At 37.5% G+C, this 72089-nt stretch overlaps 2 protein-coding genes across 2 annotated transcripts; one reads left to right on the top strand and one right to left on the bottom strand.

The window, feature by feature from the left end:
• Window positions 1-27212: 27212 nt before the first annotated feature.
• Window positions 27213-57515, top strand: colgalt2a (collagen beta(1-O)galactosyltransferase 2a). The gene is made up of 12 exons (XM_056472145.1): window positions 27213-27442; window positions 37549-37662; window positions 38071-38188; window positions 38965-39099; window positions 42362-42566; window positions 45755-45874; window positions 49362-49435; window positions 49548-49654; window positions 49777-49909; window positions 52043-52170; window positions 53464-53670; window positions 56250-57515. The coding sequence occupies exons 1-12, from the start codon at window positions 27213-27215 to the stop codon at window positions 56476-56478; spliced, it is 1800 nt and encodes a 599-aa protein (XP_056328120.1). The 3' UTR covers window positions 56479-57515.
• Window positions 57516-58879: 1364 nt separating this feature from the next.
• Window positions 58880-67771, bottom strand: zgc:153115 (uncharacterized protein LOC768186 homolog). Its single transcript, XM_056472158.1, has 3 exons — window positions 67706-67771; window positions 66994-67626; window positions 58880-62448 (listed from the first exon to the last, which is right to left on the bottom strand). The coding sequence occupies exons 2-3, from the start codon at window positions 67496-67498 to the stop codon at window positions 62189-62191; spliced, it is 765 nt and encodes a 254-aa protein (XP_056328133.1). The 5' UTR covers window positions 67499-67626; window positions 67706-67771; the 3' UTR covers window positions 58880-62188.
• Between the last annotated feature and the right edge of the window lie 4318 nt (window positions 67772-72089).

The following is a 72089-nucleotide window of genomic DNA, read 5'->3' as shown; positions in this document are numbered from 1 at the left end:
GGTGACAGTGCTAACCACTGAGCCATTGTACCGTCTTAATGCTAATTTATGAATGTTTATTTTTTATTGTTTTTTATTTCATTATAGCTCTTGCCTGTATTGGCTGTCACAGAAAGAGAGAGATTGTAAGAATCTGTAAAAGATACAAATAAAAACAAACAACAACAATAATAAAACATTTCTAAAACCAGTGGTGTAAAGTAACAAATTACAAATACTCTAATTACAGTAATTGAGTAGTTTTTCTCAGGAATTGTAATTTACTAAGTAGTTTTAAAAATGTGTATTTACATTCCCTTGAGTACATTTGTAGTGCAGTATCGGTACTTTTACTTCACTACTTTCCTTCAAACTGCAGTCACTACTTTATTATTTCTTGTCTATGGGGATTGGCTAAAGTAGAAAAATCAGTCCTGCGATTCCTGTCCAATCAAATCGCACATAGAAAGTAAATCGCATCATACTGAACAACCTCAACCTGTTTATAGACTGGATGTCACTGATAAGAAAATGAAGGATGTCGACTGTATGATGACTGAAATCATCAAACTGCCTTAAACAATAACTAAATGGAACGAATGAAGAATGGAAGGAATGGGCGCAATGAAGAAAGGGCCGAACAAGGAATGGAAGGAAAGACCGAACTAATGAAGGAAGGACGAAATGAATGGAGGAAGGATTCAAGGAAAGAACAAGGTAAGAACGAATGAAGGAACAAACGGAAGAATGAAGTAAGGAAAGTAAGAACAAATGAAGAAACAAACAGAAGAACAAAGGAAGGGAAGGAATGGAAGTAAGTAAGTATGGAAGGAAGGAAGGGAAGAACGAAGGAAGGTACAAACGGAAGAACTAATGAAGGAACAAACGGAAAAGAAGGAAGGAATGAACAAATGGAAGAATGAAGGAACAAACAAACTAATAAAGGAAGGAACAACTGGAAGAACGAAGGAACGAACAAACTAATATACTAAACTAATAAACTAAATTGGCCATAGTGTATGTGTGTGAATGCAAGAGTGGATCAGTGTTTCCCAATGCTGGGTTGAAGCTGGAAGGGCATCCGCTGTGTATAACATGTGCTGGATAAGTTGGCGGTTCATTCAGCTGTGGCAACCCCTGATTAATAAAGGGATTAAGCTGAAAAGAAAATTAATGAATAATTGTAAAATATTATATTTATGAAATGTACATTTAATTAAAATCTAGGCTTATGTCAACCAACCTTTTAATTACCCTTTCTGGTCCTCAAAAGGTGTACAAACACTTGGTGATATGTTCAATAGCAGTGGACTGCGCACTTTTCAGCATGCCCAGACAGATTATTCCTTGCCAGGTACCTCCTTTTTATGTATTTAAAATTAAGGTCAGCAAACAAAAAGCATACAGAGTGCCATGGGACTCATGCTTAGATGATCACACATTGTTAAAGTAGATTAAATATACTGGGAGTCTTCAGGGTACAATCTCCTTGATATATAAGCAGCTACTTGAATGTTCATACAAACCCCTGAAGATACAGAATTAGCTGTGTGGAACAGAGAACTCTCCTGGCTGTCTTACAGTCCTGATTGCGACACAATTTGGTCAAATATCTGCCTTAACTCCAAAAACCTCTCACACTTTTTTTTTCATTTTAAAACTGCACACGAAATCTATTGTACCCCATACAAACAATATATTATGAAACTTTTACCAAATCTTAACTGCAGTCTGTGTAACAATAACTCTAAAAGTACGTTTTTGCATTTGTTTTGGGACTGTTTGGTCATACAGTGCATCCGGAAAGTATTCATAGCGCTTCACTTTTTCCACATTTTTTTTTTGTTACAGCCTTATACCAAAATGGATTAAATTCATTCATTTCCCCAAAATTCTACACACATTAGCCCATAATGACAATGTGAGTTTTTTCTTTTTAATTGTTGCAAATTTATTAAACAGAAAAAAAAGAGAAAAAATCACATGTACATTCACAGCCTTTCCCGTGACGCTGTAAATTGAGCTCAGGTACATTCTTCCTGCGTCCTAATTCGCATGCTTATACTACACTCTAAAAGTATGTACTTTTTTGTGATGGAAAAGTACACACTTTTGAGTGTGTAACAGAAGAGTATGCAAGCTTTTGCGACACACTACTTCCTCGTTAACAGATCGTTGTGTTGCTTAGTTACGAGCCCTGTCAATCATCCACACATCATCCACATTTCTTTCATATTTAATTCCCTACCTTATTGGAGAAGCAGCAGCAGCAGGTTAATCTCCCATTCACGAGTTATTCATGCAGAGAAATCTCCTCAGGTGTTTGGGTAATTCTGCATTCAGACGTTAATGTCCAAACACATCTTTATATAAGTTCAGTATTGTTGTTGCAGATGAAATATAACACAGAAAACGCAATTAAAACATATTCCAGTGGGCTAGATATTAATTAACAGTGATATAAACATATTTATTGAAGCCTCTCTGTTTGACGATTGGTCTCGCGCATGTTTGTAGTTTGTTTACACTTTTCACCCGCGATTGTAGTTCTAAATCGAATTCACATCCTACGCGCAATGTATTGTGGGCAATATCAGCGGTTAGAGTATGGACACTTCTACACTTCGAGTCTTTACCGGAAATAATAAACCATACGGTAACTTTTGGCATTTTGACATACTAATTCTACTTTCAAATACTATTTAGGACAGATAGTACGCGAATTGGGACGCAGCATCTGTTTCCACTGATCATTCTTGAGATGTTTCAGCAGCTTAATTGGAGTTCACCTGTGGTAAATTCAGCTGATTGGACATGATTTGAAAAGGCATACACCTGTCTATAGACCATTTTGAGAGATGTAAACAAAAACAACGGTCCTAACGTATTTCCTGTTTTACATTTTTATTTCTATAGCTTCTGAGAATCCAAAAAGAGCCACATATTGATAAATAATGTTATGATAGCTGATTTAACATCAAGTTATGATTGAATTGCCGCTTGTTACAGTTATGAAATAGTTTAATAACATGCAGGAAATGTTCATTTGCCAATGAAAAGACCACATTGAAATGGTCTATATAAGGTCCCAGGGTTGACAGAGCATGTCAAAGCACAAACCAAGCATGAAGACAAAGGAATTGTCTGTAGACCATATGTCTTTAGTCTGTAAAGGCTGGGGAAGGTTACAGAAAAATTTCTGCTGCTCTAAAAGTTTCAATGAGTACAGTGGCCTCCATCATCCGTAAGTGGAAGATGTTTGGAACCACCAGGTCTCTTCCTAGAGCTGGCCGGCCATCTAAGCTGAGAGATCGGGGGAGAAGGGCCTTAGTCAGGGAGGTGATCAATAACCCGATGGTCACTCTGTCTGAGCACCAACGTTCTTCTGTGGAGAGAAGAGAAACTTACAGAAGGACAACCATCTGTGCAGCAATCCAATCAGGCCTGTATGGTAGAGTTGCCAGACGGAAGCCACTGCCCACCTGGAATTTGCCAGACATTTTCCTTGCAGACATCTGAAGGACTCTCAGACCATAAGAAACAAAATTCTCTGGTCTGATGAGACTAAAACGTAACTCTTTGGAGTGAATGCCAGCCGTTATGTTTGGAGAAAACCAGGCACTGCTCATCACCAGGCTAATACCATGCATGGTGGCAGCATCATGCTGTGGGGATGTTTTTCAGCAGCAGGAACTGGAAGGCTAGTCAGGATAGAGGGAAAGACGAATGCAGAGTACAGAGACATCCTGAATGAAAACTTGCTTCAGAGTGCTCTTGACTGGGGCGACGGTTCATCTTCCAGCAGGACAATAACCCAAAGCACACCACCAAAATATCAATGGAGTGGCTTCACAACAACTCTGTGAATGTCCTTGAGTGGCCCAGCCAGAGCCCAGACCTAAATCCTATTGAACATCTCTGGAGAGATCTGAAAATGGCTGTACACCTTTGCTTCCCATTCAACCTGATAGAGCTTGAGAGGTACTGCAAAGAGGAATGGGCAAACATTCCCAAAGACAGGTGTGCCAAGCTTGTGGCATCATATTCAAAAAGACTTAAGGCTGTAATTGCTGCCAAAGGTGCATCAACAAAGTATTGAGCAAAGGCAGTGAATACTTATGTACATGTGATTTTTCAGGTTTTTATTTTTTAATAAATTTGCAACAATTTCGCAAAATCTTTCTTCACATTGTCATTATGGGGTATTGTGTGTAGAATTCTGTGAAAATAAATAAATTTAATCCATTTTGGAATAAGGCTGAAACATAAAAAATGTGGAAAAAGAATACTTAAGAGGTTAAGAGGGGAGCATTGGTGTGTCTGTGTTTAAAAAAATAGATTCTCATTAATATTTTGATTATAAAGCAGTCATCTAGTATAGTATTTTTGTTTTGGTATTAGCCAACACTAGGAATTTTTTCTCTCTCACAAGATAATCTTTTTGTCCAGCTGCAATCAGGGGCATCTCTCTAAACACTTCTATCACACGTGACCTTTACATACCGCCTGCACTTTGTGAATGCCGCTTCTGTGAATTGTACCATCTTATGCAATGAAATGCTGCGGTTGACATCAGAGGAATTAGAGTACGCATTTATTTTCCATTTTTGCCTAATCCGTCTGATTTCTGCGGGGATTAACAGACCAATCATGAATATTGAGCGAGCGCTCATAGGTTAGAGATGGAATCCAGCAGCAGCGGATGTGCACTGATAGGTGCTGCTGACGGCTGAAAGAAGAGGGGCATCATGGGAGACGATTCTCATTTCAACGGCTAACACTGATTTTGGTTTTGGCCATTCAAGAATTACTGGGCAAGAAGAGGAAAGAATGATTTTGTGAATGTGATTTATTTAACTGAACCTGTGAACTGTAACAGACTCAAATGGACAGTAAGTGAAAGGATTAAGGTAAGATGTTATACAATGTATTATATTATATAATGTCATTTAATAATGTAGCACAGTTTGTATAACGAGAAATAATCAATATTTCATAAATGTTTTTTTTTTTTACTATATTTTAATAAATAGCCCTGACACAATTTACTTACAAATACAGTGCTCAGCATATGAGTATACCCCTCACAAATCTATCTTTTAAATTAATACTTTAATAAGAAGCTATACAATATTATATTTGTGCATATGCATTAAATTTGTCAGTGCTGAAGCCAAATCTGGAGCTTATCTAACAAAATAACTTACAATAACGGTCTAAAAACTAGTACAGCAAAATGTATATGTTATAGAAAAATATTAAATACAAATTTATAAAAAAGGAAGATTAAAAAATTTAAACATTTAGTTGAAATTTTGTAGGTTGTAATTGTTTTTGCAATATTTTGCTTCAATTTAATTGTATTATCTTTCTATTTCTAAATATGTTTGGTGACTAAAATGTTATTTTAATAAATATATCTGTTTAATAAATCTGTTTTGTTTAAATGCACCAAAATACATTGCTTATATTCACAGAGAAATGAATAAAAATATTCATTTTCAAAATGGGGTGTACTCAATTATGCTGAGCTCTGTATATGCAGACATCAACACCCTTAAAAATAAAGGTTACTTCTTTATAGTAATGCCATAAGGAAACAATTTTTTAGTTCCATAAAGAGGCTCTTAGTAAACAGGCATTTAAAGAATCACTTGGTTTTTAGTGTGAAGAACACTGTGAAAATCTAAAATACCTTTTGTCCACTATAAAGAAGAGTTTTTGGATTTGAAAATTTCATGAAACTTATCATAAAGAATCTTTATTTTCAACTGTTTATATGCTGTTCATATGGTAAATTTACACCAGTCGACCCCATATTGTACTGATATGTACATGTTACGTCCTAATATGCAATGGTGTAAAGTAACAAATTACAAATACTCAAACTACTGTAATTGAGTAGTTTTTATCAGAAATTGTAATTTAGTTTTAAAAATGTGTACTTTTAATTTCCCTTGAGCACATTTTAGTGCTGTATCAGTACATTTACTCCACTACTTTCCTTTAAACTGCAGTCACTGCTTTATTTTTTCTTGTCTATGGGGATTTGAAAAACCAGTCCTGCAATTCCTGTCCAATCAAATCGTACATAGAAGGTAAATCGCCTCATTACGAACAACCTCAAGACATGGGCGATTAATAATTGCAGCAAACTGTTTGGAAGCATTAAAAGTGTCTAAGAAGATGTCCAAAATCTCACACATTGACCCAGAGACTGTTTAGATGAGAAGATGACTGATGTTTACTGTATGGTGAACGAAATGGCATTAAATGGCCAACAGGTATAAGACGTCATCATGATGTCAGCTTGACAATGTACCCCAACATTGTGGGGACATTGCATTTTGCTTGGAAATGAAATTGACGTCAGAACCCAACGTCAGGTCAACGTCAATGTCCAACGTCCAATTTAAAATCAACCCCTAATGATGTTACAACTTGACGTTGTGTGGATGTTCCCACTATGACGTCTATCAGACGTTGGATTTTGGTTGCCATACCTGATAAATAAATGTCAGTATTTGATGTCAAAATGAGGTTGGTTTAAGATTATAAACCAATATCCAAAAAAAAAAAGAAAATATCAGTGTCATTTGACGTTGCTATTGGACATCAAAATAACGTTGTCCTTAGCCGCTGGCTAGACATTGAATTTCACCTGACATCACGACCTAAATCTAACCTAATATTATATTATGTCTTATGACGTTGTGTGCCTGCTGGGCAATAACTAAATGCACTACAGAATGTTACGTTTACACACATCCACATATTACATGTGAATGCATCAGCTTTTTACAGCGTAATACTCACTACTCACTACTCTTACTTTTAAAAGGTCTACTTTTTACTCATACTTTGAGTAATATTTACTCTACTTGCACTATATTTTTAGGCAAGCAATGGTACTTTTACTTAAGTATGATTTTTCAGTATTCTTTCCACCACTTCTTATATGTACATTTAAAAGGGAAATATTTACAATTTAGGTATTATAACTTTTGAACTTCAGTAGACCACCCTAATGACTGCATGTCTTGTATCTTTTCCTGAAATTATAACAATTTTTTTGCACAAAAACAAACTACATGTGTCTATATGAAGAGTTATATGCAAAAACCTCTAAAAGCTTTTTGAAAGTTCCTTCAAAAATTAACATTTTTATCAGACTCCTGTGTGTAAGTTCAGTAATTTCAAGTTTATGGCAAAGAATACAATCTTTTAAAGATCTTTAAAATGAAACTCAACATTATCATATGAGTCTGAGAAATTTCCGATGGAAATTTCGGTCACACTTAATTTTGATGATCCGTTTGTTGAATTTAAGTTACATTGCATCTACATGCCAACTAATTCTCAATAGATTATAAGTAGACTGTAAGGTTAGGGTTAGGGTTAGTGTAAGTTGACATGTACTTGCAAAGTTTCTTATAGTCAGTTAAATGTCTGTTGAAGGAGCAGTATCAACAGATATTAAGCAGACAGTCTACAAATACTCAAATGGACCATCAAAATAAAGTGTTACCATATATTTACTCTAAATCCATTTTCATGTTCTGTCATCTTCAAGGTAAAGTTATAGATTTATAAGCTCATATTCATTCTATGTTGTGTGACACATTTAATCTAATCTGCAAAAGCTTTTAAGGCATAGTTCACCCCAAAATTAAAAATTGACTCATTATTTACTCACCTTTGTGTGGTTTCAAACCTTTATGAGTTTATTTTTGAACACAAAATAGGATATTTTGAAGAAAGCTGAAACCCTGTAACCATTAACATCCACAGTAGAAGAAATAAATTCTATGGAGATCAGTGGTTACAAGTTTCAAGCTTTCTTTAAAATATCTCACTATGTATTTATCAGAAGAAAGAAAGCAACATAGGCTCATTCTGAAAACATTATATATATATATATATTATTATTATATAGTATACATACATTACAGCCTATATACATTTCTGGAGATTGCGAGTTATGTAGCCAGAAGTTCGTATGGCTGCATTTCGTCTTTAAAACGAACGCTATTGGGCAGTATGAGGACGTTCCTTTTCGTGCTAGCAGCTGACTGCTTACTTATGTATGGACAACTTTCCCGCTTACCAGTTTGCTGAGTGGCTTGGCGGATTTTTTGGAGGACGTGAGACACAGAGAGGAGTTGATGATGTGATGATCGGTGGTTTGAGTCTGGTGAAGAACAATTACAGAAAGCAGTTAAGACAAAAACAAAAGCCAAAAAATAAAATAAACAAGTAAATAACAGGGTGAGAATGTGGTAAAATCTGAAAACGCGGTAAAAATCAGGGGGCTTTTCTTTTTCTGGATTGCTTTTCAAAACACAGTCGGTTGGGTTTAGAGAAGTGGGTGGGTGGGTCAATCGGTGCTTTTGAAAACACTATTGGTTGGGTGGGGGGATCGGTCAGTTGGTCAGTCAGTCAGTCGACAGTGTCCTCAGGTGTATTTATGCGAGAACAGCAGGCGGGAATGCCACTCGTGAGAGAAATTTGAGATCTGAAAAAGAGTACACAGCGACCTCTGGTGGATTCGTGAAAACAAAAACTGCAAAAAAAGTACCTCCTGGGACGTATTTGGCGCTCTCCAGAAATGTATATAGGGCTATGTTTTCAGAATGAGCCTGGGTTGAAAGAAAGTCAAACAGGCTAGAAACAAGTAAAGGGTGAGTAAACGATGACAGAGTTTTCAGTTTTGGGTTAACTAACCCTGTAATCTGTACCTGGTTTTAAATTTTTGCTTCTTTTGTTTTTCAAGTGACCTTTGTTGCAAAATGGAGGAGGAAACAAAAGATGTCTCTGGGACAGAACCACCGAGGAGTAAGCAAGATGCTGAGCTACCAAGTGACCATCAGAATGATCTGTTGTCATCCAAAGAATGTTCCCCCACCCGATCCTCTACCTCCAGTTCAGCCGTTTCAGCCCTGCAATCAAAAGTCAAAGCAGTGTCACAGAGAAAGTTAAAGGGGGCAGAAAGGGACGATCTATTATGTGAGGATTCTGTAGAAGTGACAGTGAAGAAAACCCAAAACTATGAAGCGCTGTCGTCTTGCCAAAAAGAATGCACTTACAAGTCAATAAGTGGGGATGAAGAAGTGGCGGATCTCAACACTCGGATACAAGGAGAGAAGGATTCTTGCAGTAAAAGTGGTGTAGAAAGCCCATCTCATGGTGCTCCAGAAATGCATCGTGGGCTTTGTGAAGGATCTAGCCTGGAGAACATTGCAGTGGGCGGTGTCGGTGAACCTCAAGGGAACATTACATCAAAATCAACAACATCTTCTCCCAGGCACTGGGCTCCTCCTAAGGGATTTTGGCGAGTTGCACGACCAGAGACGTTATTTCTTAATTCAGAGAGTTCTTCCATGTTACCAGCTCCAAAAGATGTCCCACACACAATTGAAGAGAGTCCCAAACGGAAGCCAAAACTAAAGACTGTGGGTGCAGTGGTTCATAAGGAGCTGCAAAGGTCTGATAGCCTGGAAAGTGCTTTTCATAGGTCTCTCCAGAAAGAGTTGGGAACAGCAGATCCTGTTAGTGGGTTGTGGAAGGCAGACAGCTGGGAGACTGTATGCTCTAGAGGAGGAACTTTGGGTTCTGCAGAGAAAGCAGAGATAAACAAGTCATACCTGAACCAATACCAAGTCGAAGCCATTGAGTTCACAACTTCGATGCGTCCAGAAGGACAATATCAACCACCAAAGGAGCCGCAAAGAGGTAAGGCTTTTGCAGATGTGATAGTACATGTTGCAACATAGGCTTATTCTGAAAACGTAGCCCTATATACATTTCTGGAGATTGCAAATTATGTAGCCAGAAGTACGTATGGGTGTATTTCGTTTTTAAAACGAACGCTACGGGGCGGCATGACGCCGTTCCCTTTTGCGCTAGCAGCTGCCCGTTTACCTCAGTATGGACGGCTTTCCTGCTGTTACCAATTTGTCCAGTAGCCCCCCATGAACGTTGGTGGATTTGAGATGCAGAAAAGAGTTGACTATGATGACGGGGTTTGGTGAAGAACCGTTCCAGAAAGAGGTCGGTCAGTCAGTCAATTATTCAGTCAGTCGATAATATTCTCTGGTGTATTCACGTGAGAACAGCAGGCATGAATTGCACTCACAAGAGAAATTTGAGATCTCAAAAAGTATACACAGCAGCCTCTGGGGGATTCGCAAAAACAAAAACTGTAAAAAACGTAGCTCCTGGGATGTATTTGGCGCTCTCCAGAAATGTTTATAGAAGTACGTTTTCAGAATGAGCCTGGGTTGACATTTTGTTATCATTTAGCCATATATTTTCTATTTTTTTATCCACTTTCTTGTGTGGAATACAAAAAAGGTTATTCTGAAAGATGTCAATGAAATTAAAAGTGAATGTGGTCCAATATTATTTGGATGACACAGCCTGACCTCAGAAGGAAACCTAAGTATTTTACGTTTTGACAATATGTGCATGACAATTGCAGCTTTGCTCAATTGCTTTTGTAATTTCAAGTTAGGTTAATCACTTAGCTCCACGCCTCATACTTCTTGGAAAACATTGTGCAATTCTGAGTGTGCTCTACACAGGTGAGTGTAGACCTGTTACACTTTCTTCTCTCTGTATGCTCAGAGAAAAAAAAATCTTGAATTTTTATATACTTCTGCTGTCTGATGATTTAAATTGCTAGTTTTATCCACAATTGTAGATCACTTTGGATAACAGCATCTGTCAAATGACTAAGGCCCAATCCCAATTCTACCCCTTAGCTCTTCCCCTTAGTCCTACCCACTTTGCGCATTCCTGTGAAGGAGTAGGGGTGCCCCAATTCTCTGTAGCTTAAAGGTGTAGGGCTAAGAGGAATGGAGATTTTTCAGGACCACACTCGAAAACAAGGGGTAAGAAAATTTCCCAGAATACACCTGCTACAACGGCTGCAGCTGTACCCGGAAGTAAGGAGATCCACAAATTAGTATATTTTGTCATTATTACGAATTTTTACAACAAAAAAAGTTTTAATATATTTATAACCGCGTTCGTGTTTTACCGTTATACTTTAAAAAATAAATAAATGCTAAAAAGCTAGAATAAAAACCGCTAAATTTCGCTATCTATAATCCATAATAATAACTCTTGTATAGACTTTCGAATACCCTGTCAGAAAAGTCTAGTGGCTGGGAATGAGCTTTTTACAGTGTCTGCTATAATGTTAATGTTGTTTTTGTGTGTTTACATATAAATATGGCCACTGTGTAAATGCACAGTACGGTTACGATTTTATTGCCACATTAGATCGTTATGATAACATAATATCATTGCCTTCAGTGATTTCCTAAAGATAAATACGAAAAAATAACGCAACTGGAATCCAGCAGTCGCGATCGTCCGATCTCATATAAAGCATGAGATTGCGATTACATATGATGATGTGTGCAGGTGCTATAGTGCTGCCCCATTTCTTAGGGGTAAATTTTGAAGCCCTTCCCCTTCACACTCGAATGTAAGGGCCAAGGGAAAGGGGTAGGGGTACAAAAATAGAATTGGGATTGGGCCTAAATGTAAATGTCTTCTGCATACTATAATTTGGTTTCTGTTAATTGCCTTGTACGGTTTGTGGTGTGTTTATGGTTTAACCAGCATTAGTTAACCATGGGTCACCAAGCCGAAACTCACAGCGGGGAGGTTAGTATGATCTCTCAGAACAGATGTGCCTGCCTGTCATCGTAATTACAGATGTGGGGGGAAGGGTTTGGGAGAGAGTGGAGCAGGGCAGATAATAGTGTTTTAATACCGTTCGACGTAGGGATACGCTGAAATCTGCCAGCTTGGTTTGAGTGTTGTGTAACAGCAAGCTGAGCTCTTCTGGCTGGGAAGACTACAGGATAATGGTTCAGTGGGTTTGTTGTTATCATACTTACATTGATAGGGAGGAATGGTGACAGTAGTTTGGTCTTAACAAGTATGTCTTTATTTCTTATGCTTGCAGCTTGAAAACAAATTGAAAACATGTGCAAGCTGGGTTTTTGAAACCTATGTGTTTTTCATGTGTGTTTTTAATCCATTTTAGATTTACCTCCCTACTGGGACTCAGCAATCATCGCAAAGGAGCCTGTGTTTAACTACAGGTAAAATACATAGTTTTAATCAAACTCATCCTTGTTCATTTTCACATAGCTATGGTAGACCTCTGCCAGAACACAAATCCATGTGAAAAACAAGCATCTCGTCAGTTTAAGATTAAAGCATGCGCACGATAAAGATTACATAAGACAGATTTACGCCACTGACATTCTGTATGTTTCTTTCTGATTTGTGGGAAGTGCAAGATTCAGGATCATAATGCTATTGTTAAATATTATATATAAAAACGGAAATTGCTACTGCTGTTTCTAAACTTTTTGTACGTTTGGATGAAAATATATCAAAAATGTTTGACAAAACAATACATAACAGTACATAACATCAGTACACTCACTCAGGTGTGTGTCAAATTGCTTTTCTGTTTTTGGACAGACCTCTGATTTCCACCAATGATGTAACTCTTAGTCCACGTCATGAACAAGCAAAGCGTCTGCTAGAAAGAGCTCGATTCAAAGCTCGTTCCCAGAACTCTAAGAGTGAAAGTCCCAGCTGTCTTGGTCAGAGAGAAGGCCTGTAAGTCACCTCAGCACTTTTAATTACTTTCTTGCTGTATCACATTCTTTTTTTTACAGTTATCTAGAAGTATTCACTGAAATATTAATTAATTCAAAGTTGTTTTCATGTGTTATATAATCAAATGAATTGCATATATCAAATATTTGGCAAGGATTGTCTAATAATCAATACACAAAGACACACAAATATGATCAAAAGCATTAATGGATTTAACTTGAAATAAACAATGAAGGTTCAGGTTGGAATGATAATTATGCAACTTGCAGTGATGTAACAGATAATGAAATGAAACATTGATTGCAGATTTCTAGGGGTTCATTTAAAGGCTCTTGTATCTGCATTATAGGGAGCTCTTGCCAATCGCTGTGTCATCTACACTGCACAGTGCTGTTCTTGTCACAGCTCAAAATGAGCTGGCCTCACCTCTTCATTCACCAGACATCCGGGGAAGGAATCATGAACGTGGCGTGCGTTCACGTCGGCATGGTCAGTCGCCTACAAGAGTGCGTTTTGAAGACGAGTCTGAAAAGGAGGCTGAGCGACGATACCTGGAGCGGGTGCGTGAACGCGGACCAGTGGTTGTTGAGAAATCCCACTCCGCTCAACAGCTGCAGGCAGAATCAGAGTACAACGTATCAGAGGAAGACATGGGGGCAGCAATAAACTGGGTAAACATTGGCATCCCTGTGGCAATATTAACCAAAGAGGGAGACTGTTTGGCTGCTATGGTGCCAAAGGACGAAATGCTCAGGACATGTGAAGCTTGTGGAAGCATCTTGGCAACTGCCCAGACTAAAGATTGCCCTTCTAAATCAACACATGGTATTACAGATTCTCAAGAGAAGGCAGTTCCTCGATGGGTCACACCTAACCAAACATGTCGCCGAACCATGCACCCAACCTTCTTGGAAAGGTTAACTCTCACCGCAGGTGTCAGTCTTACAGATAACGTAGGACGGGGAGGTGTGGGAGGTGCAGGTGAGAGCATGTCAGCTTTTGGAAAGCTTAGAAGACGGAGCAGGAAAGGGGAAAGCAGAGCTGAAACTGCTAATGGTCCTTATGCACGAAACCAAGATCTTTGGGCCCAAAGAAGGAACTCCAAAACCAGGTCAAGTCTGGAGGATCCAACTACACGCTCAAAATTACTGAAGTTGCAAGCAGAAGGTGCTACAGAAACCTCACCTGATGCTGAAGATAAAGAGCTCTCCAACAAAGTCAGTGACTCTCCTCCACACCTTCCCATTAAATCAGCTCTGAAATCAGGTTCCAAGAACCGTCCTTCAGGGCAACGCGTGGTTAAGCTAATGCCATCAGTTCAGTACAGATTGATTCACCTTGACCACACAATGGATGGAGGTTCTCACCATGAAAACATACCACCCGAAGAGCATCTCAGTGTCACTCTTAGTGCCTCCCCCCAGGTTCATCCAGTCACCTCAGGCCTGACTTTATGCAACAGGCCATCTTCTCTCAGGTATTCCTCGTCTATGCTGACCACAGACCTCCAGGCCCTAGCAATATGGGACTCTGCAAGTGACCCAGTCACTGGTAAGTTTACCTAAAACAAAGTTTTACAATTATTACATGTGGCATCCCACTAGCTGACTAAAGAATGAGGTGACACACTGCTTCTCGATCAAAGAGGATTAATATGGTTCCTGAAAGGCCAAACAAGAGCAAAAAACAAACAAAATCTGTAAATGTCTACCTGAGGTCTTGCGTAGTTAATACTACTACAAACATATGACTATAAGACAATGGGTTGACCAAGACTTCATTTTAGCTTTTAAAATGGTATACGAAAGAGTCCTTAGTGTGCTCTTCAGCTAAGCCCACACTATGGCAAGCTCTGATCAGAAAAATGCTTCATTTCCAATGACTGATACAGTACAGTTTGCATTTATTTATGTTTCCACTGTCAAAAGTCCCAAAATAGTAAACTGTACCATGCCACTTTTTGGGACCCTTTCTTAATTAACTAGTACCACAATATGGTACCAAATATTCAGCATGCAAAACACATGATATGTGAATGGCCTGTACTGCTTTCTTCTTTGAGTGAGAATGACATTAATCGCAACTTTCTGGCATAGACCATGTCTACCAAGTAAAGCTTACTGTTGGCAGTGGAAACTTAAGCCTGATCAGGATGACCCATACCAAATTGAAATGTATTGTACTAAAACACTCTGTGAAAATTTGTCAAATTGGAATTGGATAACAAGTCCAGACTCAGAGGAAAACTGCAAGGGTTCAGGGTGCCATTTTGGATCCAAGGTGGCCTCTCAAGAACAGAACTGGTCACCACTTTCTAGATCAACAATAGATTTAACTTCATTTAGACCTGGCTTACAGATTCCTATTGCAACATGGTTTGTTCATTCATTTGTTGTGATTCAGGTCATTTGGCAAGTGATGGCATTTGCAGGGATTCAAAAAGTACAGTGCCTGTTTCCTCAGACAGCCGTCTGGCTTTGAGAACCATGGGTATATCCAGGACAGAAGACCTGCGGGCTGAACTTCTGAGAGCAGAACACAGAAAAGCTGAAATACATTGGGATGACAGCTTAGCTGTGTCTAGGTAAGCCACATCAAATACCTTACCTGGGACATATGTATTGTTACCTATATAGACTATAGATATATACAAACTATTTATATATTCAATGGTCAAATATAAAAAAGTTCTCAAAAAGGGCAAACTCTCATTCTTAAAGTTACTTGTAGGATTTATACATGAATGGGTATGTAACATAATAGTATCCATTGTCACTGCAGTTTTGTTGGTTACAATTTCTGATCCGCATCCCTCCCTTCACAAGGTATAAGGTGATCCAAGTATATATAGTTGCTTCAGCATTGCCTTGTATTGCTCACTCTGTAGACACATTTGCATAGGTACAAAGCCAACCGAATAGGCTAAACCCAGCGATTGGGTAACAAAAGCAAAACAGCAATTACAGAGAGCACTTACCTTTAATAATGTTAATGATTGCATTTCATAACAAGATAAACATCATATAATCATTTGTAGCACTCATTATAGACTCCTTCAATTTTTATGTGTAGGAGAGCAGGGGAACGGGAAGGGAGGCCAAAGTTATCCCTCCGTCGCTTTTTCTCAGCTATGGGACTGAACAGTATGGGTAAGCTGGTAAAGGGTAACCGGTCCAACAGCATGGAGCACCTGTGCTCCCCTACAGCCCGCTCAAGCCCTACGCACAGAGGCCTTGTCCCTCTGAAAAGGACTCCATCTCTACAGTCTCTCCACACAGTGAGTTCTCTTTTCTTTAAGAGTTAATACAACTACAGCAGCACTCAGCCATGCGATGTCATGCAAGATCATTTGGATTGTATCGCTGGCTTTGTTTAATGAAATTTCAAACATCATGTCTTTAGCCTGCTGACCTTGATACATCTGCAGACTTCTGTAACAACACACTTAGATCTGTCTGGTGGATCGAAAAGGACTTACTAGAAGTGCTTACTATTTATAAAAGCAAATTCACAAATTCTCAATTTAGGCCTTCATGTTTTTTCCTCGTTAGCATAGTGGATAGTATCTCTGCCTGTCACAAGGAAGATCAGGGTCCGATTCCCAGACAGAGAGGCTCTTTCTTTTGGGGGGCAGTTGTGGCCTAGGCTGATTTATTCTTCTGCGTCAAGAGCACGTGTGAGACAGTAAGAGCCCTCGCGTGGCTGACGGCGACGCTGATAGACACCTCTCAGAAAATGTAGCTACACATCCCAACGACGGATAGCGTAAGCTCTGTGATTGATTGGCTTGGTAGTAGTGACAAGCCTGGGCGGTGCTGAGAGCCGCGAGCCTGATGGAGTGAGTGTTTACAAGTGTCAAATCTCGTGAAGAAGTTCCAGATGGAGCCGTTTGCTTTGTGTTTACCTTATGGAGCTCCAATAAATAAAGTTGTTGTATGTCCGTCAGTTCCCGGCTCTGAATGAACGAGTTTTAACCACTTGTAGCGTTCAGAAAAACAAAATACCCTCAAAGAAACTCGACACAGAGGTACATAAAAACCTACTACCGGCTAGCATTTCGGAAGTGTTGCAGAGCAACACAAACAGCATGCAGAAGTATAAATGCACAACTACATGCAAGGCATGTGCCGTGAGTCACGCCACTCACTCGACACAGAAGTATAAATCAGCCCTAATGGTTCGGGAGTTGGACTTACAATCGAAAGGTTGCAGTGAGAGCACAGCATACACCTGGACCAGTGAACAGGGAATTGAACCTGCAACCTTCCGATTACAAGTCCAAATCCCTAACCATTAGGCCACATCTGCCCTATAAATAGGTGGTGAAAAGCTGGTGAATAGGGTTAAAGCACAGGTGTCAAAGCCAGTTCCTGAAGGATTGCAGCTCTGCATAATATAGTTCCAACCCTGCTTCAACACACTTACCTGTAGGTTTCAAAGAAGCCTGAAGGACTCATTTAGTCTGATCAGGTGTGTTTAATTAGGGTTGAAACTAAACTGTGCAGAGCTGTGGCCCTCCAGGAACTGGCTTTGACACATGTGGGTTAAAGGAACACTACATTTTCTTTGGAAAAAAAATCATATTACAACTCCCTTTGAGATAAACAGTTAAGGTTTATTATTTTTGACTCTATTAACCAATCTTTGGGTCTGGCAGGAGAACATTTAGCTTAGGTTAACATAGATCACAGGTGTCAATCTCAGTTTCTGGGGGGGCACAGCTCTGCAGTTTAGTTCCAACCCTAATTAAAAATCACCTGATCAAACTAATTATATCCTTCTGGCTTGTTTGAAACCTATTGGTAAGTGTGTTGGAGCAGGATTGGAACTAAAGTGTGCAGGGCTGCGGCCCTCCAGGAACTGAGTTTGATACCATTGATATAGATCATTAAATCACATTGGACCTTTAGCATTTCGGTCAAAAATGATGAAGCGACAAAAATGTTTCAATAATTTCCTATTTATGGCTTGACTCTTCTGTAGTTAGGTTTGTGGAAATTTGCTAATTTCTAAGGCAGTATGACGAGGAACTTTACTCTCATTCTAGTGTAATTATCAAGGAACTTTGCTACCACACCATGGCTGCGGCAGGCACAATAATATTATGCAGCACGCACTCCCTGGGCAAGCAGGTGGTCACATTGAAAGTTGCCAAGCCTGGGGACTATTTTCAGGTACTATGTATCATTGCACCTGCTGCATACCATTAGAATGAGCATATAGTTCATAGCCATATTGGTCTTGAAAAAAACAAGTTTTCATTCTCAGCCAGTCTTAATGCACAATCTAACTACACAAGAGATATTAAAACACTGGTAATTTTTTAGCAAGATTCACTGTTCTTTGCTAAGCTAAGCTAAGCTAATCTAAAAGGGCTCCTGCCAGACAGAGAGATCAATTGAATGGATAAAAATGGTAAAACCGAACTGTTTAACTCTAGGGGAGTTGTAAAGTCTATAGTTATAAGTCTATTTTTAAAAGGGTAGTGTTCCTTTAATTTAGTGAAAGCTGGGTCATATATTACTATTTTAGCAGCAGTTTTGTTTTTTTTGCCAACAGGAGTCTCCTTTGGCGCAGTTACGTAAAGCTTCTTCGGTCCAAAGTCTACAGTCCCCGAAGAGAAAGTTTGAGCGTTCCACTATATTAGGAGAGCTTTCCCTGCCATTGAGTTTGGCGCCAAGGTGTGTAATATTTTATTTATGCAATTTTGTCTCTGTGCATTCATAAAAATGTAGACATAAGTGACCCTGGACGAGAAAGCCAATCATAAGTGTAAATTTAAAGAAGCATTTTGTATGGTTTAACCATGATACGATTGAAAATTTGGAATCTGAGGCTTAACAAAAAGTCCAAATACAGAGAAAAATCACCTTTAAAATTGTCTGAATGAAGAGCCTAGCTAGCATTACACATTACTAATAAAAGTTTTTAAGTATTTACAGTAGGAAATTAGTTAAATGTCTTCATGGTACATGATCTTTGCTTAATATTTTAATGAAATATTAGAATATTCTAATATTCTAATTTGGCATAATAGAAAAATCAACAATGCGCACCCATACACAGTGTTTTTGGCAATTTCTACAAATATACTCATGCAACTTAAGACTGGATTTGTTTTTCAGGATCACATAATTACGATTCAAAAATTTAAATCAAATATGATTCTACTATAAAACCATACTTGATATGCCATGTTTCTGTTGATTTCAGGGATATTCAGAAGGAAGAGTGCATAGATGCATCAGAGGATTCTCGAGGTCCACTTGGGCGACTGGTACAGGCTTTCCCTGATGGGACTTTACTGATAGAGCTCATCAGACCTGCAGACAATGGGCCCTTTGGCTTTGTCATCTCCAGGGGTAAAGGAAGACCAGACTCAGGTTAGACTTCTATAGTTCATCCACATTTACCTGCAAAACACTGAAAAAAAAAAAAAAATCTAAAATTTTTTGAAGGATTTGTTCACCCAAAAATCTAAATTCTGCTATTAGTTACTCATTCTTGTGTCATTCAAAACCTTTGAGACCTTCATTCATCTTCAAAACAAATTAAGATATTTTAGATGAAATCCAGGAGCTCTCTCAAAAGCGCTCTCCTGATCTGATATATAAGACATAGGCGGACAAAGTTGTTTTTACTTTTTTTTTGCCTCACAAAAGCATTCTTGGAGCTTTGTATGATTACAGTCGAACCACTGAATGCTCATGAAATGTTTTAACAATATGGTTGGTTCCTTTTCATAACTGTTGCTGTCTATTGGGAATGAGAGAACTCCTGCATTTAATCTAAAATATCATGTCTTGTGTTCTGAAGATGAACGAAAGGATTTGAACAACATGAGGGTGAGTAATTAATTACAAAATTTACATTGGATGAACTAATCCTTTACGTCTGGATTGGCTCTGAGAACAATTAAATGCTCACACTCTATCTATCACATTCTGTTTTGTTGGTTTTATAGGTATATACGTGGAACGGGTCGGAGATGGTGTCACAGAAAACAGCTACACTGGACTCCTTGGTGTTGGAGATGAGATTCTAGAAGTCAATGGGGAAATCATTGCTGGACTGACCCTAGATCAGGTTACTCGCCTCATGACCCGTGATACCAAAGCCACAATCCGGATCCTCCCACATTCCTGGAATAAGCACTGATACAAACAACCCAGGCTCATTGGAAATAAGTGCCCAGGGATACATGTTTGAGAACCGAGAAATATGTACTGGGGGCAAGTCATCTTGCAGTTTTTGTTTTCACAAATCCTCTAGAGGCTGCCGTGTATATTTTTGACAATCTCAAATATGTTACTGGGGTACATTTTCTCATACATGCCATTTTTTTGTGAATCCACCAGAGGTTGCGTATATATTTAGGTCCTTCTCACACGCAACTGAGAGAAGCCTATTGGCTTTTCATTGTGCAAAATATATTAGCTTGATATCGACTAACCACCTCACCCTCTTCCCTAAACCCAACCGATAGTGTTTTCAAAAGCAAACTGGAAGAGAAAAGACATTGTGGTTGCGCGCTTCTACCACAACATCACACAGCTTTTTGGGGTTTTGTTTTACCTGGTTTCTGGAACCGTCCTTTGCCAGACTCAAACCCTTGTCTGCTTCACTCCGTATCCCAAATCTAAATATGTTCATGGTAAGAACCACCCCATAGCATTTGTTTTACACACAAAATGCAGCCATAGTACCCTCAAGCATTAACGATCTGCCCTATACATGCACTAACGAAAGGTGCATAGGGCCCTTCAAATTACAGAAGGTCCTGCATCGCTCTACCCCTACCACTTTTCAATACCGGTCCACCCCGACTGTTCTCCGAAACCAACCAACCCTTCCAACCATCCCCATCCCCCCCACCCGCTCTACAATACTGGTCGCAGCCCTCCTCCCCACACTTCAATAACAGGCAGATATCCCCCCAACCCCCCACCTGCTGAATGTCACCAAATGAATGTCACTTTTGCTTAGGGCACCCGCAAGTCAAAGATTGCCTCTGTCCATAAGCACATATTTCTTGATATCAAAAATGTATCCCTGGGCACATTTTCCCAATGAGGCTATGTTGGACGGTTCAAAAGCTGAACATGGAGTTTTGAAAATGAAATCACAAAATAACGAAAAGTTTACTAAGTATTGATTGAAATGCTTTTGACACAATGTTGTTTCCTATAATGGGTTTAGAAATGTAGAATGGCTTGTGGAATGCACTCTTCTAACAAATAAAAAGAGTGGGTTTTTAAAGTATCTCCCACAAGTGCTTTTACTTTGGATTGAAAGGATTCATGTTGTAGTTGAATGGATGAATGGATCAGTGATGAATAAGTCACTGTTGTACAGTGAATAATATTTTTTTGCAATATAAATTATAATTGGTAATTAATATAAATTTGTTTTATATTATTTATTTAATTTTCTGCACAATATTCATCTCTTTATTTGTATAGCGCTTTTACAATGTAGATTGTCACGTAGAAGATCATGTTAAATTGAAATAGTGTCAGTTCAGTTTTCAGTGTTTAAGTTCAGTTCAGTTTAGCTCAGTTCAGTGTGGTTTATTATTTACTACTGAGAGTCCAAACACTGAAGAGCAAATCCATCGATGCGCAGCTCTACCGATCCCGAACCATGCAAGCCAGTGGCGACAGCAGCGAGGAAAAAACGTCACCAATTGGCGAAAGTGAAGAATTAAAAAACCTTGAGGGAAACCAGGCTCAGTTGGGCATGACCATTTCTCCTATGGCCATACGTCTTGTGCAGAGCTGCAGTCTAGGTGCTGAAGAAGCTGGATGTCAGCGAGACTCGTCTGTCCCCGGAGCGTCACAGGAATCAGTCTCATGCCCTCCACTCCTCCATGACCACCACAGCAGCTGCTCAGGATATGGCCTGGTCCAGGATTATGGAAACCTTGGGATCATCTTGGGATCATCTCAACGCTGGTCTTGGATCGAATCAGTGGCACTGGATAGTCTCTGAGGGCCTTGGGATGAGTATCTCCAGGTGGAAATAGAGAATAAAGAGAATAATTAGCGTAGCTGCTGTTCATAGTGTATATAAAGGAGATGCTTGGAGCACATTCATGTATTATACCGCTAACAGATGCACTGATGCAATGCTTTACTAAAGAGATAGGTTTTTAATCTAGTTTTGAACTGCGAGAGTGTGTCTGAGCCTCTGACATTATCAGGAAGGCTATTCCAGAGTTTAGGAGCCATAAATGAGAAGCCTCGACCTCCTTTGCTCGACTTTGCTCTTGTAGCGAGACAGAAGGTTAGTTAGATAAACAGGAGCTAGATAATTTAAGGCTTTATAGGTAAGAAGCAATATTTTAAATTCAATACTAAACTTAACAGGCAGTCAGTGTAAGGAGGATAAAATTGGGGTGATGTGATCAAATTTTCTAGACCTGGTAAGAACTCTGGCAGCTGCATTTTATACTAGCTGAAGTTTATTATTAGAGGATGCTGGGCAGCCAGCAAACAGAGCATTACAGTAATCCAGCCTAGAAGTCATAAAAGCATGGACTAGCTTCTCTGCATCTGAGATGGATAGCATATTTCGTAACTTAGCGATATCTCTCAGATGAAAAAAGGCAGTTTTTGTGACATGGGATATATGATATTCATCAGTTAAATTGCTGTCTAATATGACACCCAGATCTTTTATAGTAGAGCTAGCGCTAACTTTGTATCCATCTAATTGTAGGTCGAGTTGTGAGATCTGCTGTGTATAGGATTTAGGCCCAATAAGTAATAATTCTGTTTTGTCTGAGTTTAAGAGAAGATAATTGTTGGTCATCCAGTCTTTAACATCTTTAATACACTCAGTTAGCTTAGACAGTTTAGACATCTCATCAGGTTTAGTTGAAATATACAATTGAGTATCATCTGCATAGCAGTGAAAGCTGGTCCCATGTCTTCTAATAATGTCTCCCAGGGTTAGCATGTATATTGTAAACAGCAAAGGGCCTAAAACTGATCCTTGAGGCACCCCATACACAATACATGAAATCAGTGAATTACAACATTAATTTTGAAAACAACTCTACCAAACAGAAAAAGAATAAATAAATGAATAAACAAATAAATAATTACTAAAAGTGATTAAAAAACCTCAATTACATTAAATTAATAATTTTAAAAAATCATGAATGAAATCCACTATTAAATGCGTGTTGTAACACTGCTGAATGGAAGCAGTGTTGCCAACTATGTTGCCAGATGACGTCATGCAATATTTTACATATCAGTGACATCATCACAGAGTATCTGACAAGCGTAAGCCCGTCATGTCTCTACTCTCTGAGGCCCCGTGTATTATATTATATTAAAACATTATATCCAGATGCACAATAAATAGGTTCTTATTAACATATTACTTTGCGTGATGACGTCATTGCGTAATCGCAATGCAAAACTACATCTTTATGTAGTATACAAAATAATGTTTTCTCAAATTGACTGGCCATCTCAGCAAAAAATATTTAAAATATGTCCATTTAGATTTGTATGAAAAATATAGTTGACTATTTGTAAATTACAAACACTTTTTTGATAAGAATTGTTTTATTTTTAAATGTAACACTGATATGGCTCGTTTCCACTGACTGGTACGGTATGGTTCGGTTTGGAACGGGTCACCTTTATCAGGCTTGCGTTTCCACTAACAAGGGTACCCTTTTGGTGGGCGTGGTGCATGACAGAAAGTTTCAGTCGACGTCATTCTCGCTCGAGGAAATGTCTACAATAAAGCTGTATGGGTCACTTACATATCATATGAGCAGCACTTCTCACAAAACAGATGCTTCATACACATAAATACTTGTGTAAAAATGTTTATTGTTAACTTTTCAATGAACATTAGCTGATTATAACTGCAGATCAATGATAGTGTGAAACAGACTACTGTAACGTCTGTAAGTATATTAAATAACTAAATAAATGAACATATATGAACACATACAGCCCCTTGCAGTCTCAGATATGTTACCAACTACAGAAGAACTATATAAAGTAGACATTTCGCCTGTATTTAGGTTCAAAACAATACAAAATATAGATAATAAGTTAGTTAATCATGGCATTTTGTTCATGTTTGCTGAGAAATAATGTGCTCCTTTTTTTCCGGCTTCTCCTTTGTTTCTTCACGCTTCACTCTCGCGTTTGTCAGTGTCTGACAGGATCGGGTTTTAAAAGCAGATCAATAATCAAGCGCAGGTTATTATTATCAGCTCTAGAAGTTTATTTCAGATATAATGTTAGACGTGCGCGAGCGCAAGGAAGAAAACGAAACCGCTCGCGCCTCAGACTGGCTCGTAAAAAACTACGGGGCACAGGGTAAATCTGCTCTTCTTCTTGGCTTTGTGGCTGTTTATCAAGACGACGACAAGGTTTGTTTGAGCCCGGGTCGACCATGGCTCGTTATTATATGTTTAAATCATTCCGCTGTAATGTCTCGGCTCGTCGGCTGTGTTTTTTCAAACATGGCGGGTTTTTTGTTTTCATTCTGGCTTGTTGCGTAAGCGAATGACGTATCTCTGTAAACCAATAGAGTTCAGCTGCGCGTGTGGCTCCGCCTTTTGGTACCCTTTCTCGTGTTTGGTACCCTTTCGAAAGGGTGCCGAAAAAGTGGTACGGTACGGTTCGGTTCGGTACGCTTTTTGACAGTGGAAACGGCTATAAAAGCGTACCAAACCAAACCGAACCGTACCGTACCACTCGGTGGAAACGGGCCTATAATGAACAGTTACAATCTTTTAAACAATCACAGCTCATGTACACTTTTTAATTTGTGAAATTAACACATTTGTGAAAGTGACAACAATTATAGCACTATTGGAATTTATTGCTACCTAAATTACCAACAATTATACATGTTAACAAATATCAGTAAATTAACAGTTATGAAAAACAATCTGAGATAACAATTTTCGAGTGAAGCCTGCAGCCATTGCTCTATTGAGTCACTTTTTAAAATTTGCTAAAAGTAGCCAAATGAGTGTTAACATTTGCTAAATTTGTTGCTATTTGCTTTTTGAAAAAAAAAATTGCTAGGGTAGTATGAAAGTTGCAACAAAATTGCCAAGTTGGCGAGAAGGCAACACTGAATGGAAGCAGTATCGTAAAGGTACCTAACTATCGTCATCTGCTGGTGAATTTAATAAATACGAACTTTCATTTCTTTTTCAACCACAGACATTTTATGTAGGTGAAAATATATAGCTTGAACAAACAGCAACAGTGGACCTATTAGACCAGGAGTGTCCAAACTACGGCCCGTGGGCCATCTGCGGCCCGCAATCAGTTTTGTGGTGGCCCGCGAGGCTTTTTATAAATATCAATAGAATCTGGCCCGCTATACAAAAATTCAATTCAATTCAATTCACCTTTATTTGTATAGCGCTTATACAATGTAGATTGTTTCAAAGCAGCTTCACATAAAGGGTCATAGTAAATAGGAACAGTGTAGTTCAGTTTGTAGTGTTTAAGTCCAGTTCAGTTTAGCTCAGTTCAGTGTGGTTTAATAATCACTACTGAGAGTCCAAATATTGAAGAGCAAATCCAACGATGCGCAGCTCTATAGATCCCGAACCATGCAAGCTAGTGGCGACAGCGGAGAGGGAAAAAAAAACTTCACTAAATGGCGAAAGTGAAGAAAAAAAAACCTTGAGAGAAACCAGACTCAGTTGGGCACGACCATTTTAATTTCTCCGCTGGCCAAACGTCTTGTGCAGAGCTGCAGTCTCAGCGGCGGAGGCTGGAAGCTGGCCTCAGCGAAGACTCGTCTGTCTCTGGAGGGTCACAGGAATCAGTCTCATGTTCTCCACTCTTCCATGACCATCACAGTAGCTGCTCAGGATACGGCCTGGTCCAGGATATGGAAACCTTGGGATCATCTCATCGTTGGTCTCGGATCGAATCAGTGACTCTGCATAGTCTGAGGGCCTCGGGAAGAGTATCCCCAGGTGGAAATGGAGAATAAAGAAAATAATTAGCGTAGCTGCTGCTCATAGTGTATATAAACAAGATGCAGAACCTGTGTGGAAGCCCGCTAAGTGGTGCACTGAGTGTATGCTTTACTAAACAGATCTAGTTTTGAATTGGGAGAGTGTGTCTGAGCAATGAAAAATGAACAGAATTCAATAAATTACCACCGGGTGTTGCTATCACATGCCTTTAATTAGGCAGCAGTTCCTGTTATGAAGTAAAATGAACCAAACAATCTGAAGGAAACATATTTCAGGGCTCGACAGACTGCCCGATGTCCCGGGGCCAGCGTGCGAAACGCTCGGGCCAGTGTACAGAATGTTACTGGCCTGATCGGGCCAGTGCTGCCTTGTCACAAAAGTTTGGCTGCTACTGTCTGTCACTTGCATGCAAATACAATCTTAGGGTACTTTCACACATAGACGTTTGTTTCGGAATCTGTCTCGTTTCCCCCGTTATTACGGTTCGTTTGGCATATGTTAATTCAGCAATCGCGCGTGCATCACGCCAAATCAATCGGTCCGAGATCGCCTAAATGACATGGTCTCTGCTCGATTAAGCTGATCAATTGTAGTGAGAAAACAAAACATTTCAACAAACTAACGACCCAGGCTATCACAGTGTATTATGATTGTATAATAGCTGTATATACGGCTATATGAAGAGAGAATGACGAGTGAGTAATGTGTGTCCTACCGGTAAATGTGTGCTTCATGTCTTATGCGAAAGTGAAAGCATGATGCAATATTACCGAGAGCTGTTTATCCGTTAGGAAAATTGACCGAAGTTACCATCTGATAATTTTTCCATATTTTAATCTTATAATATATATATATATATATATATATATATATATATATATATATATATATATATATATATATATATATGCGCGTGTCTGTGTGATGTATGTAAAATTTGGCCCGGGACAACATTTTTTTTTTTGCATCTGGCCCTCGGCCCAAAAAGTTTGGACACCCCTGTATTAGATTCTAAAGTATAAACAATACAATTGATAAATGGAGTATAAAGGGTAGCCTAACAAAAACATGTCTAAGCATTTTCCCAACAGAAACGGTAGTTTCTGCACAATTTTGCCCCCAAATGTGGCTAATGCACTGACACGGATTCCTCCGGGTGCTCCGGTTTCCCCCCACAGTCTATAGGTGAATTGAATAAACTAAATTGGCCATAGTGTATGAGTGTGAATGAGAGTGTATGTGTGTTTCCCAGTACTGGATTGCAGCTGGAAGGGCATCCGCTGTGTAAAACATATGCTAGATAAGTTGGTGGTTCATTCCGCTGTGATGACCCCTGATGAATAAAGGGATTAATCCAAACGAAAATAAATGAATAAATGAAATTAGGGTGCACTATAGTACTATTTTGTTTTTATGTTTTGCTTTTTTAAAACTAAATGCTAGATGTTCATGTAAATTCATCCAAGTTTATCAAAATTAAAACATTTTTTCCCTCAGAAGAGTGTGGTTTTGTTGCACATAGGGTTCAAATCTCCCCAGTCAAGTGTGACTTCTCACTGGTTTCCTATATAGCACTACATTCTTCTGCACCATCAGACACTCTATGATGGACCCGAGAGCATCTGGAAAGCTTCTGCTTGGACTTTTACTGTTAGAGTCATGGATTGGATTTATTCATACTCTCACCGACCTGGAGCCTGTCCTACATGAGACATCTTTACTCAACCCCAAAGTAGTGATTGCGATTTTAGCTCGAAACAGCGAACACAGTCTTCCTTATTCTCTGGGATGTATCGAGAGGCTGGATTATCCCAAGGACCGTATCTCTATCTGGTAACTACACTGTTAAGGATTTTTGTAAATTGCACAGTATTTAACTGTAATATGAACGGTATTTTACAGTATGTAACTGTATTTTAAAGGAGCATTGTGAAAAGTAATGGATATTTTAAAGTAAAGCTACACACACAATTCTGTAATGGTGCTGTAAATGTAAATACAGTATTTTTGCTGTAATTGATTTACAGTAAGTTACTGTACAATCTTGTTGTGCTCAATTTTTTATTTTCCAAAATATTTTCTGAAATGTATTTATATGAAAATTCTATTATTTTGTATATTTTTATAAATATATACATATATATATATATTTATATATACACATATACATATATATATATATATATATATATATATATATATATATATATATATATATATATATATATATATATATATATATATATATATACACATATACATATATATATATATATATATATATATATATATATATATATATATATATATATATATATATATATATATATATATATACATATACATATACATACACACACACACACACACATATATATGTATATATATATATATATATATATATATATATATATATATACACACATATTTATATATATATATATATATATATATACACACACACATATATATATATATATACACACACATATATATATATATATATATACACACACATATATATATATATATACACACACACACATATATATATATATATATATACACACACACACATATACATATATATATATTTATATATATTTATATATATATATATTTATATGTGTGTGTGTGTGTGTGTGTGTGTGTGTGCGTGCGTGCGTGTGTGTGTGTGTGTGTGTTTGTGTATTTTTATTTTAAAATTGATTTGGAAGACATATTCAGTCAGTGAAGTTAGGAATGGACACATCATTGTAATACTTAATGAAAATGTGTTGACATTAATGTTAGCTATCATTATAAACACTTTGAAATTGGCGGAAATGCAACACATTTTCATATAGTCACATTTAAATGTGCATTACATATTAAGTATTAAGCGTGCAAATAAACGTGTCTGTGGTTTTTGTATTTGAGCACACGTTAAAGTCTTCGCTAGGCTTTAATTACACCCTAGTCTGAAATATGCCTGAAAGCCTAAAAAGCAAATATGGCGGGAATCACAGTGATGTGAAAGAATGTGAAAGAAAGAAAGTGTGGATGGGAAAAAGGGGGAAAAGCGGGAGTAAGTGCAACTCTAATAAATTAAGACTTAAATATATTACTGTTTTCGAAATATTCATTGGAAAAATCTAACTCTTACACTCAGATAATTAGGAAAAAAGTATACCTTTTGATCATGAACACTGCATTTATTTATTTCAAATGATAATTTAAACACTAATATTATGTTAAAGGGTTAGTTCACCACAAAATAAAAATTAATTTATTTTCCATTAATTTCTTTCTTCTGTTAAACACAAAACAAGATATTCTGAAGAGTGTTGGAAAAAAGCAGCCACTGACATCCATGGTAAGAACAAAAAAAAAACTTTACTACCTGACTAAAGTCTTGTCTTTGATCCCAGTTGTGAGAGCAACAAATAATAACTTGACTTCTAGTTAATCACATGTGGCAACCTTTCGCTTTCCCTCGGGAAGCCAATACAGAAGTAATTGAAACTGCAATTCATCAACTCGCCTTTGGGGGCTGGCTCCAGGAAATCCAGATGATTTCTTACTGCAATGGTAAATTGGTCAATTTTACAGTTGATAAAAACATGTTTACAGCCTGGTACAAACGATGGTTTTGGTTCATATAGCTAATATTACACTTCATGACAACTGTGAGGGGGTGATTTTTCTGACTCATCCGTTTATTTTTTATTACCTCATGGACAACAAGCAATCTGGCTTTAAGAAAGGCCACTCAACTGAGACTGCCCTGCTCTCGGTCGTGGAGGATCTCAGACTGGCTAAAGCAGACTCTAAATCATCTGTCCTCATCTTGCTGGATTTATCAGCTGCTTTTGACACTGTAAACCACCAGATCCTGCTATCTACGCTCGAGTCACTGGGCGTCGCAGGCACTGTTATTCAATGGTTCAGTTCCTACCTCTCGGACAGGTCATTCAGGGTGTCGTGGAGGGGAGAGGTGTCCAACCTACAGCATCTAAACAGTGGGGTACCTCAGGGCTCTGTTCTTGGGCCACTTCTCTTCTCTATCTACACGGCATCTTTAGGAACAGTCATCCAGAAACATGGTTTTTCCTACCACTGCTATGCTGATGACCCCCAGCTATACCTCTCTTTTCACCCTGACGATCCCTCGGTTCCAGCTCGCATTTCAGCCTGCCTATCAGACATTTCACACTGGATGAAAGATCATCATCTCCAGCTTAACCGCGCGAAAACGGAAATGCTTGAAGTTTCTGCCAACCCGACTCTTCACCATAACTTTTCAATCCAGATGGACGGAGCAACCATCACTGCATCCAAAATGGTAAAAAGCCTTGGAGTAACAATTGATGACCAACTGAACTTCTCTGACCACATTTCTAGAACTGCTCGATCTTGCAGATTCGCACTCTACAACATCAGAAAGGTCCGACCCTTCCTATCTGAACATACAGCTCAACTCATTGTTCAAGCTCTTGTTCTCTCCAAACTGGACTATTGCAACTCTCTGCTAGCCGGGCTACCAGCTAGTTCTATCAAACCTCTTCAGCTGCTTCAGAACGCAGCAGCACGAGTGGTCTTTGATGAACCCAAAAGAGCACATGTCACTCCGCTACTCACCCGTTTGCACTGGCTGCCAGTTGCTGCCCGCATCAAATTCAAAGCTCTGATGTTTGCTTACAAAGTGACCTCTAGCTTGGCTCCTTCATATCTGCTCTCACTTCTGCAGATATATGTGCCCTCCAGAAACTTGCGTTCTGTGAATGAACGTCGCCTCGTTGTTCCATCCCAAAGAGGGAAGAAATCACTTTCCCGAACTCTCACATTCAATCTGCCCAGTTGGTGGAATGAACTCCCTAACTGCATCAGAACGGCAGAGTCACTTGCTGTCTTCAAGAAACGGCTAAAAACGCAACTGTTTAGTCTCCACTTTCCTTCCTAATCTGCAACTGCCTCTCTGGCTATACCACTAACTGTGCCCTCTCTCTCTCTCTCTCTCTCTCTCTCTCTCTCCAATAAAAAAAATAAATAAATAAATAAAAACTTTACTAATGCTTTGCTTCTTAGACTTTACACACCTGAAACTTGTCTATAGCACTTGTTCACTGCTGCTCTTATAGTTGTGTAAATTGCTTCCTTGTCCTCATTTGTAAGTCGCTTTGGATAAAAGCGTCTGCTAAATGACTAAATGTAAATGTAAATATTAAATGTTAATAAGTCTGCATAATTAAGCCCTTGTACAAGAAACAATTTTGGTTCATAAAGCTAATATTACCCTACATGACAACTGTGAGAGGGTGAAATTTTTTTATAACGCATCCGTTTCCTTTATATTAGGTTTTATCGAGTCTGCATAATTAAGGGTGTGGCCACTTGAGTGACAGCTAGGTCTTGCTGGTCGCCGTCTCGTCACCTCAGCTGATTCCGGCTGATTAGCCGCTGAACTCGGCATATACATCGTATGTTTGTCTTGTTTTATGTGGCTTTACCCAGTAAGTTGCCTTTTGGGATTATTTCCTGCAATTATCAGATACTATAGCATGTTGTGTGCACTTAATTATGCTCACAAACCATTCAAGTTGCCTCCATTTACCAGGTGAGTGAAATTATACTATATATACCATATCTATAAATATATTTGTTTTACTTAAGATAATTTATCATTTATATTTTTCTTTAGACCTGTAATGCACTCCAGAATCTGACAGATTGATTAGCTGTTGGCTCTAGAACAGTTATCTGAAATGTTGTCATACAGTGTTATGCCTGGATTTCATCAATAGTCTTGCATTTAGTAACACAGACTATATTTGTCTGTAATTAGAAGTAATTTGCATTTTCCACCTGTTGAAAAACGTCATAAGAACAATGCTGAGTGGCTCGATGTGTTATAACAGTGTTTTAAAAAGACTAAACAATTTATTGATATAGTGTACAACCAAGCACATGTTGTCAGAACACAAATGAGTCGCAGGTAATAAAGTACTAAGCATTTTTCCCTAAGAAACACCTGTCTAAGCAGGCGTGTGTAGCTCCGCTCACGCTCCGCCTCTTTGCCTTGTTTGGAATCTCGTGGTCGGTGCGATGACACGTGAACAAAATGGCGACGGTTGGCCACGCCCACGTGTAGCTTCTTTTGCGTTATTTAGAAACCTATGGGTGATGTCACGGATACTACGTCCATTTCTTTTACAGTCTGTTTTCACATTAACATGGTTAGTCATTTGGAAAAGTGGCAGATGATAGATTTTTCTGATGAATCATCTGTTGAACTGCATCCTTATCATCACAATTACTGCAGAAGACCTATTGGAACCCGTATGGACCCAAGATTCTTACAGAAAGGAGTCAAGTTTGCTGAAGGAAAAATCATGGTTTGGGATTACATTCAGTATGGGGGCATGCAGGAGATCTGCAGAGTGGATGGCAACATCAAAAATCTGAAGCTTCATTCACACTATGAGTGACTCGCAGTGGCAAAGTGACATGCGACTGTTCATTCCAATGGAGAGCGAGTGACTTTCGGCGACCTCTGTCTACATGAGTAACAGCGACTGTTCGGCAACCGGGTGGATGTGTCGAGCGATGTGACAAAGTTGAGAATCCTCCAACTTTATGCAAATGAAGAGCGACTTTCTTGAGTGACAGCCAATAGGAGCACCAGTTTACCTCCTTCTCATACTTCAGCCTCCACATTAAATTTCCTGAAAGCAAAGAAGGTCAAGCTGCTGCAGGATTGGCCAGCCCAGTCACCAGACATGAACATTATTGAGCATGATCTGGGGTAAGATGAAGGAGGAGGCATTGAAGATGAATCTAAAGAATCTCTGGGAGTCCTGCAAGAACGTTTGCTTTGCCATTCCAGATGACTTTATTAATAAGTTATTTGAGTCATTGCAGAGATGTATGGATGCAGTCCTCCAAGCTCATGGGAGTCACACACAATATTAATTCTATTTGCATTGCACTATGACTTTATACTTTACATTATTTCTGTTAAGTGACAAGACTTTTGTCTAAACAAAGCAAACCTTACTGTCCTAATTAAATAATTAAAAATCAAGGCATGATCATATTTTATTGTGGTAAAATAAGACTAATCTACAGGCCTTTGCCTTTCATATAAGCCACTTCTGATACCAAATGATCAACTAGAAGTCAAGTTATTATTAGTTATACCTAAAACTTGGATAGGTGACAAGACTTTTGTCAGGTAGTGTATGGAAGTCAAGTCAGTTTTTTTCCTACATCTTTCAGTATATCCTCCTTCGTTTTCAACAGAAAAAGAAACTCAAACAGGAATAAATATGAAATGTATTTTATTCTTGTGAAATTCAATTCAAAGCTGAATTGTTACTCCAGCCTTCGATGTCACGTGATCTTTCAGAAATGATTCTAATATGCAGATTTGCTACTTTATTATGTTGAGTTATTACTGGTGCTCATGCTGGAATAGTTGACGGTTCATTCCGCTGAAATATAAGGGACTAAGAGAAAGGAAAGTGAACGAATGAAAAAAACACGTGTCCTTGGCGAATAAATAAAACCTTTTTTAAAACTCTTCCTTGAATATTCTTTTGGAAGGGAGTGTATCACAGTTTCCACAAAAATATTAACTGTTTTAACATTGATACACTGTAAAATCCCACAGGTTAAGTTAAAACTATTTGAGTAAACCATTTAATTTTTTGATACTAATGTTTAGATTAACTTATATGTATTCATATGCAAGTCATATTGTTACCGACTCGGTCCCAGTCATTCCCCTCACTGGCCAGCAGAGGTCTCCATCCCCGGACTTTTAAGCATTACATCATCCATCTAAACTGATTGTGCACACACCTGAACTGAATCTAGTTAACGACCCACGCTTCCTATATAAGCCACACTCAAACACCAGTTCATTGCGAAGTCTTGTCTAGCCCTGGCCAGCATTACTGAGCGTTCTTTCCTGTCTGATCTTCTGAGAATAACCCTGGACTGTTTCTGAGTTGCCTTCTGCCTGCCCACGATCCTTGCTTTATACACGGACTCTGAACCACGCTGCCTGCCCTCGACCCAAGCCTGTCTAACGGATTCTGAACCACTCCGCCTGCCACTGATCTATGCCTGGTATATCACTCTGTGTCTGTCAGCCGCCAGCCCCAAGACCATTATTGATTACTGTTGATGTGGGTTCACACTTTAGTGCGTATTGGATGTTTGTGTTTGACTGTGACTAATAAATACTGCATGATGGATCCCTTCGTGTCAGTCTCCTCGTTACACCTATGCACTTACATTTTATATGTTGGTGTACGTCAATCATTTAGAATTCTTAAACATTTTACAAGTTCAGATACCAGATCTGTTTGTGTTCAGTAAATAGACACAATTAGGCTTAGATAACTATATAGCTACTCAAATGAATTATAAATGTTTCTTGAGAAGCAAATTAGAAACATTTCTGAAGAATCATTGGGCACCAAACAAGTAATAATAATAATGGTAATAATAATTGATTTTATTTGTACATGGCGCCTTTCTAGACACCCAAGATCGCCTTACAACCAGCATCAACAGCCATAGCAGAACAAATAAAAAAAATAATAAAACATTGCGAAACAAGCATTATAAATCGGGAATATAAAATAACATGATAAAAAACATAATAAAAAATAGTTTAAGGAAAGTCTGCTTGAAAGATGGGTCTTTAGATGAGATTTAAAAGTGTGAAGACTATCACTGCTCCTTAGATCCAGGGGAAGCGAGTTCCATAGCCGAGGAGCCATCGAGCTAAAAGATCCAACACAATCTCACGGCAATTCGTAACTTTTTGATTTAGTGGCTAATTCGTACAATCTAATTCGTACAATTTAGTATGATTTGCTTATCCCCCAATGATGGTTGGGTTTAGGGGCGGGGTTAGGTGCCAGCCTCCTTTTTAAAATCGTACAATTTCGTAGGACTGAACTCGTACGAATTAGTCACTAAACTGACAAAACGTAAAATACTTAAGTTTTCTCATCGAGTGCGAGGTGGCACCAGGGAGAAAGAGTTGGCTGATCTTACAGTGTTTGAAGGGGTATAAATATTCGGGGTATAAATATTCGGGGTATAAGTTCGGTGAGATATTGAGGAGCAAGATTATGAAGTAGGCATGGGACGATAACTGTTTTCAAGGTATACAGCGGTTTGAAAATGTCAAGGTTTTAAAACCGTCAAAATTTTCAGCAATACCGTTCATGAGGTATATGTGCGATTTATTATTTACATTTTATTTTGTTTTGTTTTTTAGTACAACAGTATCTCCAGCAGAAAATGTAGCTAAAGATGCTGTTTTAAATTGCAAAAAATCTGTTTTTAAAACAAATGACAACAGCAGAAGTTAATAATTAATTTAGTCTGACATGTTTACTGCTCAAAAATATTTTAAATGTTTCTCAAAATGAAATATATTGTGTTCAAAAGGGTAAAAGGTTTTTGTTTTTAACCCAGACATTTTAAAAAGAATATGTTTTTGAGCAGCAATCATGATACCATGAAACCGTGATATTTTTATCCAGGGTTATCATACCGTCAGAATCTTTTACCGACCCATGCCTATTTTTAAGTGCCTTAAAAGTTAGAAGTAATATTTTAAAATCAATACGAAACTTTACCGGAAGCCAGTGAAGCTGATAGAAAAGTGGCGTGACATTCTCATGAGATGAAGTCCCAGAGATGACACGAGCTGCATGGTTCTGAACCAGTTGGAGTTTATGGAGAAGTTTAGAAGGAAGCCCAGAAAGAAGTTGTGGCGGTCGCAGTGTTCTAGAAATTGGTGTCCACTAGATGGAGGTGTTGCGTGATCTGCTATTTTTTGAAGTGTTGAACAGGTGCGGTGTTTTGCCGTGATTACGTTTGGACCAGGTGAGGAGTGTTACCTGTGATGTGCGCTTGGATAAAGACCAAGAGAACAGGACTGTGGGCGTTCATGCTTCCCTTTTCAGCTTTGGAGTTTTTTTTGTTTTGTTTTCTTTATATTAATGTATCATTTCACTTAATTAAAAAAAATATATATATATATTTAAGTTGATTTGATTTTCTGGTTTGGACCTTTATTTGGTTTTGTTTCTTCATTCTTGAGCCAGGAGGTTGTAACAGAAGTGCATTACAGTAGTCAAGACGTGAATTAACTTATGCATGGATGTGAATTGCTGCGTTATTAGTTGTGAGAGAAGGGCAGAGACGAGTAATATATCGGTGGAAATATGCAGTACGTGTAATGTTATTGATGTGACCTTCAAACGAGAGTGTGCTATCAAAGATGACACCTAAACTCTTTACCTGCACAGAGGGAAGAATTGCGAGATTCAAGAGAGCACATGCTTTCCGAAAGCAAGGCAGACCTGCCAAGCTGTGAGACCCAATGACTAAGTTCATGTCTGCGGACTCCGCATACCGCTCGCAGTATTTAGCCGTTCATAAAGGGTCGTATGTGTTTTTTCCATGATTCACGGGGTTTGTTGCACGTGTTACGAATGCCAATTTATAATGGCCGTCTAAGGAGGGGTCAGCAACATAAAAAGGACACGCAACTCAAGAAGTACAACTCTCTATTAATTTAAAGACGAAATTACGTGTTTTTTTATCAAATAAAGTGGCAACAAAAATATAGATAATTTAACTGTTCGCTCAATCAAAATAATTAATCCAACAAACAAATATACAAAGAACATAGATAAAAAAAAAAAGAAATAAACAGCAACAACACCAGCATGGCTCCTCAGCAGCGGCTGCACAAGATGCACATAGAATTCTCAGACCTTCAACAAGATAGAGATTCTCAGCAAGTACGGGCCATGCTCAAAACAGAGCAAAAATCAGGAGGATCTGCCAGTCACGAGCTGGAAAACAAAGATCTACACACAGATGCACACTCAGCATCTGCTTATAAAGCCGACAATCTGAATTAGCTGCAGGTCCAAGGTGGATTTAGCCTCAAAGAAAAAAAGAAACATCTATTAATATCAAAAACACTCTCAATCGATAATACTAAACCGTAATACTGTGTGTTTTTCCCCGCGATGCTGTCCGGGCTGATACAGCAAAGCTGTTGGTTTGCGGCAAGCATTTATGTCGGGAGAGCTGTACAAGAATTGTAAAATGGTGGACTTTGTCTTTTATCAGTTGAGTTCATTCCCATTCAGACACATCGCCTATATCCATGCTGCTGTGTTCAACTTTGTTTAAAATCCTTCAGATCACCGGCAGGGCTAATGATCAAAATAGATGGGGCAAGAGACATGCTGCACTACTATCCACTTTGTCTGCATTTAGACCCGGGGATTGAGGAGGAGGGAAGTCCTCCTCATGTATAGTGTTTATATAAACACGATTATATTTATAATGATATAAATTGTAGTTGTGTATATGAAAGTATGAATAACAAATGTAGCAGGACATTAAATTACTGTTTATTTCTTTGCGTTTTAATTTTGGGTCTCCTCACGGTTTGTGTTTCATTTTGTGAGCCAACTGATAATAGTTGTTCGCTCCCCTCATTCTCCCCTGCTCTGCTGGCCATGCCCACTCCTCCCTCTGCTCGCAGCGCTCCACGCCCATCATGAAGCATATTTTGAAAAAATTCTGAGGTAGATTTGAACCGAAAGAAGAGGGTTTCATGACCCTTTAAATCTGCCACTATGCTGACACAAAGGCATTTCTAGCGCCACCCTCTTTTGAAAACAGCACAATCTCATTTAAATTTAAAGCAACAGCCACTGAAATGGCACTGAAATTGGGATCAAAGAATTCAAAGAGTTATAAAACATTTGTGGGGTATTTTGAGCTGAAACTTCACATACACATCCTAGGGAAATCAGAGACTTATTTTACATCTTGTAGAAAGGGGCATAGTAGGTCCCCTTTATATGTAAATATCCTTCTAGTCCTAATATGGAGTTCCTCTTTATCAGGGCCGCTACCGACCACAACACCGACAACACCACTGCAATGCTGCGTGAATGGATCTCTGGAGTGGAGGATTTGTATCATTCAGTACAGCTGCACACCATGGAGCAGGAGAAGAGGTGACACTTCACAAAGCACAACCATTCCTATAGGGAACCATCTTCTATAAATATTGGACATTTAAAGGGATAGTTCACCCAAAAAATGAACATTTACTCACTGTTAACTCAACTGGTTCCAAACCCAAAGTTTCTATTGAACACTAAATCATTTATTTTGAAGAAAGCATTTACAATCATAGTAAGAAAAACAAATACTTTGGAAGTCAATGTTAGAGGTTTCCAGCTTTCATCATTATATCTCCTTGTGTTCAACAGAAGAAAGAAACTCAAACAGGTTTGAAACAAGTGAAGAGTAAATGATGACAGAATTTTCTTTTTTTGGGTGAACTATCCCTTTAATGTTGTGCATGATTGATATATACTCACCAAATGAGGAACCAATGTATCTCACTCTCCATGTTTTAGATATTATGTGGATGAGCTGGGCCCCAAGCACTGGCTGGAGTCTCGGTTCACTCATGTGATGAAGCTGAGGCAGGCGGCGCTCAAATCAGCCAGGGCACAGTGGGCAGACTACATCCTGGTCAGATTCTTTTTTTATTGTTCCATATTATAACTGTTTAGTGCAATTATTATGCAGCTGTCTGAAATACTTGATTCGGATCGGTCAGTCCTAATTAAGGTATGATATTCCAACACAATCTCACAGCAATTCGTAACTTTTTGATTTTGTGGCAAATTCGTATGAATTCGTACGATCTAATTCTTACAGTTTAGTACAATTTGCTTATCACCCAATGACGGTTGGGTTTAGGATTGGGTTGGGTACCACATCTCCTTTTTAAAATCATACATTTTCGTACAACTGAACTCGTATGAATAAGACACTAAACTGACAAAACGTAAAATACTTACGTTTTCTCATGAGATCGGGCTGAATTTTATTTTCTAACTGATTTAACTCCCAGCTAGGCCAGTTGGCATTTCTGTGTGGAGTTTGCATGTTTTCCCTGTGTTGCCGTGGGTTTCCTCCGGGTTCTCCGGTTTCTCCCACAGTCCAAAGACATGTGGTATAGGTGAATTGAATAAACTAAATTGGCCGTAGTGTGTGTGTGTGAATGCAAGAGTGTAGGAGTGTTTTCCAGTACTGGGTTGTGGCTGGAAGGGCATTCGCTGTGTAAAACATATGCTGGAATAGTTGGCGGTTCATTCCGCTGTGGCGACCTCTGAAATAGAGACTAAGCTGAAAGAAAATGAATGAATGAAGGATACAGACATTTTTAGATTGATAGTTTTTTGGGGATCTGAGATCATTTCTGATTCTTTTGTATGATTGATTGCATGATTTTGTCCCTTTAGTTTACAGACAGTGATAACCTGCTGACTAACACACAAGTGCTGAATCAACTGATTTCTGAGAATCGGACACTGGTGGGTCCGATGCTCGACTCAAGAACGCTCTATTCAAACTTCTGGTGTGGCATGACCTCACAGGTACAATACATCTTTCATTACTAAGACTTCATTCATATTTATGCGAATGCAATGAATTAGCATAGTGAACAATCATCTCAGTCATTATATGGTCTCATTAGAGCAACAGAAGGCTATTTTCAAACCACAATGGGCAGTTTTTCAAAAAGCTTTTCCAAATCTGTTCTAACAGGTTTGTAGATGTTTTATTATTTTAGGCAGCTGGGTAATTTTGGGCTATGGAGATGCATTATGGTAACTAATAAACTTAACTTTTTGTGATTTTGATTGTAATTTAATAATGTGCACAAAACACAAAAGAAGATATTTTGAAAAATGTTAGAAACTGGTTCTGGAAGTCAATGGCTGCTGGTTGTAACTGAGGGACGCTGACAACGGAGATGAGGATCCACACACAGTTAATTAAACAGATTAGTCAGGCAGGCAATGGTCAAAACTGGGGCAAACAGAAGCATACAGGAAATCTAGGATCGTAGTCAAAAACAGGCAAATGGTCAGTACAGGCGGCAAAGAATCTAAATAAACGATAAAATAAGGCATGGATCAAAACAGAAAAACTAGACAAAGAAATGCTTTGTAGTGTTACAGACAAACAAGACTCAGCAATGTCTATGTGTGTAATCAGGGGGAATCAGGAACTGGTGTGTCTGGGGTGCATGACACTGGTACGGTGTGAGTAAACGATGACATCATTTTCATTTTTAGTGTGAACTATCCCTTTAGGGGTGTCACGGTGGCGCAGTGAGTAGCACGATGGCCTTATAGCAAGAAGGTCGCTGGGTCGAGCCTCGGTTTGGTCAGTTGGCATTTCTGTGCGGAGTTTGCATGTTCTCCCCGTGTTGGTGTGGGTTTCCTTCGGGTGCTCCAGTTTCCCTCAGTTCAAAGACATGCGCTATAGGTGAATTATGTAGACTAAATTGTTTGTAGTGTATGTGTGTGAATGAGTGTGTACGGATGTTTCCCAGTGATGGGTTGCAGCTGGAAGGGCATCCACTGCGTAATACATATGCTGGATAAATTGGCGGTTGATTCTACTGTGGCGACCCCTGATTATTTAAGGGACTAAGGCGAAAAGAAAATGAATGAATTAACTATTCCTTCAAAACATGGTTTTTATATAGCATTGAAAGAAACCTTGTTATTAGTTATTTCACAATTGGCCAGTCTCATTGATAACTACAGAGTAAATTATTTATTTAAATCAACACAATAAGTTGCATTCATGTTCATAAATATAGAGTTTCAAAAACTAAATGCCCTAAATAAAACTGACCCCACTTCATTAGTACTTGAACATTAGGTCTGAAGGGTTAGTATAACTTGTTGTGCAAAATGCAAACATCTTTTTATCTAATCTTCCCTTCTGCTGTGATAAACTAGATGTACACTGTACGTTAAATGTACTTTAAAATAATATAACTAAATACACCAATGTGAGATATCACGCAGCATAATGAGCTGTTTTGTACAGCTAAACATGTCTTGAAATTGAATGATTAGATGTTTAAGTTACACATTGCTTTTCCATTAAATAGAAGATGGATATAATAATTGAGTAATAAGTTAAAGAAACACTCAGTTTCTAAAATAAGTAGGCTTATTTTACAACTCCTCCAGAGTTAAACAGTGGAGATTTACCAATTTTGTGTTCATTTAGCCAGTCTCTGGCGGGAGCACTTTTAGCTTAGCTGAGCATAAATCGTTACTTTCCTATTTAAAGCTTATATATATATATATATATATATATATATATATATATATATGCATGTATGTATGCATGTATGTATATATATATATATATATATATATGCATGTATGTATGCATGTATGTATATATATATATATATATATATATATATATATATATATATATATATATATATATGTATATGTATATGTATATGTATATGTGTATGTATGTATGTATGTATGTATGTATATATGTATATATATATATATATATATATATATATATATATATATATATATATATATATATATATATATATATATATATATATATATAATATATATATATATATGTATATATGTATATGTGTATGTATGCATGTATGTGTATATATATATATATATATATATATATGTATGTATGTGTATATATATGTATGTATATATATATATATATATATATATATATATATATATATATATATATATATATATATAATATATATATATATATATATATATATATATATATATATATGTATATATATATATATATATACATATATATATATATATATATATATATATATATATATATATATATATATATATATATATATATATATATATATATTATTATTATTATTATTTATTTTTTTTAATCACTTCTCTATTTAAAGCTTGAAATACCAGGTTTTAAAATCCATTCAGCCAATCTATAGGTCTGGAAACAGCATTTTTAGCTTAGCTTAGCATAAATTAATGAATCAGATTACACCATTAGCATCTCTCAAAAAGTTGATATATATATATATATATATATATATATATATATATATATATATATATATATATATATATATATATATATATATATATATATATATATATATATATATATATATATTTATCATTTCCCTATTTAAAGCTTGAAATATTTAGCTTTACCTGTTTTTAAAATCCATTCAGCCAATCTATGGGTCTGGCAAGAGCACTTTTCGTTTAGCTTAGCATAAATCGTTAAATCAGATTAGACCATTAGCATCTCTCAAACATTTTTTTTTTTTTTTTATCATTTTCCTTTTTAAAGCTTGAAATATTTACTTGACCAGTTTTCAAAATCCATTCAGACAATCTTTAGGTCTGGAAAGAGCACTTTTAGCTTAGCTTAGCATAAATCGTTAAATCTGATTAGACCATTAGCATCTTTCAAACATTTGAAAAAAAAAGTTGTTTGATCACTTTCCTATTAAAATCCTGATCTCTTTAATAGTTCCACTGTGTGATATGACCAACAGAAAATTTAAATTTGCTATTTTCAATATGGCTTGGAACTATACTCTCATTCAGGCATAATAATTAAGGAATTTTGATGCCACATACATGTTTTTCAGAAACAAAAATTAGGTTAAAGGTAAGTCAGTACTTTAGTATTCAGTCATATGTAAAAGTATACCTTTATATTGTGTTGTTTATTTTTTTTCATTTTGTCTGCACGATTTATTGACGGTTAGTTTTTTTCTGCACCACGTGTGTTGGTAATCTCGAAAATATCTGACATTTCTTTCTGCAGGGCTATTATAAGCGAACACCACATTACATACCCATTCGAACCTGGAAGCGAACTGGTTGTCACCCCGTCCCCATGATTCACTCCACAATGCTGATAGACCTGCGCCGCAGATCTAGTGAATCGCTGGCCTTTTACCCCGTGCACCATCATTATCTTTGGGCCCTGGATGATATCATGGCATTTGCATTTTCTGCAAGACAAGGAGGTAATGATATAACATTTTAGTCAGTGGAGGTCAAAATCAGAGAACAGCTTCCAATTTCCTAAATTTCCCAAAAGAGGAGTTAAAGAGCTCTTTATTATTAAGGGATTGGGGTCAAATACCAGCACACACAACAACAGATATAATCCACAAGCATAATCAAAAAACAGGCGAAGGGGTCGAGATGGATGGCAAACAATCAGAAGAGAAAGAAGGCACAGAAAGGCAAAAAATGGAAAACGCCTAGCAATGATAGCAACAACTAATAATATTTAAGTGTTTCCTTCGCCTGTTTCATGTGTGCTGTTATTCAACCCCTGCCTGTCTGACCAATCCCTTAACCCGACCAATCATTTTGATCTACTCCTAATGTCTCCCATTAGCAACAGACAATCAGAATCAGTTTTATTGCCAATGTGCTTCACGCACACAAGGAATTTGTTTTGGCTACAGAAGCTGACAACACAAAATAAAAAAATTAAAAAGACGATAAACATTAAACAGAGATGCAGTTAGTCAAAAATTTTGGATGTTGAATTGTGTGTACAGATTTGTTATAAATATACAGGTTATAAGGTGCTGTGTACAAATACGAATGGAGAAGGTATTGCATTGTATATTGATATAAGGTGCTGTGTACAAGTGCGTATGAGAAAGTATTGCTCATATTTATTGCACAGTAGGGGAATATTTAACTGTTCATAAGGTAGACAGCCTGAGGAAAGAAACTTTTCCTGTGTCTGGCTGTTTTTGTGCTTGGTGCTCTGAAGCGCCGACCAGACGGTAACAGTTCGAACAGGTAGTGTGCTGGGTGTGAGGCATCTAGAGTGATTTTGTGAGCCCTTTTACTCACTCTGGAAGAGTACAGTTCTTGAAGTGTAGGAAGGGTTGTGCCAGTGATTCGTTCAGCAGTCCGAACTAGGCCGCTCACCAGCCCTGCACGCACTGCTTGACATGAATTCATTAATGAATCTGTTAACAATACGTTAACTGTACTGTGTTCTCACGCTTGGTGTCTGATTTTGCACAATGTTTTTGACATATACCTTAATATTTGTATACATAATTTTAATAGCAATACCGGTCTTTTCATGAGCTGCAATATTAGTTTCATCTTAGTCGGTGCAAGCCCTTTTGCGATGATGTACGTGGTGTTAAATTTTACATATAGCTGCCACTTGCACGGCTGACAGCATCTGGTGATTAAATGAAGGATTAAACAGAACCTCTCGTGCTTAAAATGTGTAGATGTGGCAAACAGTTACCTGAAAATTCCGTCCCACAGCCTTTACAGTGAATGCTTTAGTTATTTTCATAGCGGACTTGAAGCCAATGGAAGTCTTTTATCCACTCTTCGAAAAGTGTAGATGGTGGATTAACATTCACCACATGATCAGTAATCAGATGTGCCATTATTTGTAGCTTTAGCTGGTTTCTAAAACTAAATCTGTCAGTGTTGTTTTCTTTCTCTCATCTTTAGCGCGTTACATTTTCGCAGTTGTAGCTCCTGTCATCTGAAGACAGAAGGCGTTGACTGAATAATTCAGTCTAGCGCAGTGGGCCAATAAGAAGAGCGCAAAGGCGGGACAAGCGTTGCCGTCGTTGTTTACTGCAGCAAGTTGACATGACAACAGTTTTAAACTGTTCCTGAGCGCTGCGTTTTAAGTGCAAAGATGCATTCTGCCTGAATGTGTCCTAAATACTTTATGAATTTATCAGTGATATCTTTAAAAAATCTGAAAATATTAGCTTTCACTTGTAATACTGAAAAATATTTATTATAATCACTGAAAATTACACAATTTTTAAATCACTCTCGCGCTGCTTGAAATTATTCTACGTGGTGAAATTATGGAAATTATTCTAGGTAGAATATTCTATTATTCTACGTGGCGACTCATTAAATGAGTGGCGACCCCCTCATTTAATGAGTTTGATGGAGGGGTTATACAGCCCCTTACAGTCTCCGATATGTTACCAACTACATAAGAACTACACACAGCAGACATTTAGTTATTTAAGTTCAAAAACAACACAAAATATAGCCCACAGTCAGAGCAGACCTCTGATCTGTGTCTGTAATCTTCAGCAGCACATGTAACACGTAACATGCACGTTATTATCATCAGCTCAAGAAGTTTGTTATTTCAGATATAGATGCGTGGCAAGCGCAAAGAAGAAAGCGAAACCGCTCGCGCTTCATACTGGCTCGTAAAAACTATGGAGCACGGTGAATCTGCTCTTTTTTTTTGCTTTGTGGCTGTTCCTCAAGACGACGACAAGGTTTGTTTGAGCCCGGGTCGACCATGACTCGTTATTATATGTATATGTAATTCCGCTGTAATCTCTCGCTGTGTATTTCAAACATGAAAAACACGGCTCTTTTGTTTTTATTCTGGGTTGTTGAGTAAGCGAATGACGTATCTCTGTAAACCAATATGATTCAGCTTCTCGTGTTTGGTACCCTTTTGAAAGGGTGCCGAAAAAGTGGTACGAAACCACTTTTATATAAAATCTATAAAAATGTACCAAACCGTACCGTACCACTCAGTGGAAATGGGCCATAAGAACCCATCCGGGTAGTTTCACGCATCCTCTGTTCTTGCGGTCTTGAGTATTGGAACTGAACTTGGTAGCTGATGATAACGTTACACGAGAACACGAGGACGCAAGATCACTGAAGAACGCACACTGAAAAAAGTGTTTCATGCAAAACTGTTGCAAACTATTTATTTATGTTGAATTTAAACAAACAAATTAATTTAATAATGTTCAACTTAATTTGTTTGTTTAAATTCAGCCCAAATAAATTGTTTACAACCACTTAATGTAAAAAAAAAAATGCGGAAATCCAAGGAATCATCTTTGATTACATTTTTTCAGTGCATATTGAAAAACAGCCACTCTCACACACTCTGACAAAAGCATGTGTGTATGATAGGCAGGGAGCTAGCTCATTTGCATTAAAGGCACAGGCAACAAAAACAGCTACAATGTGGTCAGAGTTGACCACATATAATATCGCTATAATAAATAATCTGATGGGTGTTTTGAGCTGAAACTTTTCTGACACATTCTGGAGACATAAAAGACTTCTCTTAAAACTTGAAAAAGGGGTCAAATTGGTGTCCTTTTAAAGTCTTAAATATACCCTCACAAAACCTATGGAAACCCTGTTATTCTTTTCGCAGGTGTGCAGATGTTCATTTGTAACAGAGAGCATTATGGGTATCTGCCGCAGCCTTTAGAGATGAAACAGACGCTGGAGGAGGAAGTGGAGAGTTTTAGCCACACTGTCACTGAGGCGCTAGGTGTGTATCACGAAATGTAAAGAATTGAAAAGGGTCTTTACAGCCAAACCCATCAGCTTTAAATCCTAGTGACTTTCTACTGATGTTAAATACAGTAGATCAGGAGTGAATAAACTGTGAATAGAAGGTGCGAGTCATCTTTTCACCTGTTCTACCTCTGTCTTTACTTGGCTAACACAAACATTCACTGTAAAGCTTTTCATAAAGCTTTCACAGAAAAGAGAGAACTTTCACTCTGTTGTGACATCTCTCACACATTTTAGTTTCCTGTCATTAGAGCAGCTTAACTTTGTTGTAGCATTTGTATGTTCAAAGGGTTCATTGTAGTCTAAATACGAAATATTTATGGAACTAAACACTGTCTGAGACATAACAATAAAAGTAATATTAGCAAAGCAGTGTTATACAAAATTCTCCATCCTATTTCTGCTGTGTGTAGCAGCTCTGTAAGAACCCTTAAAAATAAAGGTTCTTTATGGGAATTAATGGTTCAATACAGAACTTTTACTTTGCACTGAACATTTCAATTAAACAAAAATGTTCTTTAAAATTGTAAATATTCTTCTCATTTCTCACAGGTTCTTTAGATAACCAAATATGGATCTTCTTTGAAAGCATCACTGTGAAAACCCATCTCAAGCATAACTATTAAAGTTTCTCAAGAGAAATGCCTGTTTTTTTTTTTACTTTTACTTAAGACAGATAAAACATTCAATTCAGATGCTTATTTCACACTCAAATAAGAAGCTAAATAAAGTCACTGCAGGCAAAGATCTTAGAATCACCAAGAGGCGACACTCAATAGAATGTTCCATTGCAACAGCTGCTCCTAGCAACAGTTCGGATTCCACCATTTTGGAGTGAAAGCGATCGGCTGTCCATTGGATCTTATTGCTGTCACGATGGCAAGCAGCTGCTTTGTTTTTTATTTATTTATTTAAAAAGTGCATTAAACCTGAAAGACGACAATACAACACTTACTATCACAATCATCAGCACTTTTAATAGTTTATTTTACAGACTTATAATATGCTGTTTTCTATTGAAATTTTCATTCCAAAATGGCCACTATCGCACTAGAATGTCGCCTCTTGGCGGTTCTATGCTCTTAATATGCTAATAGCACTGAAAGCCTATGGCTGTGTTTGAAACCGCCTACTACTCAATAGGTACTGCATTTAAATTTAAATGTACAACTCGGCAGTTATAAAAGTACGTTCTATACAGTATGAATGTAAGAAGTATGAATGGAATTTGGACGTAATACATTCGCCATTTTGTCATGGTAACGTGACCTACCTGCATCAGTTGCGTCGCTTCACTCCCATCAAAGAGCTTAGAATGACCAAGAGGCGACACTCAATAGAATGTTGCATTGCAACAGCAGCACCCAGCAACAGCCACGGATTCCGCCATTTTGGAGTAAAAGCGATCGGCCGTCCATTGGATCTTATTGCTGTTGCGATGGCAAGCAGCTGCTTTGTTTTTTATTTATTTATTTAAAAAGCGCATTAAAGGTGAGACACAACCTCAAAGGCTACAATACAACACTTACTATCACAATTATCCTCACTTTTAATAGTTTATATTACAGATTTATAATATGCTGTTGTTCTGTTGGACTTTTCATTCCAAAATGGCCGCCACGTGACACTAGCAGCATCTAGTGGCTGTTTTCCAAATGGCACTAGAGTGTCGCTTCTTGGTGATTCTATGCTCTTTGCTCCTATTCATGAATTCTCTCGCAGGGCATCATGGGATAGCGCAGCATACATGGGATGCGCACTTTAAAATCTCACCGGAAGTAGTAAGTCATCCAGGTACTTCTCTCATACTGATTTTCGAATTCTGTGAATTCGGATGAACTACTTGGCTCGCATACTGATTTTAACGTGTTGTATAGTATGGAAGTATGCGGTTTCAAACACAGCCTATGTCTCTTCCTGCAAACTGCCATTCAAAGCCACACTTTACAACTTTAGATTAGCTTAACTTTAACTTTAGATTAACTTTAGCTTTAGATTAGCGCACACTAGACAACATCACAATACATCATGTAACATTCACTAGAGAGAAAACTTTATAGTAAAGTTAGTATTGAGGTTGTTGACGTTTGCCTGCCATTTTCTTTCTGAACCACATCCGTGAACACTCCAATGACATAATTTATGCACAAACAGACTTCACAGAGGTGTGCAATTACATATTTAGCTATCCAATTCCACAGGACAGCCTATCGTAACATACAAATCAAACATTTTGATTGGACGATCTTTTCTTGGTCTTACACACCTTCCACAGAGTATTAAAATAAATACAGTGAACAGCATAAATGAGTACAGTTTGGGTGTACTATTATTTGCTAAATTAGCTCTAGCTTTGGCTAATCTAATGTCCATGCACTAACATTGTATAGCATCCTGTAGAAAATAAGAATTTAATAGAGAGATCTGTGAGGAGTGTACTCATTTATGCTGGGCATTGTTTTAATACATTTGGACCACTAAATATCATGATTGCAATCAGGATGTGAGGATACTTTCAGCAAGCATGATAAGACAATCAACTATTACACCTTTAAGTACAGTCTGTTTTAACCCAACATTGGATTAATATTTTCAATGCCATTTGTATTATACTTTTTAACCCAAGATTTGTCCCCATTTGACCCAATGTCAAGTTAAAACAACCCAGCATTTTAGAGTGTGCACTCAAGTGGTATGTACTATGAATGTAATCTTATTACGGAGCTCTAATCTCTAAAACTTGACTATAAGGCATGAAGATATTGAGATACTGCAAACATTAACATCATAATAATCTGCTATTTGTATTTGTAACAACACTTTGTACAAGTGGACATTCAATATTATATAGATTATTTTATGTTTTTAAGGCGTGCTATTATGCAAAAATCACAGTGGTGTGGCAACAGTCAACAATATAACCAGCTTCTAATGGTAAACATATATTAATTTAATTTTCATAATCACACTACATAAAAACAGCCTGCAGAAACACTTTGATTGACAATCTCCCTTTGTACGTCATAAGACGGAGAAAGTCCTGTCAATTTTCGATGATCTCTCCCACATTAGCATAGGACGGTAGTCTTGTTTTTGAATCTGCCACTATGCTAAAGCAAAGGCATTTGTAGCTCCACCCTCTTTTGAAAAAAAGCACAATCTCATTAGAATTTAAAGCGACATACACCAAAACGACACCATTTGGAACAAAGCCTAAATGAGGCAGTTTTATAGAGCTGTAAAACATTATTTGTGTGGTATTTTGAGCTGAAACTTCACATACATACTCTAGGGGCATCAGAGACTTATTTTACATTTTGTAAAAAGGGGCACAATAAGTCCCCTTTATTTAAAATTGATTAACAAGCACAGCTTCACGACTATCGCTAACTCCGTCTGTTTTCCAGAAAATATTTCATTTGTGGATAAAAGAGAAATAATCTGAAGTTTATGTTCCACAGTTGACTTTAAAATGGAAACTTCACAATATTTGCACATTGTCTCCAAACCCAAAGACACCATGGCTTTCAATCAGGTATATAAACAGCTAAAATACAAGAATGTTGTCACATATTCAGTTTTTGAGTTAATATGCAGTACTCATATTAAACAGAAAACTTTTGTGTCATATCCTCTCCTCATTTTAGGTCTACCTGATCAATCTGAAGCGTCGGGAAGATCGTAGAGATCGTATGCTGCGCTCGCTGGAAGTCCTAGGCATAGACGTCACCCTCACTGATGCGGTGGATGGCAAGTATGATGTTATATCCCACACTTTTGCCTTTGCATTTAATTTGTATATTAAACACTTACTATATTTTACTGTTACACAACATGCCACTGTCATAAATTACTCCTTTCTGTTTCTCCTCCAAGAGCCATGAATTCAACTCAGCTCAGGACTTTAGGAATCGAGATGCTTCCTGGTTATAAAGATCCCTACTCTGACCGAGTGCTGACTAAGGGGGAAATCGGCTGCTTCCTTAGTCATTACAACATCTGGAAAAAGGTACAAAGCAAAAAATAGTGCCCCACAATCAACTGCAACAAGAACTCTTGTGCATATTAACCACATATGTGTGGGTCAATTAAAATATTGCACATTGGTCCTTAAAGGGACAGTTCACCCAAAACTGAACATTTTGTCATCATTTACTCACCCTTAACTTGTTGCAGACCTGTTTGACTTGGTTTCTTCTGTTGAACACAAAAGAAAGCTGGGTGTCAATTATTACTGATTTTCAGCTTTCTTTAAAATATCCTTTTTTGTGTTCAACAGAATAAAGAAACTCTAAAGAAAAAGAAAGTTTGGAACTTGAGGGTGATTAAAAATGAGTAAATTTTCATTTTTAGTGGACAAAAATATCCAACCCAGGCTCATTATGAAAACGTACCTCCATTGACGTTTCTGGAGACCGCGAAATACGTCCCGGCGGCACGTTTTTCTGCAGTTTTTGTTTTAGAATTCGCGCCTGCTGTTCTCGCGTAAACCCACCAGAGGCCACTGTCGACTCACTTTTGGACAGGCTTTCTGACTGACTGAGCGAACGATTGGCTGACCCACTCTCCCCCTTCCCTAAACCCAACCAGTTTTATTGATTGACCCGCCCAACCACTTCCCTAAACCCAACCAACACGTTTCAAACGCAATCCAAAAAAATAAAAGCCCTCGTCTGACTTTTTTTTTTTTTTACCACATCCTCACCCTGCTATTCACTTGTTTGTTTTATATTTTAGATTCTGTTTTTGTCTTACCTGCTTTCTGGAACCGCTCTTCACCAGACTCGAACCCCCGTCTTCGTGGTCAACTCCTCTGTGCATCTCAAATCCGCCTACGGACGTGGATCGCTAACGGGACAAACTGGTTGCAACCGGAATGCCGTCCATACGTAAGCGGTCAGCTGGTCAGCGCGAAAAGGAACGGCGTCACACCGCCCCGTAGCGTTCGTTTAAAGAAATGAAATGCAGCCATACTTACCTCCGTCTACGTAATTTGCTGTCTCCAGAAACGTCATCTGGGCTACGTTTTCACAATGAGCCTGTGGTGAAAATATCTGTCAAAAATTATATATTAATTTAAATTTTTTTATTATATATTATCTGTTTATATTATCTATAATATCTGTCATTATAGTGTTATATATTAATAGATCACCATTTTAGATAACAGATTATTTTGCTAGCATCATTCCTGATAATAATTTGCCTTTCAAAATTTTTATCCTTTAAATTCCAATTTAAAATATGTATAACACCATTGTTTTTTTATGAAAAAACAAGATAAATAAAATCAACAATATAGTCTTGAAGGTACCACATTATATTTGGTGGCTTTAATTACTATGTACTTTTATTTAAATTAGTCATTTGGTACAATGCACTTATGTACACACATGTTTTTATATTGAACATTGCAAAAATGATCTGTATGTAATTCACTGTAAAAAAATTGCTGGGCTCCTCACAATTGCTTCATGTTGTCCCAACACAAATGGAATAAATTAGCTTAATTGTTAAACAAATTTAAGTGGAATGAACATAAAACAATTAATTTGTCCTCCCAAAAATCTCAAGAATTGTGTTGATTCAGCTCATTTTAAATAAGTAGCTTGAACAAGTTGGGACATCATGAAGGAATTAAGTTAACTTATTAGTTTTTACAGATTTAAACATAAAACAATTAAGTTGTCCTAAAACAAATCAAGAATTGTGTTGTTTCAGCTAAATAAGTAGTTTGAACAAATAGCAAATGTAACTTACTTTTTGAGTTTATATTCGTAATTAATCCGTAATTACATTACATAACTACACTGTTGACCCTTCCCATACATATTAATCCACCTTTAACCCACCATACCACCAAAACAGTCACTTACTTTACCCGTATCCCACCTCAATAACACCAGAAGTGCTGTGCAATACAATTGGAACGTAATATGTACAATATATTTGTTTAAGTACCTACTAGTTATGACCATTTAATATAAACTGGGAGCCTCTGATATCATACAAAAACTTGGCCATTGTCTTGCATTTTATGAATCACCAATGATCAAGAATTCAGCTAAAAAATATTTCATAAGGCCTCTCTTTAACTGAGTGTCCACCTCTATAAACTCTTCTTGCTGTGCGTGGCCCACAGGTGCTGGAGCTCCAGCAACAGCAGGTTCTTGTACTGGAGGACGACGTCAGATTTGAGCCGAACTTCAAAAGCCGCCTCAACACCATCATGGAGGATGTGAAACGATCAGGCCTCCAGTGGGACTTAATGTGAGTTGTGATAATTATTTTACAGTCTCTATTCTGGATCTATTACTAGCTTCTTCCACGGTTTAAAGCCCTGCTCATCTTATGGGAATTAATAGATTTTCCCTACCAGCAAAAGTTAATTTTAGACAAGGAAACCGACACCAAATATAAAAGCCACTGAATAAATCTCTGAGGAATATCCAAAAGATAACGTTAGATGTAAGAATTGGAGCTTTGACAAGGACTTGACAGTTTTAAATGACTGAAAAATGTTTGCGGGTGCAGAATATGGATCGTAAGTGCCCACAATTTACAGTTTGTGATCATATTTCAGCTCTGTTCTGTTGATATGTAATCACATATTTGTAGCTTGAAACAGATGGAAATATGACCAGTTTGTGCTGAATTTCTATAGAGATCCCGTGTAGCTGCCATTCATTCATTCATTCATTTTCTTTTCAGCTTAGTCCCTTTATTAATCTGCAATCGCCACAGAGGAATGAACCGCCAACTTATCCAGCATCTGTTTTACGTAGCAGATGCCCTTCCAGCTGCAACCCATCACTAGGAAACTTCCATACACTCTCATTCACACTCATACACTACGAATAATTTAGCGTACCCAATTCACCTGTACCACATGTCTTTGGACTTGTGGGGGAAACCGGAGCACTCGGAGGAAACGCACACGAACGCAGGGAGAACATGCAAACTCCACACAGAAATGCCAACTGACCCAGCCGAGGCTCGAACCAGCCACCTTCTTGCTGTGAGGCGACAGCACTACCTACTGTGCCACTGCATCGCCCCATGTAGCTGCCATTACGACCAATTATTTTTTTGCCCACCACGTCTCAGCTCATGTGACCGAAAACTATCAATTACAAGCTTGATTAGCTAGTTTAGGTCTGTTCGATTAGGGTTGGAGCCAAACTCTGCAGGAAGACAAACAACCCCTGGTCTTTTCCTGCAGTCACACTAGAGACTAAGGGGCCGGATTAAATAATTGATTTATAATGATTAGACATTGAAAAAAGCGAGCAATGTTTTACATTTCTGTACAGAGGCCATGTTTTGATCTTCGAGTGGTCTGAAGTAGTCAGTGTTGCACAAGCTTGCGTTTCCAGTCTGTGGCATTCGCTTGCGTATGAATGGAAGTCTATGGGGCGAAAAGTGCAGTGTGACCGTGGCTTTAGTGGTAAATGATCATCTTGAGGTCCACAAATAAACATTTCATAAAGCAAAATGTCATCGTTAATTAGCAAGTTTCACATTTTCCCTGTTTATTTCCCCATATTTATTTTTCTCTTTAAGCTATGTGGGGCGTAAACGGTTGCAAATCAAGCACCCGGAGCGCTGGGTGGAAGGAGTGAAGAACCTGGTCAGCCCAGATTACTCGTATTGGACTTTGGGTTATGCCCTTTCACTGCAAGGGGCAAAGAAGCTTCTGGAAGCCCAGCCTCTCAGCAAGATGCTCCCTGTTGATGAGTTTCTGCCTGTTATGTTCAACAAGCACCCCAAGTAAGCACTGGTAGATGTTGCTAATTAAATGCATACTTCATGCAAAAACTAAAATTCTATAATCATTTACTATCCCCCATTTTGTTCCAAACCGGTTTGAATTTCTTATTTTGTTGAACACAAAGATATCGTGAAGAAATGTTAGAAAGCAGCAGCCATTGAATTTCAATTTTTTGTTCCTACTAAGGATGCCAATGGCTTCTGGTTTCCAACATAATTCAGAATATCATCTTTTGTGTTCAACTGATGAAACAACTCATTAAAGTGGGGAAATTTTGAATGTGAACTGTCCCTTTAAAGATCATCCTCTACTCACCTTCATTTAAACCTAAATAAAAGGCAGCGCAAAATGTTCTCGATCTGATACACAAATTCTATGTACACTAATCATCGTTTATGTTATATACAAATTAATGAAAGACTAAATGAAACATCATCATATAAAGTCATCACAATAATATCCATATATATTATTGTCTGTGACAATAATAGGCAGCATAGTGTATTGAACTGGTAAATGTTTACATGACATAAATTAGAGCTGCACAGTATATCGTTTCAGCACCCATATTGCAATGCGATCATTCACAGTAGTCATATCACACAAAATATGCAATGTTGTGTCTGGATTATCATTTGCATGAGTTTTTTGAGGCCTGTTACTGTATGAGGATTTTAAAAGCATTCAGGCCTAAGAAATTGTATTATTTGTAACTTTAATAACTATTGATTTTATTGATTTATTTATAAAACGAAGACTATGCAGTATTATTTTACATTTGATTATTCAATTATTTTAAACCTGAATACTGTTAAGACTGCTCGGAAAACAATAAAACATTGTTTTTTTAAATAAATATATTTTCCCTTATTGTATTTATCTATGCTTGTAGACTGTTTATATTATACGCAGATGGACTCCTTTACAGAACCAGTCCAATCAACAACAAAAATAATAATAATTAGGCATGTTAACTGTTAGTAAGAGAGTATGTTTTTTTTTAACTGGGAATGGTACGTAACATGTTTAATAATGTGGTTCCTAGTTATTTGGTGAACTATTTTCAAATGGTGAGGCAACAGCATTCATACAGTACTAGGAGTTGGGATTTTAATATTTGTTTATTTAAATTTAGAAGTCTAGTGGGGAAAAATATGTTTTTATATACAAGTGCAATCATGTGGAACAAATTACCAAAATCGATCAAGGACATAAAAGATTTAAGGAGGTTAAAAAAAGCAATCAAAAGATGGTTGTTTGATGAGGATAATTAGTTTGGATGGTGGACGAAGATGTTTTTATTTTATATGTTACTGGATTGTGTAAAGGGCTGTAGCTTGAAGGCCACTCGCTGCGTGGGACGTATGTTGGATAAGTTGATGGTTCGTTCCGCTGTGGCGATCCCTGATTAATAGAGGGACTAAGACGAAAAGAAAAATTAATGAATGAATGTATTTGTGAATTATTTTGTTTCAGTTTTAAAAATGTATGAGGTACTGTCTGTTTTATGCATCATCGGTATTTTGAAGCCATACTTTGTTTTATTTAACAGCGAGGACCACAATGGAAACAAGCCCAGGGCTTTATTGTGTTTTTATCCTCGACAGTTTTTATTTCAAAATGTATGGGATACTTGTACAGCTTGTCTAAAATCTGTCAAATACAATTCAATTCAAAATTCAATTCAACATAAAAAATTATATATTTTTTTCCAAATAGAGATATTCTAGTCATCTGGTGAAATTGTACTCATATCGCAATATATATGGCAGAAAAACTAAATATCGTGCAGCCGTAACATGAATGATAGCATGCATTTTTACATTACTTCAATTTAGCGGCTTTGCGTCACATTATAATCACGATAAGTTGATATTTTGACAAATTTTGACAGTCGTTTACTTATTCCTCATTTGTTCCAAACGTTTCCATTTCCTCAGTTGAACACAAAGGAAGATATTTTGAGGAATTTTAAAACTAGGAGCTTCCATTCCATTTCTGTTTTCTATTCTGGAAGTCAATGGCTACTGGTTTCCAACATGCATCAAAATCTCTTCTTTTGTGTTCCACATAAAGAACAAGATCAAATGAATAAATACAATTTTTAAAATAAGCCGACTTGACGGGGAAGTGGGTAGCACTATCACCTCACAGTAGGTCGCTGGTTTGACCCTCGGCTGGGTCAGTTGGCATTTCTGTGAGGAGTTTGCATGTTCTCCCTGTGTTGGGGTGGTTTCCCCCGACAGTCCAAAGACATGCGCTATAAGGGAATTGGGTGAGCTAAAACTGTCCATAGTTTATGTCTGTGAATGAGAGTTTATGATTGTTTCCCAGTGATGGGTTGAAGCCGAAAGGGCATCCGCTCTGTAAAAAATATGCTGGATAAGTTGGCTGTACATATCGCTGTGGCGACTCCAGATTAATAAAGGGACTAAGTCGATAATAAAATGAATAAATGAGCCATCTTGCTAATATAATGATTTTTACAAAGCCACATTTTGTTTACTTCTTATTTGTTTACTTCTTATTTTGTTTATTTCTTTCAATGATGTGACTCTAGTGTGCCCTCTGCCTGTAGGAAGGAATACATGTCCCATTTTCAACTGAGAGACCTGAAGGCTTTCTCCGTTCAACCCCTGCTGCTGTTTCCCACACACTACACTGGAGAAGCAGGCTATTTCAGTGACACGGAGACCTCCAGCATCTGGGATGACGAGACCGTGTCCACTGACTGGGACCGTCATCGCATCCGTGGAGGAAAAACCAGCACATCTGTCTCTGAGAGCAGCCCGAAGGACGAATTCTAAAGCTATAACTTCTTGGGAAACTAGACATTTCAATGCAGGGTGCGCGAATCATACATTGACTATCAGGGGGTGGGGTGAACATATTCGGTATAATGTTAGTTCTTATAGATGCTTCAATTAATCAAATGTATGATTTATTTAAATTACATCTATTTTAATAACAAAACGTATTTACGTTTTATGTGTTTTGTGGGATGACCTACAGTCTCTTCTTAGCAATTTCAGATGTTTCTGAAGGTCAAACTATACAAACTAGGTAGCCAATTTGACTTTACTTTTAGGCTATATGTCAAAACAAACACCTATTTTACAAGAACAGTGTCTTGTGAACACTTACCACGTCTGTCTGTGCTCTAGAACTGCCAGTTTCAGACTTTTGAATGAATTTTTTTCTCATAGACGGATTGGCGCGATTATGCATTCACAATGGTATGGGCCATTATAGGGGTGGTCGAATGTTTATTTAAATTATGTTATTTGGATTTTTAATATTAGGATACAGATCAGAGCAAACTATTTTTCACTATTTAGAGGGATACCCCCATACATGTTGTTTTGACATCCATTTTAGTTACCAAACTATGGACTTAGGGTTAGTTCACCTAAAAAAAGTTAATGTTCGCTGTTAATTGCTCGCCCTCATGTCATTCCAATTCTCTAGTAATCTAGTAAAACATTATTAAACATATTTGCAGTTTCCCTGTTTTCTATAAAATACCAAACCGGTGTTCTGTCGATTTGTCCTACCTTGTCAGATTGTCCTACCTCCCATTCAAAAAGTAGCTACCACCTTTTGATGACGCAATATGCTGCCCATCAGATTTTGCTACCAGTGTAAATATTAATGTGGATTAATGTGGGGTAATATGTGTGATACGAAGCTATAATATCGCCCTAACCTATACCTAATCCCCAACTCCCCAACCTCAAAACCATTGGTAGCATAATCTGGTAGGATAACATGTCAGGACACCTGTTCTCGAGGGTGTGTGATGTCATTACCATGTCGATACAGTACACGATCTGTCACTAATTAAAACTGCTTAATTCACTTGATTTAAACATTCTTCCAAAGATTTGGGATAATGTAAGTACAAACAACGAAAAATACAATACTGTTGTAGTGGTTTTTAGATATTAGAATGAAAAAATCTTTACATGTTGTGCATTTAAAGTCAAAATAAAAAAGTTAAGATGGTAGTATCTGTATGTTAGCTTTAATCATATATATGAGCTATTGTGTGCTCCAAAACAGTGACAAAGTTCACAATAAGAAGATATAAACATCCAAAGTTTGCAGTTTGTAACTTCTGCCTGAATACTTCATACTTCAGTTTCTCGTCAAATCTTCTGACCAATCAAATGCTCTCAAGTATCTGACATGTCCCGCCCTCTTCAAGATGCTATTGCTATATGCGCTTGATCTCAATCCCTCTCACTGGCAAAGCTGTGGTAAAAATAAAACACTATTGGCTGTTTTTTAAAGGGGGAGGAGCTATGCCATTTCCCGGTCTATCTTCATGTTTCAGCTTAAATGTAGTCACACATCGAACAAAAACACACACTTTAAAGCACTTGACGAGACATTTAGAACCATGCTGAGGAACATACAGCTTAAATAGTCCACTGTAATTGTAATGTTGATAATAATGATGATTAATAGCAGTTAATCCAAATGTTGTATTTATTTAATGCTTCACTCAGGTTACACATACTCAATAAGAATCAATTAGCAGCAAAAAATATTTTAAATTAAGCAAGACAGTGCTTAATATTTTATTTAAAGGGGTCCTATTATGCAATAATCACTTTTGTAAAGGATTTAAACAAGTTGTTTGTCCACAGTTTGAATATAACCAGCTTCTGATGGTAAAAACGTGTTCATTTAATTTTTTATAATCACACTTCATAAAAACAGTCTGCAGGAACAATTTGATTGACATTCTCCCTTTGTACGCACCGAAAGAGGGGGAAAGCCCTGCCCGTTGGTGACGATTTCTCCCTCATTAGCACAGGATGTTAGTCTTGCTTATTCTGCCACTATGCGGACACATGGGTGTTTGTAGCTCCGCCCTATTTTAAAAAAAGAGACCTAGGAGCACAAACACATTTGAATTTAAAGCGACACTCACCAAAACGGCACAATTAGGATCAAACCCTAAAAAGGGCAGTTTTAAAGTGTTATAAAACATTATTTGAGGGGCATTTTGAGCTGAAACTTCCCATACACACTCTAGAGAAATAAAAAGGAGCGCAATGGCTGCCCTTTAATATATTACACACACACACATATATATAAAATTTTCCACCCAGTACGCAAGGAAAAGCTGGAAAACTATATTGAAATCATATAATCACATTCCAGTTTTCTTATATAAAAGAAAGAAACACCAAAACACAATTGATCCTTAATCAGTTTTATTATTTAAAAAGCTGTGGAGGGTTTTTTTGTTGTTTCTGTTGGAGGTAAACAAATCGAATCAAATCAAATTATTAATCAAGTCTCATAAGTACTGAAAAAAAAGAAGATATTTTAAAGCACACCAAAAACAAAGCATGTAATAAATAAAAGTAAACTGAGGAAAATTGAAAAACAAAAGCGAAACATTAGGTCCTGCTCATGAAGGACAGAGGTTTTCAGCATTACATTTTATCACCTGAGGAGAAAACATTGAAGCGTCCGTATTGACAAATCCCATCAGTTCTCTTTGATATGAGACTTGTCTGTAGACCGAGACTTTAATTTACACGTCCTTTTAGTGTAATCACTACAGACAACCTGCCAATCAGTGCATAACCATTTTAGTGTGTCAAAACAGGTGGACAAGATCTAGATTGTACGCCAAGCAAGAAAGCAATAATAAAAAAGAAAAGCTGTCACTACATTTTCTCAATCTAGCATCATAATTAAAAGCAGCCGCACTTGCACACATCATAGTTCACTTTGAATTTGACATGCAGAGATCTGATGCCTCAAACAGCAAATAACGCAGCATTTTTTTCCCCCAGAAGGAACTATAGGTGTTTTACGCTATCTAGGTTCTGTCTTAAATCATCTAGAAACAGCTAGATTTTCTGCATACTATAGACATCTACAGTACATAAACCAATACAAAAGCATAAGAAACAAGACCTTCCAGTATATCAAACCAAATACGAAAGATAACAGCTGAAATCAAAGACCACAAAACGCACAAATAATAACATCATAATAAAAAAGTTCAGACTTGATCCAGTAGTTTGTGATGGCTGTCCGGAATGCTAGCTGCGAATGTTGTTGAGTATAATGGGTGGGATATCAAATGCTAAACCCGGACTGCTAAAAGGGGGCATTGTGAGTGGAAAAACTTTTTAAAAGGACACGATCACAATAGTCTCAGTCTGTTAAGAATCACACACAAAGCCCAACACAGTGTACCACTGATGTCGTCAATGGTCAACAGATCCACAGACGAAACGCTACAGGAAAACAACTATTAAAAAGACGACACACACACACAAAAAAAAAAAACCCGGCCAAACATACAAGCATTGTGAGGAATACGTCATTTAATTAGCTACAGAACAAACAGTCTTAGATACTATTCTGGATTTGGTTCGATTAGTTTAGTTTTTGTTGAGAACGTTTACCAGTTGTCTCCATTGCACTTCAAGCTACTGCCAGCAGTCACTTTAAAACGCTTAGAGTATTGCATGATTAGAAACGCTGTGATGAACCATTGATGCCATCTGACTTTTCAATACACAAAAGCAAAACACAAATCAAATTGAGAAGTCCACAAAAAAAGAAGTCCGTTTTTCCTCACACTGGTTTAAGCACTCAAACGAAGGTGCATATATTTACGAATGTATTGATTTATCGTGACAGGTCTTTATCCGCTTCCGCAGTGTTCGTTTAGTTGAGCACTGCGCAGTAGCATCTATACAGTGAAACCCATCACACTAGCAGACGACTAGCATCGTTGACAATACCAGTAAGAAAAAAAGTGCAATATTGCATGTGTATTTCTTTAGTTGAGAAGAATGACGCCTGACGGCATACCTGTAGAGAATATATTCGACAGTAAACAATGGTGCAAAACAAGTCAAAAGATTTTTAAGGCTTTCTGAGTTTCCTGATTTTTCTTTTTGTTCTCTGAGATAGTTGTAAGAGGTCCGCAGGTGGGACAGTTTCGGAGAGATTGACTCTCCCGCGTGAATACACACACACACATACATACGATCGTGACGCGCAAACATTCGCACACAAGCAGCACTAATCTATTCAAGCGTGTACTCTCACCCCTAATATAAGGTGTATTACTTCTAGTAGTTCATATAATAACATCTTTACCATTGAAGCTGCAAGCATAGATATTTATCTACACGTATCCACATTACTATTAAACACATTGCTACATGTACCAACATGTCAAAATTACAACAAAAGAGTTCCTCAAAATGGAAAAATATCATCATAATAATAATAATAAATGCACGGTCTAATAATAATAATAATAAAACAAACTATTTCAGTTGCCATGCTGATACTACTTAATAGAAAACGTAAGCACAAAAGTAAATTAAAGATGAAAATAACTTATTACCATTTCAGTAGGGAAAGCGGTGTGGAAAAGCGGCATTACAGGCAGTGTTTCTACCCAAAAGGAAACTCACTGGCAATTTCAGTTCCAGCATTTTAATTGAGAATCAAATTTAGGGATTTGACGAACTTGAGATTAGCCAATTTGAAGAGGTTTAAGAACCCAGCAAACAATTTTGTGTTTAATGTATGGCTAATAGACATCTAAATGTCGACAGCTTGGCTAAAACAAGACTAAACATGGGCCCTCAGTGAAAATCTAATACACATCTAAGAATAGCCGAAAACAAATAGACAGATATATGTGTAGCCATGCATTTCTGCTTATTTGATGACTAGTCTAGTTTTGGCCTATTCTTAGATGTCTATTAGATTTTCACTGACAGCCCAAATTTAGCCTTGTTTTAGCCAAGACGACTATGTTTAGACGTCTATTAGACATCTTTTAAAAACAAAGAATGCTTGCTGGGAATGCATAAAGTCACTGCATGTGTTATGCGTGACAAATTCAAGAGTAACATACAAAAACTTTGCGATCATTCCGCAACTGAATGCGGTTATTGTATTGTAGAGCATGTCTGGACAAGTAAACCTAGAGACGGTTTGCCATTCCTGACTATACAAATAGGCATGGAATCAAGATTGTGTGTATTTTGTAAGCTGTATGGAACGACTGTAAAAAGACAAGAGTAGGTAGACTTTCCCTTAAACTGACACACGCTTTCTGGGGTTCTAAAACATGGCTGACAAGTGATACGAGATTACCCATGGAAAACATTGTGCTACTGCTGGTGGCCATTTTGTCTGCATGCATCCAAAAAAAAAAAGTGTTTTACTTTCATTTTTTAGACGATTCTGTTCCACCAAAAGCAAGCATTTTAAGATCATGTGATTTCTGAATCACGCGACTCGGAATGTGCTTAAGCATTTGTGTCTCCTTCACCCATTTTGGTCGTCACTGGTTGGGAGAAGAGGTTTCGGAGGAAGACGTGGGGAAGTTCTTCATTTTTGGCCTGTGGAAATGAGGACTGAGCCTTAAAAGGCTCCCATCATGCACGGCGATCGAGTCAAGCTGCGGCTTTTTATAGAGATGGTGGTCACAGTGCAGAAGGCGGGGGTCCCGGCGTTTTACTCGGCAGTGCTGGCGGCGACAGGCTGGATGGAAGTGGATCCCTGAGCCGAACCTTTGCGGTTGATCATGGAGGGGAGGAAGTTGGGGTGCCGGCGGGCGTGTTTGATGAGGTGGTCGCTGCGCATGAAGCGTTTGTCGCAGAGTGGGCATAGGAAGCGTTTCTCGCCGGTGTGGGTACGCAGATGTCTTGCCAACTCATCCGAACGGGCGAACTTCTTTTCACACTCAGGCCAAGTGCATGGAAAAGGCCTCTCACCTAGACAAAGGACACAGATAATCCACGACTCATTAGACCACACCAATGACATAATACAACACACAAATGCACGATTAATCGAAAAAAGATTGCAATCTCGATTCGACCCTACACCGTTCACAACAAATGTGCTTTTTGCGTTGTGAGGCGCATTTTTTTTTGAGCGTTTTGCCTCGTTGCGTTTTAAACACCTGGTGCCTTACGTTTTGCCGCTGCGTGCTGTGCTCGCAGTTAAAAGCTCCGAGCGGAAAAAGTGTTACATCAGTCGTGTCTTTTTCATTATCCAATCAGCTTTTTCAGTTTGTGTTGTCAAGACGACTACAGAGACTTTTAAAGATACAGGAGAGACTAGTGGTTATTGTTTTGAGTTATTCAGAGCTGTATGACTTAAAACTTGAATATCAAAATATTAATAAATATTAAAATTATAACAATATCAACAGCAGCACAATAGGGAGCTGATTCAGTCGTTGCCTAGCGACACAAAAAGCACACCGCACGTTTTTGGAACGTAAAAGTACATTAGGTGTGATCGGCCCCTAATTCAGCTTTTCTACTATTCAGCCAATTATATTTTCACGGTCAGAAGAGAAGAGTAAAACTGGTCATCTTCACATTGTTTTATCAACATAAGCGGACTTAGCAGTAAAAGTGAAACCGGCGCGCACATCATTTAAATGATCATAGCGCATTTTAGATTTATTATTACGACAAGCATTTGATGTTTTTTCTTTCATAAAGAACAAAAAGTGTTGTGCATGAAAATTAAATGTTTATTGGGTGAATATAACTACTCTAGCCTATATAATGTTGAATATAATGCAAGCGGGAATCTGATAATGACAAATGTCTCATTTTACCAGTGAAAAAATGGTCTAATAATGTTGTCAATGACAGATGATAAGCATATCTCAAACATAATAATTCAACTTAGGATTTATGAATAGTTGTTTTCAGATGTCATCACTTTACTGTGAATTAACACACAGGACATATTTAAAGTCTATTCAAGTGCATCATTCCAAGTCTATACAAGATTTAGCATTTTAACCAACCGTAAACCTACACCTATAGGCCTAATATTATTATTGTTGTTGTTTTACCACGTGTTTCAGAAATAACAATAATAATAGCCTACTCATATTAAACTATTTTACAATTACAGAATCATGAGAAAATTGTTATCTTGATTTCAAGAAGAAATAAAAATACCAGAATTGTGCAGCCCTAGTAGTGACATTTGTTTTTGAACTAGGGCTGCACAATATATTGTTTCAGCATTGAAACTGGAATGTGCACTTTTGCAACAGTCACATCACAGCAAATACAATACTGAGCCTAAATTATATTTGAGATTTTTTTTTTCTTCTTCTAGTTCAAAAAATCTTAATTTCAAATTTAAACAAGATTATTTTACTTAAGCCAATGACGGAGTATTTTAATTGTTTTAATACAGAACACTATTACGCTCTCTCTCTCTCTCTAAAAAAAAAAAAACTTAAAATGGAACAATTCGAACCATCTGGTGAAACTGTATATGTAACGCAGAAAGCAGATTGATGTATTTTTGTAACAAAAATATTTCTAGTTTTTAAAATTATAAACTCAAATCACTTACTTACAGCTAGTAACTGACGTATACAGCAAATGACACATGACTTAAAATGCACCCATAGTGGAAGCTCTGGAAATAGATGAGTATTGCAAGTTTGTTATATTTGTGTTAGACATGCGTTAACCCCCCCTGGTGTCTTATGGGTTTGTTTTATGACAGATTCGTTAGCTTTTGAAAGCTTCAAAACAAGTCACACCATCGTATAGCAATCTTGTCAATTTTGAACATTTTGAAACTACTCTTACTGTGTTCGTCTGAGAGAACAAAGTCAAATACACAGAGAATGGCTTGAGGGTGAGTAAAATCAAGTGCATTAAATATAAACTAGTTTGATTTTAGCTTAGGATTTTTATTTAGAACTAATTTTGTCACAGTAACAAATTTTTGTTACCGATACCAGTATTAAAGAATGAAAAAAGTAACCTTTTTGTTGTTTTAAATTAATTATTATTCAAATGTATTGAACACAATAACATAAAAGCTAAAAGTGAACGACATTGTGTTTATAATATATATAAATATATATATATATATATATATATATATATATATATATATATATATATATATATATATATATATATATATATATATAGTTGAAGTGAGAATTATTAGCCCACCTTTGAATTATTTTCTTTTTTTAAATATTTCCCAAATGATGTTTAACAGAGCAAGAAAATTTTCACAGTATGTCTGATAATATTTTTTCTTCTGGTGAAAGGCTTACTTGTTTTATATTGGCTAGAATAAATGCAGTTTTTCATTTTTTAAAAACCATTTTAAGGTCAAAATTATTAGCACTTTTAAGCTATATTTTTTCTCTCGATAGTCTACAGAACAAACCATCATTATACAATAACTTGCCTAATTACCTTATCCTGCCTAGTTAACCTAATTGACCTAGTTAAGACTTTAATTGTCACTTTAAGTTGTATAAAAGCGTCTTGAAAAAATATCTAGTAAAATATTATTTACTGTCATCATGGCAAAGATAAAATAAATCAGTTATTACAAATGAGTTATTAAAACTATGTTTAGAAATGTGTTGAAAAAATCTGCTCTCTGTTAAACAGAAACTGAGGAAAAAATAAACAGGGCTAATAATTCAGGAGGGCTAATATTTCTGACTTCATCTGTACATAAAATACTAGTATCAGTACTAAACTTTTGTTACAATGACAAAATTAGTTCTAAATATAATGCATAATCTAAAACCAAACTAATTTTCATTTAATGCACTTGGTATTTGTCAAAAGTTGCACATCATTTAGATGATGTACTAAAAAAAAAACGAATGGAATGTCGAACACATCATGTACTCTGTCTACACATGCAGTCACAGCTTCCCATACATTTATATCCAGATTAATGACAAAATAATCCAATAAAATTCACTAGACAAAGTGCATAATGTATAATTATCTTTAATTAGCCTTTTCAGGGAGTTCTGTGCTGTCAATCTGATAGCAATAATAGTGCCAATATAATTTGCCCCTGTTGAGATCCACCATTTTGTCTTACAAATCATACAGTACAGTTCGTAGACTAACATCGGTGGACTTTAACTTTTTCTAAGCTTCATTCATGCATCTTAATTAATTAAAAAGTTTTTTGTTCATAAAACTTCGTTCATGTGAATCATAACTGGTAACATTATAATATCTTGCACACCTAGGACTTAAATTTGATATTGCAGGAGCATCAACTTCTTTGCACTGTCTTTGTTCAAACTACTTTAAGTGCTGCTACAGTGCATTATGTCTGGTGTTTTTTCCTCTCCGTTTCCTGTGAAGTGATATACCGATGCACCCTTGTATATGGTGCAATGAAGTACTGAAAGCAATTAGAGATGGATGGATGGATAGATAGATAGAACACCAGGGTTTTTTTGTTCCTACACACAATTATTCCTACTTTGGACTTTTATCTCACTTATGATGACAGACTACCCCATCTAGCCCACTCGGTAGGGCACTTATGATCGAATGAAACGTAACTCTGGTGCTTTAATAGTGTACTGTACTAGATTAAAGTGTATTAATTATTAAAGGAGTACCAACTACTGCACTGCCACTGTACTAGTACACTGTACTAATGCTTTCTATGCGTAGTACCTACCTGTGCTTGCATTTTGTTACTGTACGAGTTTTTCTTGCTGTACAAGCTTCTGCACTTGTTTTCTGTTAAAAAAAAGCACCTTGTCAACACATTAGAAGTCCATTCAAGAACAAAAACTAGTGGTAACGGCCCGTATGTGAACGGCTCACGGGACATGCCAGGTGTGCGGTCTTAATAGCTCTTTTAGCTTTAGTCAAATAACAGAAAGTGCGTTTAAATGGGAAGCTGCGCCTGCGTATGCGGACTCGCGTTCTGTGCTCGAGCTCTGTTCATATGCAAATACGGGGTTCGTCACTATACTACTATACTCGGTCCTCCCTCACGCGCTCCTTCCTTTGTTCATAAACTTTCTTTGTTCGGAGGCCACAGTTGGGAGTTTTCCACTCTTTTGTCCAACTAACGAGATGTGAATTACATTATTTTCCGCGAATTCACTTTTAATATCTCTATTGAGAGTCTATAGCGAGAGTTGACAGCGGGCGCCCCTGACAACCGTCAACAAACTGCCGACAAATGAAACTTACTTTAACTATAGTACTCTAATAAAACTGTAATTGTCAATAATATATTCTTATTCACTGTACAGCCATTACATGGAACGTATATTTATACAAATAGCGTTACACAATGTATACAAAAACTACATAACAACTTTATTCATTTCCAAATTAAATGGCAAGAATTGTATGTATATATATATAATTAAATGTTCATTAACAGACACACGTACGCTGAAAACATACAGGTCTATGAATAGTAATGATATCTGCTGCATTAGCGTCCACCCCCTCCTCCCATGTGCTTCATCTTACCTGTGTGGGTCCTGATGTGCGCTTTTAGGTGGGATGATTTGCCGTACACCCTGTCACACCCGTCGAAAGTACAGGGGTGACGCTTAGTGGGGGACCGTGGCGCTCCCCCTCCTCCCCAAATCTGCTGAGACGTGTTATTGTACTGTCCCGGGACAGGGGTGGCAGAGGGGGTCATGGTCGGCGTTGGGGTGGTGGAGTCAGACAACGTGGTGTAGCCGCTCTCCCCGCATGACGAGTTGCTGCTCTCGGAATAAGCCGACATGGGGCGAAACTTGCCGTGCAGGTCGGTGAGGATCTCCGCCACCGTCATCATGTTGGCCCCGTCTAACCGGAGCGTCTCCCGCACCTCCCTGTCCTCGCTCGACCCGTCTGGCTCTCCGGCAGGAAGGCCCTGAGGAGGGGCCTGAGCCGCACCAGACACCGGGGTGGGTCGGTGGAGGACGGGACCGCTGGATATGGACACCAGACACTCGGCGGCCAGATAATCCGAATAGGCGAACGACATTTTAACGCGACCGCGTTTAACGACAAAGCTAAAGTTATGACGGAGTGCCTCGTTTCCTGAGCCCGGTCGGTTGTTCTCCAAAGACTTTCAACTCGTTGCTTTTTCTCATCAGCGATGACCTCTGCTATCTACATATGATAAAAATAAAGTAAACAAATCAAACTAACGACAAAAAACGCAAAAAATAAGTAAAAAATAATACGCTACCAGCGTGTCTGCGTTTCAAGCCCCAACGTGGTGTCCTACATCGCCCCTCGTTTCATTGTGTCTGCTGCTAGAACCGGCAAAGCCCACGCCACGCCCCCGGTAGCGAATTTAGTAATCCTACTACGAGAAAGGCGTGTTCATGAATATTAATTACGCAAGGCGCCGTTCTTACAGGGCTCTCAGCGGATTGGCTTAAAAAAGATACGTAGATAACGAGGCGGCAGTCTGCAGAAGTATAAACCAATCACGATGAGCTCGCGTGTGTAAATTCTAATACGTGACAGGACGCTGAAGAGTGGTTGCTAAGCAACTTCAGCGTGACGTTGTTAATATTCATCCGCTAACGTTTGCCGTAGTAGGATTCGCAATTTCGCTAGTTTCAGCATGCGACGTGGGAGAAACGCATCAAGTGACGTGAAGAACAGACGCGCACTTCGGGCGTGGAGCAAAGAAAATATATTTAAAAGTAAGTCGAACGACACTGGAAAAGTTCCTGTAGCAGCATTAGGCTTTGAATTATGACCTTTGTGTAGTTAAAGGTATAACTGGAGTGATAACAAAATTAGGCTACTCAAATGATCATTTGGAGATTTCATAGAATAAACAAGAAGTAAAAAGAAGGCAGTGTACATAATCCTTATTTTGGTACTTGATTTGTCTACAGGAAGCACGTTTACAACACAAGAACTTCAATGAAAACCTAACTAACTTGATTCTGTTCTCCCTCGTTTCAATATATGCCTAAAATGGGGACTGGTTACAACATGAACTTTCACTCATCTCATATGAAGTTAAACATGAATCCTTCATTTTTAGAAATCCTGTCTTCAGTTTTTAAACATCATCCTCATGCTTAACTACGGGGTACCTGCAGGTCCTGAAAAATCTAAAAGCAATAGTTCACCCTAACATTGTAAATTTGCCATCACTTACTCGTTATTGACTTGATTCCAAACTTATTTGAGATTCATTCTTCTGTTGATCACAAAATATTTTAAAGACTGTAAGGCTAGGGCTGGGCGATATGGCAAAAATACTTTCTTGATTAATTCCTTTCTATATTGAACAATAACTATATATATATATATATATATATATATATATATATATATATATATATATATATATATATATATATATATATATATATTGTTAATGCTTCTAGATTTAAAAGAGTATCCCAACAATCTCCGAAGCCACAAAAATTAAAGGGTCCATTAAATAGCATAACCTATTTTCGGTGGACATCTCTAATATCAACACACTTTTAAATTCCCATTGTTGCACATTTCTGCTGTGTGATTGACTCTTATATCAATATAGAGTTAAAAAGTCCAGAGCTTTTCATTGTTATGGACATAAATGTTATTGTGATTTGATATAATATCGTTTATTGGCCCAGCCCTAGTGGAAGCTCACTTCCACAGTAGAAAAAAGTCTGAATGCTACACACAATTCTGTCCAAACAGCTAGCAAAAGATGATTTTTTTTTTATCATAGGTGCCCCTTAAGTTGCATTTACCTTAAAAGCTCTGTTAACTTAGTTACACTAAAACCACAAACAAATTTATGTCAGCAGTTGAATTGAATGTGATCCTAGTCAGATTTTAAAAAAAAGACAATTTTTAGACCATTGGCAGAAGTGTGTTCTTAATTGACTCAAAATGACTTAATTATTTAAAAGTCGATTTGCTTATAAAGGAAACATCTTGATTTAGGAATCCTAAGAAGTTTGCACTGGAAATGAGAATAAAATTATGTGATCATCAAGTTTAAGCATTACGTTTTTGCATTGTGAACAATAGGAACAACAAAATAATGTCCATATTCCTAGAAGGATACTTTTGTAAAACAATCTGATGTTTTGTATGTACAGTGCTCAGCGTATATGAGTATACCCCTGTTTTAAATTCATATTTTTAATAGGAAGCTTTACAGTAATATATTTGTGCATATACATTAGTTTAGTCAGTCTGGAGCTTATGTAACAAAATGACGTACAATAATGGTCCAAAAACTAGTACACCCAAATTTATATGTTATGGAAAAATATTAAATACAAGTTTAAAAAGTTGGAAAAATCAAGAGAAGCAAAAAATTTAAATATTTAGTTGTAATTTTGTTGGTTGTAGGGAGGTTGTAATTTTTTTTTTGCAATATTTTGCTTGAATTTAATTGTATTATCTTTCAATTTCTAAATATGTTTGACAACTAGAATATTATTGTAATAAATATATCTGTTTAATAAATCTGTTTTGTTTAAATGCACCATAATACATTGCATATATTCACTGAAAAATGGATTTAACAAATATTAATTTTGAAAAATGGGGTGTACTCAATTGTGATGAGCATTGTACAAGTATAATAAAACTCATGTTTCTCCACAGATATTTATTTAGTAGAAATATAAAAATTGTTCTGTTACTTTTACTTCATTTCTTAAATTTTCGTTAATTATTTTTAAAGGGATAGTTCAGTCAAAAATGAAAATGTATTCAACATTTACTCTTCCTCAAGTGGTTTCAAACCTTGAACACCAAAGATGTTATTTTAAAGAAAGCTGAAAACCTGTAACCATCAAACAAAAAAAAAAAAAAACCATGAAAGTCAGTGGTTACAGGTTTACAACATTCTTCCAAATATCTTCTTTTGTGTTTAACAAAAGAAAGAAACTCATAAAGGTTTGAATCGAGCAAAGAATGACCAAATGATGACATAATTTTCAGTTTGGGTGAACTATCCATTTAATAAAGTATTAATAATCTACCATTATAAAACATGCAGAAATCATGTTTCAGTATGCATTCTTAGACAGAGTTCATCAATACAAAAATATGATCAGATGGATTCTGGTATATTTATAGTATACAGAGTATTCATAAAACAATGAGCCAAGAAAAAACACAGTAACATCATGAGATGTTGAGAGCCACTGTGGAAAAAGTAGGGCAACCTCAAGCAGATGCTGTGAATCATGCATGATGGTCTCCTCCCTTTTTTGTCCAACATATTTCTAAAAGGTGCAATGGAAAAGAGAAATTAAAGGAATAACAGAAAAATAGTATTAGTAGGTCAATAAACATAAAGGTTTCCCAGTACTGGGTTGCAGCTGGATGGGTATCCACTGTGTAAAACATATGCTGGATAAGTTGGCGGTTCATTCCACTGTGGCGACCTCTGAGTCATAATAGGACTAGCAGAAGGAAAATGAATGAATAAATGTATATAAAGGGGTAATTTCTACAAATTTATGTGGATTGAACATAAAACAACTATGCTGTTCCCCCCAAAAACCAAAGAATTCTGTTATTTCTCAAAAGTAATTGTTTTAAGTGTATAGTGAATGTGTATGAATGTGTTTTGTGTGTGTTTGTGAGGCTGTTAGCACGCACACACACACACACACACACACACACGCACACACACACACACACACACACACACACACACACACACACACACACGCGCACACACACACACACACACACACACACACACACACACACACACACACACACACACACACACACACACACACACACACACACACACACACACACTTAACAGGGATGCTCCATTGACATAGTGTATCTTATACTGTAAAAATGCTTATTATATGGCCTTAATTAATGTGTGTCCCTGTAAACCACCCTCATAGAGTACAACTACATTATACCCATGTCTAATCATACATAAACCTGTACACACACAAGCTCACATACTGGTTTGTTAAATGGAGTTCACCCAAAACTGAACATTCTATCATCAGTTACACACCCTTCACTTATCACAAACCTGTTTGAGTGTCTTTTTTTCATTGAAAACAAAATAACGTATTTTAAAAAATGTTTTAAATTAGGGCTGCACAATACTGGAAAAAACTGACACTGCGGTATTTTACTTTTGTATGATATACACTCTTTATTAGGTACACCTGTCCAACTGCTTGTTAACGCAAATTTTTTATCAGCCAATCCCATGGCAGCGACTCAAATGCTGCAGTTCAAACTGAGCATCAGAATGGGGAAGAAAGGTGATTTAAGTGACTTTGAATGTGGCATGGTTGTTGGTTGAGCTGGTTTGAGTATTTCAGAAACTGCTAATATACTGGGATTTTCACACACAGCCATCTCTAGGGTTTACAGAGAATGGTCCAAATAAGATAAAATATCCAGTGAGCAGCAGTTCTGTGGGTGCAAATGTCTTGTTGATGCCAGAGGTTAGATGAGAATGGCCAGGCTGGTTCGAGCTGATAGACAGGCAACAGTAACTCAAATAACCACTCTTTACAACCGAGGCATACAGAAGAGCATCTCTGAATGAACAACACAACGAACCTTGAGGTGGATGGGCTACAGCAACAGAACACCGGGTGGCACTC

The sequence above is a fragment of the Danio aesculapii genome, chromosome 2 (genome assembly GCF_903798145.1).
Source record: "Danio aesculapii chromosome 2, fDanAes4.1, whole genome shotgun sequence".
NCBI classification, from domain to species: domain Eukaryota; kingdom Metazoa; phylum Chordata; class Actinopteri; order Cypriniformes; family Danionidae; genus Danio; species Danio aesculapii.
Note: the sequence above shows the minus strand (reverse complement) of the source record. Positions and strands in the feature narration are given on the sequence as shown.

Excerpts from the sequence above, each read along its gene's own strand:
- colgalt2a (XM_056472145.1), top strand. The coding sequence starts at position 27,213 with ATGATGGACCCGAGAGCATCTGGAAAGCTTCTGCTTGGACTTTTACTG. Across the intron at positions 27,443-37,548 it reads AAGGACCGTATCTCTATCTG|GGCCGCTACCGACCACAACA; the intron begins GTAACTACACTG and ends CCTCTTTATCAG. Across the intron at positions 39,100-42,361 it reads GGTGTGGCATGACCTCACAG|GGCTATTATAAGCGAACACC; the intron begins GTACAATACATC and ends TTCTTTCTGCAG.
- zgc:153115 (XM_056472158.1), bottom strand. The coding sequence starts at position 67,498 with ATGTCGTTCGCCTATTCGGATTATCTGGCCGCCGAGTGTCTGGTGTCC. Across the intron at positions 62,449-66,993 it reads GCACATCAGGACCCACACAG|GTGAGAGGCCTTTTCCATGC; the intron begins GTAAGATGAAGC and ends TCCTTTGTCTAG.